Raw genomic sequence first — 72,089 nt, 5'->3', positions numbered from 1 at the left:
AGGAGTTTCATGTTCACATTGATGCATTAGTTGAAGGTTTAGGTCCAGTCTTATGGCAAAAGGGCCCCTCTAAATTAGATCAACCAATATATTTTGCTAATCAAAAAGTAACCAACAAAGAATGGAACTACACAGTAACAGAGCTTGATTATCTAGCAATTTTGCTTTGGAGAAGTTCCGACGTTATCTATTGTCAATGCATTTTAAATACTATGTGGACCATGAAGCCCTTTCCTTTTTTATGAACAAGGCCGAATGCATGGAAGCCACACAAGCTCGCAGAAAGGTCTATCATGACAGCTTCATCAACAAGCAGGAGCTCAAGAAAGGTGACTCAGTTCTCGCTTATGATTCCCGATTTGGCAAGTTTCCAAGCAAGCTTCAACAATGATGGATGGGTCCTTATAACGTACTTGCCATCAATCCAAATGGCTCAGTCCAAGTCCAGACAATTGATGCCTCTGATGATCCCTTCCTAATCAATTGCTATCACTTGAAGAAGTATTTTCCTCCTTGGGGATCTTGACAATCACAATCGACCCACCCTTTCCCTTTTGGGCATCGCATTGTCCTTCTTATGCTATTGATAGCCATTACGCTCTTCTTTATGAGGTGGGATCCTTCTGTTAGCCCCTCCCAGACACCTCCCATCCTTACTCTTCTCTCCTCTCGTTTAATTCAGTAGTGGTGGTGAGGATGGTCCTGATACATGATATTTCTACCATTCTCTTTATTAAAGAAAAAAAAGATATATCGGTCATGGGAAAAAAGGGCTTAGGTCCCTATCATGCCGACCTATTCTTCGAGAAAAGGTGGAAATACCCTCAGGAGTAGGAAAGAAAAAAAAAAACAAACAAGAAAAGAAAAAAAACAGACAAATAAACTGCTATGGGAGAAAAGGAAGCAATTCCCTATCATAGTAAGCCTCGTTCTGAGAAAAGGTGAAAACACCCTTGGGCAGGAAGCTGGCTGTGGAAAAGGTGGTAACACCCCGCAATCCAGAATAGCTGAATCATTAGTAGACACCTTTCCATAAGAAATTCCAATGCCACCTCCCTTGGTGTGATGTCTCTCTACTCCCCGCAGATTCCCTCACCCATACAATATGACCTCCAAAAAATCTACATTACCAGATATATGGGCTACCTCCCTAGGTACGTCTCATCTTCAACACCCTGATGACAATAATAGATGAAGCGATCTTCATCGACAAACAATTGAGTGATGCAATCTTTCATCCTAACAGGATGGGCTGTGAGTATGGGCTACCCTCTGTATTTATCAGTAGAGTGTGAGACAGAGGGTGGGGTGAGTAACCAGTCCTTGCCCTTTACATTTAACAGAGAGATGTGATGTGTAAATGGAGTGTCGCACGCATGGCTTGGGCCTCTCAATACACAAAGCACGATCTATTCCTGTGCACTGCACTATAAGCCTCATTGGCCTTCCTTCTCACACTGTATGCCAACACAGGGCGGAATACACTGTTGCAGCACCGTCAAATGTGCATAAGACATACAACCTTCGCACAACAGACTATGAGGCTAACATCAGTGGGTTTTAGGAATGGGTTTCCCTCTTATATCTATCAGCAGAGTGTGAGACAGAGGGGGGTTGAGTGTGACTGGTGTTTTCTAAATCAATTATTGAGAGGTGAGGATTGAGGGACGTTACGACAATTGGAGTCAGGTATGTTCTCATTTCCCTATGCACCCACAAGATGGGTCTCTGTTGTCATCACAGGACATGTCACCCTGTTTTGTCACTACACCATAAGACAGTATGAATGGTATTTTCTAAATCAATTATTGAGAGGTGAGGATTGAGGGACGTTACAAAAATTGGAGTCAGGTACATTCTCATTTCCCTATGCATCCACAAGATGGGTCTCTGTTGTCATCACAGGACATGTCACCCTGTTCTGTCACTACACCATAAGGCTCCCTAGCCTTCCTACTTACACCTATGCCAGACAGGGTTGGATGCACTAATGCACCATCAATTGTGCACCCTGGCATACTCGCTCTGCACCATCCTCCTTGTCAATTCCTAAACTAGGTATGAGATCTGGGTTTCCATCAATATTCCCTTGAGTGATGTACGTTATGGGGCGAGTGATTGTTCTCTCATCCCATATGAGTACCCATGAGCTGAGTGACTATCCTTCGTCAACAACACTTACCTTGAATGGCTTTATCAACCAGCTATCTCCATGGGTGTTGCTGCATGGTCCCTGCTATGCTAGCTGAATGGTGGAGCGACGAGCCGTGGTACCTCCTGCAATTGACTCCAACCCTTCTATATAGCAGTGGTGGTTCCTTCGACCATACACGAAACGGGCCAAGTTTTTCTAACCCTATCCTTATGATTGCATGTGTATGTTATGTGTTAAGTGTGGGGGCATCAGCAATTGGTCTGATATGTGTCCTAGGTCCCTAACGTTTGGTTTACTCTTTCCGTTAAGGTTTTAAGTGTGGGGATGCGTCCCTGCGTGTCTATCATGCATACCCCCTGCATATACCTCAATTTGATCTTGCATCTATGCCATGACCTACTTTTACCCTGATGGGGTCCCTTCCCTACCCACCCGTCCACTTTCAACCCACCGTTGTTGGGACTGTTTCTTCTATCTTTCCCTTTATCCCCTTGTTTTGAAGTTTTTTCGTGAGAACTCACCCTATGTTCACTGGAACCCAAATTCAACTTTTCAGCCCTTGTTTTGCCAGACGATTCTTGAGATATTAATTTTTGAACCATTTTTTGTCAATTGGCTATGTTTCCATGTGACCACATCTTTTTTCTTTGGAACAACAATCTGACATGAGAGCCCTGCCCTACATCTTCCATCTAACATTTTTTCCTTTTTACACCCTGTCATTCTGATGCACGGTTCATCGGTTATTACTTTTTACGGATTTTTGGGACCTTTTCATGAGTTTTTTTTACATTTTTCCATGTGAACATGCACTATTTTAACCAGAATTTCCATTCAAGTTGCCAACTATGTCCAATCAACCTTTCCCCACCTTTTTCCTTTTTGCTCTACCCTATTTTACCCGTTGGTTTTTTAGTTATTAATTTTTCAATGTGTTTTCGAGCGTCTTTTTTGTGTGTTTCACATTTGCACCCCTCCTCATTCCCTCGGAAATGAGTTTTGATGTGCCAGCCCTGTGAATCCCTTTCCTATGGCTATTTTTCCTTTTTTTTGCCCTTCATTTCGGTCCTTGGTTCTTCCCGTATTAATTTTCGAGTCTGTTATTTGGGTTTTTCCCATGTGAACACATCCTATCTCAATCGGACCCATGTTTTGATATGCTCGGTTTGATGGGCACATTTTTCCTTCTTTTCACCCTGCATTTCGGTGTGCAACTTTTCTGATATTCATCCTCGTATGTATTTTTGGGCTCATTTTTCGCATTTTTCCCCTGTGATCGCCCCGCTTTCGCCATGGACACCTTGTTGCACTTTTCCATAACTTCCTCTCACTGTCTGGCCCATTTTTCCTTTTTATGAAATTTTGTTCTGATGCACGGTTTGCATGTTAATAATTTTTATTTTCTTTGTCATGCTGCCATGTGCCTCGCGTTGCACATGACCGCGTGTATTTTTGCTCTTACGCGTCTCGCAACGTCCCCGTGGCATCGGCGACTCCCCCGCCATCGTCTTGGCCCCGCCTGATCGTGCCGCCGTCAATTTTTTTACCCCCGTCTCGTGCTTGTGCGCAGGACGCAACGGGGGGCTCCCTTGTTTTCTTTCTTTCTTTCTTTCTTTTTTAAAAAAACCTTTATGTTCTATTTTTTAATTTTTAATTCAAACAAATTAACTCCCTCCCCCCTTCCCAACGGTTCCCCCCCTCCTTCCTCCCTCTTCCCTCTCCTCTCCTTCTCTCTCTTTCTTTCTTCTTCTCTCTCCCCAACCCCTCTCTCTCTCTCTCCCTGCTCCTGCTCTCCCTCTCTCTTTCCTTCTTCTTCTTCCATCTCCTCTTCTGCTTCTCTCTCCTCCTCCTCCTCCTCCTCCCCCTCTTCTCTCTTCTCCTTCTTCTTCTTCATTCTTCCTTTTCTCCCACTTCCTTCCTCTTATTCTTCTTCTTCTTCTTCCCTCCTCCTCCAATCCTTCTCTTCTCCTTCTCCCCACTCCCTCCACCTCCTCCTCCTCCCGCCTCCTACTTCTTCTTCTTCTTCTTCTTCTCTTTCTTCCGTTCCCACTCTCCCTCCCCTCCGTTGTGGCCGCCGTGCAGAAGCCGTCGCCGCCCCACTCTATTTGTCACCACCGCGCCGCCGTGTCGCTGCTCGTCGCCTACACACACCACCCTCCCCCTCCCTTCCCGCCCCACCACCCTACCCACCCGCCCTCCTACCCTACCCCCCTTTTCCCCCTGTCCTACCCGCCCACCCCCTACTAGTCCCCCCTTACCCCCCCCCCATACCCCGCCACCCCCACCCCTTTTCCCTTCCCCCTTAAATCCCCCTTCCCCCCTTTTTCCCCCACCCCGGTCTTTTAACCCCAATTCCCTCACCCCCTACCCTATCAGCACCCGCACACCCTCACCATCCCCTTGCATGTTCGTGGTTGTGCGCGCGCGTGGGCGTCCTCGCTTGAATCCGTGCTGCGTCCGAGGGCTGATTCGTGGCTATTCACACACACAGCCGTGAGTGGTCGGTGTGGCTATAGTCTTCACGGGTGTTCACGTGTAAGGATGCGCATCAAACTCGTTCGTGGGTGTGCGCAGTCGTTGTTGTCACATGCAACCCGAGTACCTCCTTTTATTTTCCAAAACCCGAGAAAATACGTAACAATACTTTAAAACACCTAAAAACACTTAAAATATTTAAAATTTTCATAAAATTTCATATAAATCCAATAAAAACCCCAAAAAATATGTGAAAAAACCTTTAACAAATTGGAAAAATTTATGGATTATTTTCTTGGTCATAATTGCAAAAAATTAAAAATATTCAAAATCCTTTTAAAATTCATTTTAAAACAATAAAAATACAAAAAATTTCCAAAAATCCCCCCAACTCATTTGAATATTTTTGCAATGTTCAATTCACTAAAAATGATGTACCCAATGGACAAAATATTATTTTAAGACCAAAATGCTCAATTTTTTTTACCTAAATTCATAAAATTTTCATTTTACATTCCAAAAATAAGGTGAAAACTACTAAAAATTACAAACACATTGTTAAAACTGGATGGTTTAATTCTCACTCAGGGTTGATTGCAAAAAGCTAGTTATTACTTTTTTAATTAAAAAACCATCATAAATCAAAAAATTCAAAAAAACAAACAACAAAAAAATAAAATAACCACATAAGTAATAATAATAATCATCATCATCATCATCACAATACAAACCTTAATTACAACTAACCAAACTCAATAGGACCACATTAACCTTGCCTTGCTATTTTCTTTTTTTTTAATAGGGTGTTTCATTTTTTTTTTCAGTTAGTGGCTTTTGCTTTTTTGTTGGACTCATTGCATCTTGGGACTAATTTATGCACCCTCAGTTTCTTGCATGCACACCCCCTCTAGGTATTTATTTTTTGTATTTTCTATTTTATTTATTTTTTATCACCCCATAACCACGGTTAATTGTTAAAATGAACTTTGATTACCCACTTTTCCACATGCGCTCACGCCAAACACACATTTTTCTAATAAAATAAAATAAACCACTCGTTCACTTAACACGCGCTTCGTGCGCTACAGACACATCTAAGTTAATTTAAAAATGAACCCAGTGTCATAAGTGCATACACTACACAAAAAGTGTTAAACACACACTTAATTTTTAACCAATGAATTTGCATTTAGAGACCTCAGTTTGGGTATCAAAGTCCGGGTTTCATTTAAAGCACCGCTTCACCCTAATAATTTGTAATTAACATATTAAGAAGGAATCACCATTTTCTTTTTAAGGTTTAACACCTAATAAAATTTCACCCATTTTTAAAAATTTTCTTTAAAAAAACCATTCATTAAAATGCATTTTACTGGAGTTCTGGTTATGTTATGAGTGGATTGTTGTTGTATTATGATTTGGTTGTTATGACACGATTACGGGTATGGTCTATAGTTTTCTTTTTTGCTTGATATGGGAATTCATGTGTTTGTATGGCTTGCATCGCATATGAAGCTTTCGGTCACATATGTGTAGAGGTCATGCCAAATTTTTTCTAGGATGTGGATTGTTTGGGGTGATCAGTCGATCAATCACGCCTGTGTGTGTTTCTTATGGTCGATCTCTTATTTATGGTTATTATGTTGTTTTGCAAGCATTCACTATGATTGTCTCTGTGTGTGGTATGTGAGTAATCTATTTGAATGGCGCCTCAAGCTCTTCCTCCAATTCAGTATGTCCCATTAGTGTCTCACGATTATTCCTTATTGCTGGAGTCCGAATTTATTGGCAAAGCAGGCTTAGCCAAGTTCATCGCACTCTCATTACTACTCCCCAGGGAATACTGATACTTGTGATCAGTTTCTAGCCTCTTAAAGCAAGAGGTCTGGTCCTATCAGAGGAACAATTATCCAATTGACACCTAAAAGTTTGGGCACGGCTCTATCTTTATCCTATCGGGGAGACTCTTTCCCTACTGCTAAAAAATTGTTTTCGAATGAGGATATCCTTAAATTGTTGTAGAAGCAGACCCAAGATGTGTTGGATCCCAAGAAGGTTCTTACCACTTCTGGTATCAATGTCTCCATGATCTCCAATCCTATGTGGAAGCAGCTATGCCATTTCCTTCAGGATAGGTTTATGCCTGCCAAGACACCCTCTAATTACCTTTCAAAGGAGCTGTTTACAGCTTCTAGAATGGTGTTGAAAGGTATAACGATTGATTGGAGTTCCTACCTTTTGTCAAAAATGGATCAACACTTTGTCAGAGCCACAAGGGGTAATGTAATTAATGTTACATTTGGTTCCTATATTTCTATCTTTTTGGCATATGCCACCTCTTCAAAGGAAGTTCCTACCTTGATAGTTGATCCACTAGAAGCTCCTCCCCCTACTGAACACTCTGATGTTGTCATTGAGGATCTTGATCCTATCCCTCCTATGGTAGTTTAGAGGAAACGCTTAAAACAAGTGGCTAAATCAGCCCTAGCTCCTCTTCCAGTCTCCGTTCTTGATCAATCTAGTAGTCACCTAACAGCTTTCTTCATAACACCAGAGCATATCGTGAGGGTACTCTGGAGATTTTCATCCTTTCAGTACAACACTTGGTAGCTAGAGATGCAATTCCCTTCCTATGTCAATATGTTCAGCGTTCTATTGAGCTCTCACTAATGACTGCATGTATCTAGTAGCTCTATTCCTCTTGCTATGATGAAGTCCAACAAACCAAAGAAGATCATTGACGCTCAAAAAATGGACCTTTCTAGTTTGCAGACTCAGTTGGCTAACACAAAAACCCAAGTGGTTAATGTGACTGAGGAACGAGATAGATTGTTGAAGGAATCTCAAGAGCTTCAAGCTTTACTAGCCGCCCAAACAGAGGAGCTTAAGATAGTCGTACCACCTTAGAATAGAGCAGAATCCAAATTCAGCAACAACTGGTCCAGTCACGTTCTTCTACACCAAGTCCTGGGCAACGAGATCCTTCGTTGACCCCTATAGACTTCGCAGTTCTCCAACAACATGCCACATTATGTCCATTGTTCCAAGCTATGGTGGAAAGACTGCAGTCCAAGATGGACTTATTATGGTCTTCATTTGAGCAATTTCAGGAGTATGTTTCTCCCAACCATTCCTTTTTTGTCCACTATCAGTTACAGAAGTTGGTCTATATTAAGCTCTCAACGATGGATCTATCTCCTCTAGAGGATGGTTGGAGTGGACCTTGGTCTTCTGATTTGTTGACAGAAGTAGTCCATATGGTCTTTGAAGATTCTATGACTTCGGATACAATGTTGTTGTCTTATATATATTTATGAGGTAATTGATTGATTCCTGATGATGAAGATCTGGCTTGGTATGTAGGGGATGTGATCTTACAAGCTACCTTATATGTCAAAACATTTGGAGTTGAGGATAGATGAAATATTCCAGTGCTAGTGTTCTAAAATGGATGCTTTCCCTAACACTTTATGGCATATAATGATTGATTCTGTCGTCCTGAACCAATGCTAGAATAAAGCCTTTACTCATGTGCAGAGAACACTAACCAACTAAAGGTGGATCTTTTATCTTATCTTTCCACGAACCATCCCTTTGATTCATCCTTCTTTGATTCCTACCATCAACGGTCTGCTTTACGTCCCTTCGTTCCTAGCTTATTTTATTATCAACAAATGGCCCATCGATATGATGCTTTATTTTTCCTTTATCAATCCAAGTCAACAACCATCTTACCTCTCATTGTCCAACCTCAGGGTGCACCTCAAATTCCAATATTTACCTATTGTTCTTTCATTGAAGATCGAGTATTTTTCCCTTCTCTGCCTTGTCCTTCTCCGTCTATTCATATTCCTTCTACTTTTCCTGCTTATCAATTAACACCTTTCTTAACTGATTCGCCTAAATTCACAACTGATCCTTCTTTAGCTTATTCCTCATTTTATGATTTTTCCTACCCATCTCTTCATCCTCCTTTACCCATTCCTCTTCCATCTCCTACCACTTCTATTTCTCAACCCCCTCAGTTGGTTAGTGGCTATGAAGGATTTGATCAGCAGATTCCAAGAAGACGAGGATGGAGCTCAACTAATTCTCTTACGGAACCACAAATTAACTGGCCATTAATTTCAAGGGACTGGACAACTAATAGTCAAGCATACCAAAATTATCTCCATTTTGCCCAACAATATTCACAATCTCCTTGACAACCCACTTTGCTTGGTACCTAGCATTTATGCATAGGCATTCATAATGATCAAAAGTCCATTCCAAAGTTATGTATGAATGTCAATGTGAACACTGATTCCTAACAATTGGATATCCTATATTTCCATGCCCTTTCTCTGTCTAGTAGATGCCTTGTTTTGCTAGAAAGGATGTGCTGCCTTCAATTCTTTCAAAATCCTCCAAAATCTTTTCTAGATGAATCCTTATCCATGGATCCTTTTTGTAATCATCAAGCTTTCAAAAGGGATCATCTTCACTAATACCCCTGGATGTATCTTCTATGCTTCTTAATGATATATCTCTCTTTTGGAGGTGCCATTTAGATGGTTATTTTGTGTTTGTGCTTTGTTAATTTCTATGTGATGAGTTCATGGTGCTTGAATATTGGATTTTTTCGAGAGCTCTCTTTTCGACTATTGACAGTGATGGTGATGGTGGATGGAAATCCTACAATGCAAAGCTAAAGAAACTCTTATATCCTTTACAAATTTGTTATGACTTTCTATTGTTTATAAGATGTGTTGATGGATAATGGTGTTTTCCTTTAGTTGTACTCTTTCTTAGATACAGGTGACAAGTTGGGGTCGTGGTTGGGTGGATTATTGAAGATACTAAAGAAGATCGAGTTGAGCTCTTTAATGAACTTATATTACCTCTTTCTTAGGTTGTGAGGACGCTTTCTTATTAAGTGTGGGGATATATTGAATGTTGAAATGACTAGATTTTTTGGTTGATTTTTGTTGTTTTTGAGGCCTAAATGATTGATTTTTGATGGATTTTGAGTGATGTTTAGTTGTTTTGGAAGTGTTTGAGAGTGTTTTGGATTATATTGATTATTTTCTAAAATCTCATGACGATTCTCAGTAGAAATATGAGGTTCTGTGATGTTCTGATGAGATTCTGATTGGTTCTGATACCTTCTGTTTTTTTCTAATTTTCTTTTGTATGAAGCATGGATTGATGATTGATGAAGGTTGGGGTCTTTTGAAAGCTCATTAAATAGTTTTTGATAGTTTGGAATGTTTTTAGTATGAGTGATGAGGTTTTGATGTTTTCTATTGACCTTTTGTAACCCTCTGTTGATAGAGCCTCTATTCCTGTTACGTTCTTGTTTTGTTCCTGTTCTGTTCCTATTCTGTTCTGTTCTGTATGCCTCTGTAAGTTTTCTGTGGAATGTATATGTGAATTTGGAAAAGTTTTCTAGCCTTGGAAAGAGGTGAATGTAAGTTCAAAAGAGCTCAAGGAAGTGGAAGAAGTATATGTTGAAGACTCAAGAGGAGACTAAAGTGAATTGACAGTAGTGAGCTATGAAGAGTCACTGTAGTGGCTCTGGTGACCTTTCATATCAAACTCACCTCTTGGAGAAGTTGGTTCTGCCACGAAAAATTGTCAATTCACAAGGGGCATTCACGATCTAAGAAGGATTATTATGAGTGATTATTGAGTATTGTAGTGAGGAGATGATGTACTATTGATTGAGAGAGGAAGAGAGAGCCAAAGACAGCCAATTTTATGCAAAACAATGTATCTATCTATGAGAGACTATGAGAGAAAACTATGAAGACAATGAAGATGAATCATATGTGATTATTTCCATTCAAAGTGGTATTTCTTTTTTGTTCTCTTTTTTAGTTGATTAATTCTATGAAGAATATGAAGAGAATGATGAATTTTGTTGAAGATAAAACCGTGGGAGATATCTACTATGATGCTGCTCGAAGATTTGTTATTTTCTTTGTTGTGGTTCTCTAAAGGATGAAACAAAAACTTGTTGATGTTACAAGATAGATTTTCTTGCAGTAGAAACCCTTTTTCCCTGGTGTCTCTCTTTGGGCTCCACATGCATGCATGCATGCATGCAACAACATCCATGGATGCACCAACACCATCATGCAATACCTCTATGCTCGGGGTGTTCAAATCAACCATGTTGCACTTCTACTTCTTTGAAGCACTAGGCTGATGAGGGTGAAGATATGGAACTACTCTTTCTCTTCTTGTTGGATGGTAGGGGAGTATCCAAATCACTCCTAGAAGATGTAATGGATGCAAGTGAGTAGGCTAGAGAGGGAGAGGAAGGTACAGATCTCTTTAAACTCCTTGAAGAACATTGAGGGGTAGTTTTACCTTTGCCATCCTTTCAATTCTATTGTGTAGATGAATTCTTTTCCACATAGCAAGTTCCTTGTTTTTGCTTCATGCTATTGACTCATAAAGATGGTTTTGTGGTGGTGCAAGCCTTTACCTTTAACCTTCAAGAGCTAGTCACACAACAAGCTTGTCGAGCACTAGAAAATTCTCTTTTCACATTTGTAACATTTAATGATATCATTTGGAGGGTTATCCAATATTCCCAAGGGTAATATTAAAGTGTTTTTTCTCTTTAAAAATTTAACATTTCTCTTCTCTAGAATTCACTACCTACTAGAGCACTAAACCTCTTGTCACCACCCCCATTAATAGGTAGCCAATGTACCACACCTTAACATGCATACACCCAAAAGACTATCCTAAATCCATTGATTAGATGAAAATGATAAAGAAAGGTTCAAATTTGGGTGAAGGGATTTGAAACGAGGTTAAAACCTATATCAAAGAGGACAAAGGATAGTACTTGAGACACATTGAGCACTACACCACCAACTAAATCTAGGAGAGTTGAATCTCTGAAGGATGAGATTATGATACCTTAGGAACAAGCATAGTCATAGAGTCAAATCACCCCTACCTAAATAGACCTAGAGGGCATAGGTAAGTAAGGAACCACAACTTTGAGGAGTTGACCCAAGTCTAGAAGCTCAATAGCTTCATCTCCAATCACAATGTCCTTACAAGTTTTGCCAAGGGGAGGCTCAAAAATGTAGAAGGACCTCAAGGTTCAAATAAAGATAAAAAAGAGACAACAATTGCAAAATATTCATCAAGAAATCAAACTTAGCAAGAGAAGCATAAACTGCAAAAACATCTAATAGACCATCATGATATCAAAGATGAAGATGAATGCCTAAGAATCTACTCACATTACTCAAGAATCTACTTACATTACTCAAGTTGCTACAAGGGAAATCAATGGATTTGTCCCAAGCACAACATTTATACAGCTCTTGTAGTCAAGAGCCCCATAATCTTTAAAAAGCTAATCAACCATACACAAGAGAACAATATCACCACAAGAGATAGAAGCAATGAATCATAGCTAAGATGGAGGCCTTGATATCCAAAAGTAATGAAGAAACCAAGGAGTAACTATGCCAATGAGAGAACCCTTCAAAAGCAAATACCCCTAAGTAGAAAAGAAGTTAGAGCTTATGAAAACCATAGCCATGTACAAGGCCAAGGAGAAAGTTAAGCACCAAATTTGTATTGTTTACAAGTTAGTGACAATCAAAGAGCCCAAGATGACATCATCTCTGAGCACAAAATCCACAACGACAAAGCAAGAGACAATGGAAGGTAATAAAAAGTTGTAGTTATGCATTGTCAAACCTAACCGACCAATTGTTCTTAAACATGATTACATTAGGAGATCTTTCAACACAATCGCTAAGAACTAGTTGCAGAGATTGAGTTATTGTTTCTACAACACTTTAAGCAAGATGATTCGTTTGATTTTTTAGCACAAGTTTGTGAGGCATATGATGTAGCAATAGCCAACACTAAATTCATCCTCTCAACCAGAACCTATACGTCTTTTAAGAACAATAAGAACCCATTCATACCTACCAATTTAAAACAATTGAGAAATATTTATTCAAATTTACACTAGAACGAGCTCTAAGACTTTCCACAATACCTTTTATCTTCCACATGTATATATGAAATGTGAGCTAGAGCTTACAAGGAAAAAGACTACATCAATAACTAACCTCAAGAATAGCATGATATATGTTAGGAGATAGCAATTTTGGACTATAAACTAATCATAAACAAACAAAAATATCAAGTGCAAAGGCATGTATCACCCTACTTGCATTATGCCAACCAATACACTGCTAATCTCCCAACGGCACAATGAGAAGCTTCTCAAAAATGGTATCTCCTACCTATTCAATAGCACATTAATCAATGGACATTATATGTGTTTCATTGATCTCTCTCTCTCTCTCTCTCTCTCTCTCTCTCTCTCTCTCTCTCTCTCTCTCTCTCTCTCTCTCTCTCTCTCTCTCTCTCTCTCTCTCTCTCTCTCTCTCTCTCTCTCTCTCTCTCTCTCTCTCTCTCTCTCTCTCTCTCTCTCTCTCTCTCTCTCTCTCTCTCTCTCTCTCTCTCTCTCTCTCTCTCTCTCTCTCTCTCTCTCATGTTCTTATTGCACCCTCTCTTCATATTAATCTAATCATAAATTTTCTTTATGATATTGGAGGCATCTCTCCACTAGATCCTCTTCAAACCTCATCTTAACCAAAGCTCAACTCTAGGCATTCAAGTTAGCTATTGGAACTCACAAAATCTTAGCACACTCTTCATGCCAGAACTCTCTCATTTCATAGTGACTCGGTTGGGTTTTCGTGTTGGAATTTTGTATCATTAGATTGAAATTTGCATGTCACCTTATGTAACTACACTTCTTTGGTCATGTATAACAAATTGCAATACTATGGATGATGATGTGTAATAAAACATGATGTCACAGATATAAACCATGGTACAAAATCTCTCCAAATTTTCAATTAATTTGTAAAACCTCACCTAGCTAAGCTCGCTAAAACATTTCCCTATTTTTGCCTACAATGTTGCCTATAAGAAGATAGTAATTCGAGATCTATATTGCTAGGAATATTTATTGTCACTCTTGAAATTCTCTTATCTAACTTTCAAATTCAAAGCCTCAAAATCCATCTTAAAGAGATAGACTACAAGAAAAGGCTATTCATTATAGGGCATCAAGACCTATTCAAGACCAAGAAAATGGTTTAGTACTTCCCAAGTAATATATCTTTTGTTTGCATTTAATTTTTTTTAATAAACTATAAGATTTCATAAAACATCCATATCTTTGGTTTGATTTAATTCCTTTTTGAAATTCCATCTCAAAGTAATTTTGCTAATTCACAAATTTTCTATGAAAGAAATCTTATCGCAATTTCATTTGTGATCCTAGTTGGTTTGGAGCTCTCCTATATTACATACTTTTTTCATCTACTTTTAATCCTTGGAACTTACTTTTGTCAAAATTTAAATATTAATTCACTTTTAGTAAACCTTTGTGCTAGTCTCTACACTTATCTTAGTATTCACTTGTGTTTACATCACCTTGTTTTCCTTGTGATCCACCATGTGGTCCTTAAGAAGAGTGTCCACCAATATATACATGCCCTTGATAACAATGCATTTTCTAGTTATTTTCTCTCCCAATGTGGCTTGCATTTTTAGCATGGTTGAGTCCCATGTCCCACTCCAATGCACCTTCATATTGACAACATCAAACATTTTAGCCATGCTTGCATCATTGCCATTCCCATCAACAAAAAATAAGGATGTATGTCCACATCATCCCCTACCCCAAAAAAAAAAAAAAACATATGTAGACAATATCATCATTGACATATGGAAATGCAACATAGTGGTCCATCCAAAGTGCATACAAGAATCTTTACATGAGATGATATTTTTAAATAAAGCAAAAATATTATTTGTGCCTACTACACATCTTTCTTCTTCATGCAAAGACTATTTGAATCCATACCACATAGTGGTCCATCCAAAGTGCATACAAGCATCTTTACATGCGATGATATTTTTAAATAAAGCGAAAATATTATTTGTGCCTACTACACGTCTTTCCTCTTCATGCGAAGACCATCTAAATCCATACCACATAGTGGTCCATCCAAAGTGCATACAAGCATCTTTACATGAGATGAGATTCTTAGATAAAGAAAAAATATTATTTGTGCCTAGTATACATCTTTCTTCTTCATGTGGAAACCATATAAAACCATAGTTCCTCAAGAATGGATGGATTTTCAATTATAGAGGGCAAAATCTTTGGCCCTTTGAATTCTTTGACTTTTGCTATGAATTATTGCATGCTATCAATGACTTCTAGCAGTCATCTCTTTCCTCCCTTTAGTAATCACCATGATCTTTTGTCGCATCTAGTGTTCAGATCCTAAGAAGCATGAAGGTGACTAGCCCCATAGCTCTATGAAATCATGTAAGCTTAATATAGACAAGCAAGTCCAGAAAAACATACAAGTGATTGTTGAAATCAATCTTGGATAAGATAGCTCATATGAAGGGTTGTCCATCAACCTAGTGAACTCATTGGCCTTGCAAATTTAATGATACATTTTGGCACACATGTAAGAATATAAAAATAGAATAGTGTTGAGCCACAAACATGTGAAGCTCAACATCTCAAAATTCCCATAAAACATTAGGAACCATATTCTTGGGATCTTACATAATTGTCATACTACATAGTCATTATCTTTACCTTTCATACTATGGAATCCTGATTGATGATGATACACACATTCTGGTCTAAAAGACATAAGCACTTGACCCTTCATGTAAAACCTATGAAAATGTGACCTCATAAAGGGGTTTTTCATATCTATCATTTCATAACCTCATTCTTGCACTCATCCATATAGGTAAATGAGTATGTTTTTCCCCTTGTTTACCTAGCTAAACACAAGTAGAATGTCTTGAAGAGGAAATGCTAATCAAGATCAGCATGATAGGGTGTCATGAGTGATAAGAGAGAGGGAAATTGGTTAATGCAACACACATTATGTCCATTAATCAAGTTGCCACCACATTTGCACAACCCATAATATTATTCCACCTTGCTTGGGGGATGCTCCCCTATATTAACTCCATCTTGTTTCGCACAAAGAGTCACAGGTCTTTCATACTTGTATAATAGTTTCCCATTGATTCTACTATTCTTTAATGCTAAGATCCTTAATGAATCTATGTAACTATTCTACTCTAGCATTCTCAATATCCCCCTCAATGACAAGCTATGTCAATGTTTTCAGATTGTATAATGAGAACCACACACAAACTTGCTCAACACATTGGTCCTAGTTAACATTCTTTGTTGGATTACAAGAGATGAATTGATGGTTGTTGTTCATAGAGATTTAAGATACCCAAATAACCCCTGGACTTTTTTGTCTCACACATTGTCTTCTTTGTGTTGCAAATTATTTACATGTGGCATCCTTTGATTCTTTGGTCACAATAGGCCTATCAATGATTTTAATTACAATTAAGAAAATTTATATGAAGATGAGATAGAAATTATAATTGATTTCCTTTTTTAAGGCATTATCTTCAAAAATGTTAATTTAATTCCTCACAATTTCAAACCTTAATCACTTTAAGTAAAAGGATTTAATTTTCAAGATTTAGGGATGGAGTCTTCTACTTCTATTAAACATGTCTCTCATGGAGATCAAATATCTGCTATTATAGTGATTCTGGTCTTCACAACTAGCATGAGGGTCTCTCAACAATTTAACGCTTATGCACCTAAGGGGGAATCCCAAAGCTAACATTGGAAGATATGTACAAGTTGTATCTTTGAAAACATCACGTGTAACACATCTCATTGTAGATTTAATCAATCAATGGATTATTTGTGTTGACAATGGCAGCACTAATCATGGGACTTTATGGCATGTTAATTGGCTTATTAGATGAGAGTTGAATTTTAGAGCCAAATTTTGAAGCGCAAAAGCAGCTCAAAATTCATAAAAGAGATGTGTTTGGCAAAAAATGGAGAACGATCACAAATTAAGAAGTTGGATTTTTCCTAGATGTATTTCAACGCTGAGAATCCAAAGCAAGTGTCTGTTTGTCAGATCGAAGTTCATTTGACCCCCATTTAATGGCTGCAAGGTTTGGCATTATGAAGCAACTACTAGATCTAAAAGTTGGAAAGCAAGTGACAAAGGCCATGTAATAGATTTCTATGCCAGAAAGTCGCCCGTCCAATTGGATCGCGAATTCGAGGTTGTTTACCTCTCCATCTAGACTAAAACCACTTGCGAGATAGTGTAAACATGGAATGAGTCAATTCTTTTGGATATTAAGTGATAATGATAATTAAAAGAGGCCAAAACTCACAAAATCATATTGTGAGGAGGGAGGGGAGGTAATTTTTTTGCACCCCATTTTTTAATGAGAATTTTGATTTTTGCAACTCTCCACATCAAGCATCCTCCTCTTAGGGCTAAGATGTTGCAATTCTTCACTCCAAATCATTCTAGACCATGCACAATTTGACTCATCAAATGAAAAGATCATATTTTAGTATTTCTATCTCCTCTTTCTCTCTCGCCATAAGTGTGATTCATATGGGTTGAGAGGATGAGGGGGAATGGGTACTAGTTCATAACGAAATGCGAGAAATGGATTAAGGAAGCACAAAGGAGGCGTCAACAACTATCATTAGCCATTGTAAACAAGGTTCACTAACTTCCCGTTTTTGAAATTGATGTGAATTATAGCATAAGCACCTTTTATTGAATTTTTATCATGAATCTTTCGTTTTGTGATGGAAAATGATTAGAAGTGGTTGAATATGCTTGAATATGTCTAAAATCATCCAATAATCTATCATTTCTAGCAAGTCACATAATGATAGTCAAAACTGTAAAACCTGTAATTTGGGATTTAATAGAAAAATGATAATTTCATGGGCTTTTATGCCTCAAATGGTGTTCTTATAGTGATATTGAATGTAATGCTAAATCGCAATCCACATAAGCTTCATAAATCTAAATTAGAAAAAATAAAAAGTTATATTAAAATAGATAATAAAAACCATTAAATATATTTTAATTAAAAAATAATTTAAAGGTGATAAAATTTATTAAAAATTAGAGGAAGGTTCATGAGTGTATAATGGTTACACTAGGGATTCACTAGTAGTAATAAGGAGATGTCACCTATGTGCAAGAAATATATGAAAATACCCCTTATCTACCCCCTATTTATGGGACCTTACCTTATAAAATGTACCTTTCTTCCCTTTAATAACCCCCCTCCCTTACACTCACATGGTACCATACGATAAACCCTAGTGGTACCTCGGGAATGGTTATAGAGCATGAGGTTGGCCTCAATCTACATCCATTTGTGTGTCAAAGTGGTCATTTAGAGGGTGTTTTATGAGAAAAATATCGTGAAGTATGGAAAACACCCTACATAATAAATAAACACATAAAGAAGCTAAAACATTAAGAATTTTACATAGAAATATAAGTGTTTGTGCATTGAAATGAAGCATACAGGACTCTTAGAAAGGAAACATTGAAAGAACATTTTTCACATGACACATTGGTTGATTTGTGGTTCATGGTACCAAGAAAGAGGAAGTGTGAGGATCCCTAACCTGTAGGATAGAACAATTTCCTTTGGAGACTCTTTGTGAGAAAATGAAAATATCTCTTGAAATGCTTTATCAAAAGAGTAGACAATATTACAATTGTGTTATATATTTAGACAACGCATCCTAGGACCAATCCCTAGGGTATAGGAGAGCCATAGGAGCCATAGCATTGACTAGGGGGCACTCTGTATATGTGTGTGACAAGGTATTGATCACCTATATATGTGGGATACTTCCTCTGTTGGAGTTGAAATAGGAAAAATCATTGGACTACAATTAATACAAATGCTTGATTTATTTAGAGCAATGTATAGCCTTCAAATGCTCCAAGCCTCGAGGGTGGTTTGGTGAGCATTAAGAGGCCTGGCTAGAGCCCTAAAGCTAGTGTCGAACCCATTTTTGGTTCCAATAGGTGGTGCATTTTTTCAAGAGCCCTTGATAAGTGGAAATTTTGTGAATCTTGGCTAATAGGGATGATATCTTCAGTGTATACCAAAGAGTATTAAAATAGATCGGTTATTTCCTGATAAACACCATCAAGTCAAGATCCAAAGATAAGGAAAAATTGAAAGGACATAATGGTGAGCTAAAATCCTTAGGAGGTATTCCCCTCAACGTAGTAGCCCGATACCCCTACAAGGGAGAGGTTTTAATGAGCCACAAATAGTTTGTTAGGAAGAGGAGAAAGCTTTAGCACTCCCCTTCTCCAAGTAAGTCAACCCACTTCAAGTGGGGGTGTAGCCCTATTGCTATGAACCTCTATAGCAAATCCAATTGTTATCATTATGGTGCAACCCATTGCAATACCTCCAAGAACATTGAATTTTCTAGTCTTAGGTTTCCTCTATCCATCTTTAATGGGTTAGCAGAGGAAGATGTGGAGCTCCACATCAGTGAGTTTCAGAAATTAATGTTCAATTACCAAATTCAAGATGAAGGACATCTCATAATGCTTTTCAATATGACTTTGGAAAGGAAGAGCTACAATGTGGTATCATGGCTTGGAAGTTTGGACCATAACAACGATCAACTTATTATTTATGGCCTTTCAAAGACAATTTGCCCCTAAGAGAGAGGTGGTCCATAGTATTGGCTGCGTATTTTGAATGTGACACATCAAGAGCCCCATGAGAATGCTCGAGCATACACCAAGAAACTAAAAGAGGTGTTTCAAACATTGCAAACCTCTATTCCTATTCCACTTATTGCCCAACTACAATACTCTTTACATAGGTTAGACTTCAATATTCAAGTATAGTTGAGTAATGTTGCTCTTACTAATATAGACACAACTATTACATGAGCAGAGGAGGTAGATCGTGCTTACAAATAGCCTATGCATCTAGGGCTAACCTAAATTTGAGTCTAGGTGCTATAAATAATTTGTCTTTGATCATGGAAGTCAAGGTGTGACTAGTACACCTATGACCAATTTGAATGAAAGAGGAAGCATAATGCAAAATGTGCCCGTATGCTGCCAACTCCTCTTAATGTTGCTATGCCAATGGCTAGCCAAATGGCTCCACTAAATAATGGAAGCCAAATGACAAACCCTAATGTCATGCCAACAAATTAGCAGTCAATCCCTAATCTGGTGTGGTAGACTAGTTGAAGGACAAGTGGATGATCACGATTATAAGTCTAGTGCATTAAATGTTCTAGGAAAAGTCAAGGACATGATGAAGCATTATACTAATATGACAATGAAACAAAATAGATAAATAGTTGTAGATGTTAATTTTCTAAAGAAATTGCAAAACTTGATAGGAAGTCGATGTCCTGGAGAGGGTGGTCCATCAAGATTTAGTTGTAAGTGAGGTGGTGGTTAGCACTTTTCGAGAAATTACTCCAATGTCAAATGCGATACATATCAAAAGTTCGGCCATCTAGCTAGTACTTATTGGAGTAAAAACAACTCTATTTAACAAGGAAGTAAGCAGCTAGGTCCAATTAACCATCGAACACAAGGGAATAACCTTCAACAAGATGATGGACCAAAGAAAATATTGCAGAGAGAAAAAGCTATCGTTGAAGAGTTTCAAGTGGTAGTGATGTTAGCCTTATCAAAGTTATGCATGTCAACACCACTGAAGCTTCCAATTTATGAGCCCTTACAAGAGGACAAAAGGTTAAAGAAGGTGAACCCTAAATAGAATGATATTCTTAAACTCTTTATACACTCTTGGCTTTGCCATCAACAAATTTTAGAGGATCAGCTTCCACGTGTATATTATCAAACCCTTGGGAATAGCCCGTGTGGGAGACGACTTATTTGAACATACTAAAAAGCATTGTCCAAGGGAGGCAACATATGTTGATGACATATTAGTGGATCATGCCATTGTGGACACGGGATTCTCCATCAACATTATGAGTTTAGAATTGACAGAAAGGCTATGATTATAAATCCAAAAGGATACATCCACAATTCTCTAAATGGTTGATGATAGTTTAAGGCAATCGGAAGGTTGCATTACAAAATTCCACATGATAGTTGCTAATGTGAAATGGATTTTGGACTTTAGGATTATTAGGTTTGTAGGGCGGCCAAGCTATTAAGTATTAGTAGGAAGGCCATGGATCTTGCAATCCAACTATCAAATTGATATACCTTTGGTTGTCTAATTTTTTGCAAAGGTGGTAGAAGCGTAATAGTGGATGCATATCTCGAATCTCCTCAAAGTAAAAGAGTCCCCTTATCTTCAACAAAATTAGATGAATTAGAGGACCCACCCTTCTAAAAGAAAGACTTCATCAAGCAATGAATCAAGAGAGGAGACCACTACAGAAGGTGTCTACCGGGTGACTCTGAATGAGTCGAGACAAAATCAAACCGTGGATGTGTTTGAACTAGGTTCTCAATAAGTTGGATGAGCCATGACTGATTAAATTAGAATCTATTCTTAGCTTGGAAAAGAGGAAGGACTACATGTCCTTGATCCAAGAATTTCATGATATTTTTTCCTCAAGCTATGATGAGCTGAGTGGTATTCCTCCTAGTCTAGTTGTGCATACTATTCCCCTGAAGGAGGGTAGTCGTTTTATTTGATAAAAAGTGAGGTGCACACCTTTTGAGCTAAGGGACGGACTATTTGAGGAGCTACAAAAAATGTGTAAGGCTAGCCTAATATTTCCTGTACAATACACAGGGTGATATTCACCAATAGTTATCAGGAAAAATAAAAATAATCAAAACTGGCTTTGAGTAGATTTCAAGGAGCTTAATAAACAGATGGTCAAAGATTACTATTCACTGTAGGTAGGGATATCTATTCATTTATGGACTACTTTGTTGGTTATAACCAAATGACTATCATAGAGGAAGACAAATTGGAAACTATATTTATTGTTGTATTTGGCACCTTTACATATCATGTTATGGCTTTTGGATTATACAATGAGCCAAGTCTTAGCAACATACGGCTGATAAAACTTTTGGTGATATTTTTCTAGAGGAGTTGAAAGTCCTTATTCATGATCTAGAAGTAACTACCATAAGGGAGAGACAAGGGAGGGACTACCACATGCAAAAATTATGACTTAGGAAGGTCTTTCAAAGCAACGAAGAAATTCAAGTGCTACATTCTATATGAAAAGGTAGTATTTTATATGAAGGTGGGGGGGATGAGACTATTATTGAATAAGTTGCAACTGCTTGACCACCCAGCAAAGTGGTTGATCACTTTGCAAGAGTTTGACTATGAAATTAGGAGTAAGCCATCGAAGTTGCAGGGCATCGTTGAATGTCTTCTGGATTTCGGGGAGCCAGTGCATTGAATTGTCTCAATCTATGTTAATGTGTGTAGTCTTTTCTTAATATGGAAAATAATTTGTGAAACTAGCGTGGCTAAGAGTATACAAGAAGGGCACAAAAAAACTAGAAAATTGTTGATTGTAGATCTATGGCTCCAACCACATTTTTGCAGCCAATAGTTCCTTGGTTTTTTTTCTATCAACACAGATTGTGCATTTAAAGTCATGTGAGGAAGCGCATGAAAATTGCAAAAAAGTGTGTTTAAATAATTTTTTATAGTATCATGAATTTTTTGCATAAAGCGCATTTAAATTAGCATAAAATACCATGTCATGCTTTCATGATGTGATATAAATATGATTTTAGATGTTGGTCTTCTAATACCTAATTAATTGGAAATTTAGAGGTAAGTTTTTCTTCTAGTTTGAAAAATGTGTGAATATGGCCATCTATGGACCTAATCCTTTGTAGTGCATGAGCTTCAACTTGGCATTCTTCATCAAAGGACATTCATAATATTTTCATACACAAGGGAACTTCCTTGTCTCTATATGTGTATAGTGCATAGGCCATACATCTCCTATGTTTCTATTGCATATCACAAACTTCTCTACAACACTATTCACTTTAGCATTATCTACAATGAGCCCTTTTGCTTCTTCACAAGCAACCTCTACATCTGTGTATCATCTTCAAAAACCAACTAAATGCTCTGTAAATATGTTTCTTCTTCACTTTGTATCATAGCCTAAGTTGACTCACCCACAAACCATCTTTTTCTTTTTATAATGTCCATAATTTATTCGTGGAACTCTCTTTTTGCTATTCCAAGGATTTCACACAATGTAAAGTCAACTTTACTATTTTTTAATTCTCTCTTCCAGAACATGTTTAAGATCTATGCTTATCTATATGTCACAGAGAAGCTTGTATCCTAGTTGCTTTCCCTTTGGCTTTTCCTATTTCTTTTCTTTCTACTCTTTCTTCTTTTGTACATCTTTCATGTTCTGCTTTGGACCGGATCTAGCAAGAGGTGTAGATTGCTCAAGATTTGTCCACACCCCCTAGTAACCCTCTTTGATGTCCCTAAGTTCCTATCATCTCTTTTTTTTTAATCTTCCACTATTGCAATAGAAATCCACAGGGGAATCCCACCTAGTCTCCTCTCTAATACTTCGACCTTACATCGTTTAACTTTGTCTTTGGCACTTCATCCTTACCTACAGTCTACATGGCATGACTCCATAATTTTGCTTTCTTAGCTTCACAAGAAATTGGAGATCTCTCTATTTGCAATCCATAGGTAGCAATGTCTATGGCTATATACACATTTTGTACTACAAGATTTGCAAGAAAATTTGGCATACCTCCCTTCTCGAAGTTTCTAGAAAGGGGCATACCAATTTCATTTACATGAATCCTCTCATCCTTCCAAAAAATCAAACTCTTTCTTAAAGCGTCTCCATGTGACTCACAATCTCTGCAACCATGCTCTATAGTACGGTCACACCATATGCAACAATGGACAAAATCTTCCCTAGGTGGGACCGTCAAAGTAGAATCTTTCCTTGACTCTTCAAACTTAGCAAGCTTGATCTATAAATCCTGCATATTTTTTATAAGTTCATCCATGGCATTGTCTTTTGAAGAATTCACAAAAGCCATGGCAGGTGACTACCTAATCATTGTCTCTAACACCCTTGACTAATCAAGCATAGGCATGGCCAATAGCTCTCTTATTCTTTATCTCTACACTAGTTTAGATACATCCTATATGTCTTTCTATTCAGTCTTTATGCCCTAATTTGTAGTATCATCCTTTAATAGTTGCTTTAGCTCTAACTACAACTAAGGGTCTATGGCTTGTAAAAATAAAAGAATTTCCTCTGTAAGCAAATATAATTTTTGTCCACTATTCAATCGATCAAATATCATCTCAGACTCTCTTTGTAGCTCTGGAGCAAAAACACCCTCTGCAAGTTTATGAACCCACTCTAGGAAAGTTCACTCAGTTACTCTGTCTACATTCTCTATGAAATACTCATCTTTTAGGGCTCTCTTGAAATCAGTCCATGTATTTCCATAATTTGTGTAAATGGACTCTATGTAACTTTGAATCTGATAATTAACAATCTTGATAAAATATCTATGTATATCATCTATTGGTACATTGGTCTATTTCTTCATCTCTGCAATCACTTCATGCAGAGCCCTAGTAATAGCCTCTTCATGTCTAATCAAGTCATAATTCATCATGAAGTTCTTGATATATGTTGTCTTAACAACAACTTCATCTTTAGCTAGTTCTCCCATTGTGTAGACTCTGAGAGGTAGGCCTTTCATGTTGGGTTCACCAACTGTTGGGGGTTGGAAAGGTTTAGGCCTAAATCTATTGGGGACCAAGGGAAAGAGAAGACAAATGGAAGAAAGAAATACTGGAACAAGACCCTTGAATATACTATGGAACACAAGAAAGAGATAGATGCAGCAAGCGTTTGTATTAATTTTCTACACAACTACAATAAATCCCTTCAAGTTAGATACATTACACCTAAAGATGATAGCTTAGTTGAACTTTGACATAGACGATAACTCAGCACCACTCTTTTTTCCTAAAAGAAATTACAAAATAATTATTTTTAAAAAATATTCCTCACCTATAGCAATAGGTAAAGAAAACTTCATATATGTCCTAAAAATAACTTCTTATAAGCATGCCTTTCTAGGCTAAAGACACCTGTAAAGAGATAGAATCACTTTTCTTTTACTTCGCCTTGTTAATCATAGCAATAGATCACTTATTTATTTTTTCGTGGCTTGTAATGGTCTCTAATAATTTAAGATTGGTCACCTACATATGAACCAGTACTTTACACCTTGTCATTCACACTGACTTACTCTTTACATGTCACATAATTCACTAAATAACTCATCCCATAGTAGGCACAAACTGAAATATTATAATATGGAAGAACATGTTTGTTTTAACACTTTAGACACAGTGTGTCTCGTGTGTGTGTGTGTGTGTGTGTGTGTGGGGGGGGGGGGGGGGGGGGGGGGGGGGGGGGGGGGGGGGGCGGGGGGGGGTCGTCTTGTCTATCAAAGAGATGAGTTAGGCAAATCATAATACCAAGCTTGTGAGCCATTGGAGCCTTAATGTGTAAGAACATACATAAATGTTCTAGACATGTAGATTTTAGCCTAAATGTGTGAAAACATACATAAATGTTCTAGACATGCAGATTTAGCCTTATATCATGCAATCAATCAAGTGAGGCAAATAGTCCAAGTCTTATGATCATGAGTGCTCATCCAAATGTCAATTATGCCATAATAATAACAGTAGCACTCTAACATATGCAAAGTTCATTGTATCAAGACCTTTTCAAAATGGCATACCATTAGTTTATCAACTTTCACATAATGATATTCACATTAGTTGGTCGATTTCCACACAATCAAATTTCAAATTATTCAAGCCTTGAAAGAGCGTATTATATAAAAATCCCAAAAGGTGGTTGTACGCATTCAAAATTAAAATGTTTCTTAGGTGAAATGGGTAACACTTCACACATATCAAGATAAAGACGCTCAACAATAGTTCTATACTTTAACCTCACAAGGATGGAAAGAAGAAGAATAAACAAGTTTGATGTGGAAAGGAGACCCAAGATAAATAAGAAAGAAGACAATGGAGAGGTATTGGTGCATAAGGAGATGACCCATCACTACTTTTGTGTGTATTAACTATATGTGAATCGATAATGATTTTAAGAACTTTTTCCATTTTTTATGGTTGATAACGATGTTCATACTTTAGTTCTATAGGGTTATTTTACACCACACAAGTTGCATAAGAAGAAACGCCAAAATTCACTTGAGCATTGTTGTAAGTCAATATGAGACTTATACATTCTATTACCTAAATGCATATTCGATTGGTCTAACAAGCCTCAAAAATGGTACAAATTATGAGACTTACACATTTTGTTTACCTAGATGCATATTGGGTTTGTCTAACAAGCCTCAAAATGACACAAAACTTCTACTTAAGTCATGAAAAGAGAGCATGATAGTGCATGACAGGACTTAATGTGTTTGGTGAATGTTATAGAGTGCAATTATAAGTTTTCTAAACATATCCTTATCTCAAAGGTCTTCAATACTTATCATGTCGTAGAAGGCATATACAAGAATCTTGGTTAACTATATTACTTCAGTATCGAGTATAATACAAAGAACACTAATAATAAAAATGGAAAATCTTACTCCTTTTCATAGCAATTTGTGCATAATTATAATATTTTAATAACATTACCAATACACACTTGACCCTATTAAAAGCATGCACAAGGACCCATTCACTATGATCAAAACTAGAAAGAAAATCCAATGGCCTTACTAGCAATTTAAGTGAATCAATGTCAAATTTGACCTCATTAGGTATGACCAAACCTAGAAAGAAAATCCAATGGCCTTACTAGAGGTTTAAGTGAATCAATGTCAATTTGACCTCCTTGTTATATATTTGGGGCTCTTTAACCCTTCTTCATAATAGGCCATAACTAATTTTGAGAAAGAATATAATACCTATTATTATGAAAATGTTGATTCATTATAAGTTGATAGTTGGTCATGATCCCATTATGACTCATTTTAAAAAAACCTCATATTTATGGATTTTCTATTATCCACTTTGACAAGAAGTGCCTACACTTTTATGATAATTGATCATTATTAATAATTAACCACATTGATTTGTGATCGAGATCATCTACCACAATTAGTCATCTACACTATGATAAACAAGAAAATAAAATTAACAAATCTAACCACATAATTGCATATAATCTATGGTTCTCAAATTGGTTGTAGGTGAGAAACTATTGCAATAAATGCTTGTGTTTCCAATCCAAAAGGACTTGGAATAAACTTCATTGGAATAAGTGTGAGATTTGAAGATACATAAAGATGGGCCGTACATAGTGAAGCATGATATATTAAGAAGGGCAACATGTTTACTTTTGGGGACTATAGTTACTACACATGTTCATCAGTATCATCTGTCTTATGATAAATTTAATTCATGATAAAGGATGTTCACAAAACACGAACATTGCAACATTGCTTGAAATGCCCAGACAAATGATTGGAAGACTAATTGAGTGATTTGTTAGTATTGCCCATAAAGGAATGCTATTGCAATGGTTGAAGAGTGTGACTATTCTTAGTCGAATTACTTCATGCCCACTAATTTTTGGAATAAAGAAAAACCATTCACTCTTTCTATGAGTTTTGCATATATGGAGCTTTGGATATTATTGTCATTACTTTTTTTTTTAAAGTGCTTTGAAATATCTCGATTGAAACTCAACATAATCAAAAACAAAAGCCAAAGATTAACTATAGTTTCTATCATATCTAGAGCGATGAAAATGAAAAGTTAAGTTGAACAAGAGCTATGATCTTTTGGCAAGGTGGAAATCCAAGAATACATGAAATGAAAAAGTAGGTAAACCAAAAAAAAAAAACTAAAGACCACTAAAGACACGTAAGGGCAAGGATTACAACCATCCTATTAAATGGTTATAAACCATGCAAAATAATGATCGTAGTTAACCTATTAACTTATTTAAACTGAAAGCCTAACCAAAAAAATATTTACAAAATAGCTTTTATAGAGCCCAAATGAAAAAGAAAAAGAGTTTCAAGCTATTCTTGAAATTAAATGAAGTCTATCACACAATGACACAAGACAGTTTTTTAAGTTAAAACAATATTTTACTAATTGATTTTTTAACAAACAAAATTGGAAACAAATCATTAGATTTAAAACTTAGTGACCATTTACTTCAAATAAGTCTGATCCCACAAGCTACTGCATCATCATCAGTTCTGAATGATGGTCATGTTTATAGTCAAATTAATTGTCTCAAAATCCTCTTTCCGATTGTGTAATTTTATGCATAAACTCCGTCTGTTCTGAAAATTCTCATCCCTGATGGAACCCTGACTCCATGCTTCCATGTCATGCCACACAACCATGTATAGCTTTCATCTCCTTGCCCTCTATTGTTACAAGTTAGGGTTATACCCTGACAAAACAAATTTAGGATTATACTCCACTGTGAAGCTGATAGCACAAGATGCTTGAGCATAGAGTATGACCGTCTACTTGAATATGTCGAAGGTCACTGATAGAGAATGGACAACTAACTCCTTACAAAATAAAACTGCCATCATTCTTTACATATAAGCCTGAGGATTCATGCGATAGACAAAGAATGGTTTTGAAAGTAGGTTTTGCCTGCGATCATTCTTTACATGAGCTAAGCATTCATATGATAGCCCCTTGACTACAAGTCTCAATCTAAGCCCTGGCATTAATAAACATCATCTCATGTCTTAAGTAACAAGCCATTCTTACTTAAATTACTTATTCTTGCTGGAATAATGTGTCAACCATTTACAAAAAAACAATGGGAGGTTAGTGTGTTCTCTCTGAATGCACACTAAAAATCACAAAATGTTGGGAACTTTGTTTCCCTTCCTCTGATCCTCAAACTCTTCACTTTTGCCACGAGGAATAAGATCATGAATTGAAAGCTCCAAGAATGGCGGATTTGGACCTTGCAAAATAGCAGCCATTGTTTCACTGTCAAGCTCTATGTTACGAAGATTTTGTCTGAAGCTCTTTGTTGCCGCTGCAGGTGGGCCCCGTGCCACACAAGCCTACAAATATAAATTTCAATAGAATATTGAATATCTCCTTTGAAAAGCTGGCAGCAATCCTTTTCATGTGCTTGTAAGGAAGTATGTGCATGAATTATATACATGCTCTCAGCATGCATAGCCTAAGGATAAACATCCATTGCTGAGAATGAGTTTCTACGCATGCACATTGTTCACGATCCACCTCCTTTTGTTCGTCTCAATTGTTGAAAGTTACCAACAAGTTTATCTGATATCATTATGATGAAAAACCACAAAGCAAACAAGTGCATGTCACCATTTCAAAGAGAAACACAGGTCACAAATTTTGAAGGTACTGCCTTGTAAGCTGGTGTCCCTTTTTGTGCAAAAAAGGCAGCCTTTTTAAAGGGAACATCTGGCACTAAACATTTATGAGTTTGGACTACTCTTCATTAAACTAAACATCATGCCCGTTCACATCACATGGTTTTCCCCCTACAGGATTTTAAGGTTGCTTGCTGTCTCTTTTCCAAGACAAGTTTCAAGCAGTTTGTGTAAGCACAAACATGTGTACATTCAATGAATAGGAGTACAACAATTTGCATTTGCAAATATAAAGCATGCTTACCCAATGATCATTTCCAAGATTATCAAGGTGGAAGGACCAGTCGTGCATTTCTACCCCATCAAGTCGTAAGTGCACAGCCGGACTCCATCTATCTCCGTCTCCATAGTAGAACTCTGCCCTTTGTAAATCAAAACCAAGTCCAATTCCAAGCGCTTTGATGTAAGCTTCTTTCATGCACCAAAACCTGTTTGTTCAGGAAAAGCTTTGCAACAAGCTGTCCAAGCTGGTTTTAATTCTTAATAAGATCAGAAGCCTGACTGTTTAATCCACACCTTGTGCATATCTGTGTTTCAAATACCTGTTAAATTGATTGATTAAGGGATCAGATTGAGGACCTGCACTGTGTATGATCCTCCATTCAGTTTGTGTGAAACACGACCTGAAATTATTGATATACTGCTGAGCAGTTTCGTTCCTTTGAAGATCACACGCCATGATGTCCAACCCCACAATACACAGTGGTTCAGAGGCAATTCCAACATACTCTCCATGATGAGAAACACTGAAGTTCAAATTCGGCAAGATTGTGTTACTCAAGGGATTTGCCTGGAAAATTATCAAAAAAAGGTTAGCCAGGCCTCTCTCTCGTAGTTTGACCTTCAAACATCAGGAAGATACTACTCCACTTTTACTGAGATGGTTCAGATAAAAAAGAGTACAACAGACTCGCACTTGCAATGACCATGAGCATGTGTCCTTTCAAGTGCATGCACCAGATTAGTGTATTGCCTTACTTAATGGCATCCAAACATCATGTCAAGCAATAAAACTGGTCAGAAAGCTAATTGTGGAAAATAGAGAACTCATTTGCTTTTGTGCCTGACATGCCCATCATCTAGCTTCATTTAAAAGGTGTAATAGTGTTGAGGCAAAACACCACCCTGTAGTCATGCAGGTCAATACTCAATGCAAAAGCAACAAGCTCCACACAGAGTTAAGCCCTCTAACAGCACAAGTATGATCACATAACAAAACATTCAGCAACAAATCCCAAGCTTGATGACTGAAATCATGCTGCTGAGAGTCATGCAACAAAACCCAATTCATCTGGGCCAACCTTCAGCTCTTCTTTCTTGGACCTAACACAGTTACAGTACCTTCTAAGGCCTTGTCAATGTGCAAGCACCTGTATGGCTTGCTCAGTCCCTTTAAAGTTCAAAGTGAGACATAAACCATGTAGACTGGATACATAACTTTGACCAGACAGCTACTAAATACATAGCAACTATAGAAGGCATCTTGAAAAAAATTGTTTGCATCAAATTTCAAGGTGCACAAGAAGGGGCAGTTACATGAGTCAAGGGAGAACTATTCCTGGATGTCTCCTGAATTAAAAATTTACTAATTTCCAGCAAGCCTCGATCCATGGCAATTATTTGCTTGCACAATCCTGCAAATGAGAGGTGCATCTAGATTTGCGATGATCTAGTTCAGATGCTCTTTGTATGATAACATCTGCTGTTCAAATAAGCCAAACAAAAGAAATACAACAAATAGCACAAAACAGGCACACAAAAGGACATATGTACAACAAATAGCAGCAAGAAGAAGGTATGATAAGACAAACCAAATAAGGCTTCCCTTCTTTTGTACGAAGGATGACAATATCTGCATATGGAATATCCAAAAGAACATGAATAAGCATGTGTTGCATCAAACGACTAATTAGAGCCCGTTTTTGGTCCTCGAAGTTGATGAATCTGTTAAAAGCAAAAGTGAAAGATTAATGCCTCTGTGTGTGTGTGTGTGTGTGTGTGTGTGTGTGTGAGAGAGAGAGAGAGAGAGAGAAATACTCGAATAAAGCCACATGTTAACCGCACTTGAGTGGCTTGTACAGACCTTAAGACGGATTAACAATTTAAATTTAATTGTCTAGTAAAAGTAAATCATTTTACCCAACAATTAATTTTTGGCAGGACAATTAGCTCAAAAAGCCAGGCAAGCATCGTCTTTAACCTGTCTATTCCACTTATCCACACTAGTTTGCCATCACTAGCATCATCACTGTTGTCAGCCCTCAATCGCCCCACCCAACCAAGTGCCTGTGTTTCATCATCCTCCTAGGTCAATCCCCAAGGGTGCTCCATTCCTAAACCCAAGAAACCTGCTTGCATAACATCCCTTTAAGACTAGATTTTGCAACTGCCAAAAACCCTGATCATGCTAACGTAGGGGCAGATTTCACAATGTAGACTGATTATCAGACTTATGGATTAGTGTATGAGAGAAGGGGGTGAGCGGAGATCAAAGATTTTGATAGTGCGATGATGCGACGGGAGTGCAAAGGGATGTAGATTGGGTTTGTGGACGAACCATCAACAGCTATTTAAGAGCGTCAGCGGGCCTCCCATTTTGAAATATGTACATCAGAAGGCGTGATTTCATGAGTAAGTTGTAGATTTCATTGTTTTATGATAAATTTTGATTAAAAATGATTGAAAATGATTGTATTTGTTTGCAAATGCTCTAATTTATCAGTCATGTTAAAGTAATCAAGAAAAATCAATCGTATAATAATTTTATGCTAAACACACAAAACCCGCAACTATGCAGTTTAAGGAAAATTGTGCATTTTTTGGAGTATTACGCTAAGTTATCTAAGAAGCGTATGAGATGGGCAAATCTTCTCTCTATGTTTCGCTTTCCAATTGTGCACATTGATGGTAACAAAAATGTGGTGGCTGATGCATTGTCTAGAAAGCCTCGAATTTCAGTAGTTACTATGGTTTATCGCACTAAGTTTGATGCCATGAAAGAGCAATATGCTGCTGATTTGAACTTTGGAAATGTTTATCATCAGCTTTGCAACTGCCAAAGGTATGAGCATAATGCATTATGTGCTTTGAGATAGCTTTCTTATGACGCATGGGTGGCTATGTGTCACAAAGCAAGCCTAAAGTGATGATTGAAAGTCATGCTCCTCTATATGCAAGACATGGAGGCACTGATGCTACAGTCAAGCTAGTGGAGCATTTCTTTTATTGGCCACCTTTGAGACATGATATAGAGCAGTTTGTGCGCACATGCATTGCATGCCAACAAGTCAAGTATGATAGGCAAAAGATTCCAAGGTTGTTGCACCGTTTGCCTATTCCTAACAAGCCTTGGCAGAGCATTGCTATGTATTTTATTCTTAATCCTCTGAAGACGCCTGGTGGAAATGATGGGATGGAAACGATTATATGTAGGTTCAACTAGCATGCTCATTTTATACCTATTCGCAAGAAGATCAAGGTTGATCATATCACACAGATCTTTACGCAATACATCTTTAAGTATATTGGCATCCAAGAGTCAATCATTAGTGATCGAAATCCTCATATGGCTAGTTTGTTTTGGAAAGGACTCTTTAAGAATACAAGTACCATGCTGAAATTTTAATTGTCCTTCCATCGACAAACTGATGGAGAATCGCAAGTAGCAAATTCTACAATGTTGGATATTTTGCGGTGCTATCTATCAAAGTATAAGTCAAAGTGGGAATAGTTCTTGCCATTGTGTGAGTTTGCCTACAATAATACCGTGTATACTTCCAATAGAAAGGCTCCCTTTGGCGTTGTGGAGGGTGAAAAGAAACCTCGGTCAAAGTGCTGCGATGCAGAAATGTATGGCTGGACTAAAAGAAAATGGTGAATACGGAGAGAGAGAGAGAGAGAGAGAGAGAGAGAGAGAGAGAGAAACGATGGTGCTCGATGTTCTGACCTGCACGCCCCATCTTCTGCCATCCCCTAAGTGAACTCTAGTCATTTCTGGTCTGCACTCTCTGTCCTTTGCCTTTGCCTGAGCCCATAGGCCTGCCACACTGCCTTCCTGCAGGTCACACAACCCACCTTGCGGCCTGTGGAGCATCTGACCTGGCTGTGCTGCCCTAATCTGAGCACAGTCTGAAGACTGTTCTCTAGATCTGCACCCACCCCTGTCACTGCTACAGCACTGTTCCTATACAGGCATAGGAGGACAGAAATGAGGACAGGGGGCCAGACCTGAAACACTCAGAGCCAGACAACCGCAGGTGCTCTAGAATAGGCAATGATCTTGTTAGGAGTAGGCAGGGGAGTGAACCGGCTGCAGATGCAGTACAGATAGGATGTCAGATCACAGAATTAATTAGCTGCAAGTGTAGACACAGGTGGTAGGTGCATTTCAAGTGACAACCTGCAGACACACTCAAGCCCAGACCTGCGCAGCCCTAAACAGATACAGCTCGCAGGCAGAGGCCTGACCTGGGTTAGCATCTCTGTGCAGACCAAGATCTACAGCACAGAGAGAGAGAGAGAGAGAAAGAGAGAGAGTTCCTTCAAAGATCGATGCAACCTTCCACTGACCAGTGTGATCCTGAGCATGCAAAGAGATCTCTGTGCAGATGCCCTCAATAATGCAGTGGTAGCAGTGGTAGACACGTTGTAGCCGGATATGGATGAGGATGAAATGACCCCGAATTCTGACACGGAACATACTGAGCCCCTTGCCAAGCATTCCATGTGTGTTGAGACCTCCCTGGTGGAAGGGACAAATGCATTGCCTTGCGAGGAATCGCAAACATTGCCTTGTGCTTCAGAGATGGGTCACACTTTGTCCTATGCTCAAGCAACAACACAGTCAGATGACTCCCACGACTTGGATTGGGATCATCTTTTGGAATTTACCAACACATTGCTTGGGGAGTATATGCAGCATAATCAAGATAATTGCAGTGACTTTGAAGAGAGTGATGTCATCATCATTACCATTGTGGATACAAAAAATTTCATTCTCCTCCTTCCATGAAAAAGCTATCATCCCGTTCTTTACTGCCAAAATTCCTACAATGTCTTCAGTATGCTTATGTTTGATGAGTGTTGTACAAGAGGATTGTGTGGAGGACATTTGTGTGGCCTCACGGGGGTTTTATGAGGTCATGCTCCAATCCCCTCATCAATGTGAGGTGCTTTTAAGTAAGCTGCCATTGTTTTATGATTGCAAACTAGTGCATGTTGTCCCATAGCGGCCCATAGCAGTCTTCACAAAATTACTAAAGCAAGAATGTCTGGTTTAGCATCTCACTCATTTCTTCATGCAAAGGGACCACAATGGCAGACACTTGGCATGCGCCTTTAATTCTCACATGTGTGGATGCACGTTCTTTGTTTACTGACATGGCATTGAGTGATGTTAGCACATATAGGTGTTATACATAGCATAAAATTTAATAGTCGATTGATTTTTCACTTTACATGTTGCAAGCCTCTCAAATATTGGAGCCATCAATAGAAACGGAATGTGCATGCTTTGGAATACCTCTCGCAAGTGTCCCACTTGGCTACGGGTGAATTCCACTGGTATGCTATAACCAGCCTTCCTTCCGTGGATGGGGGGTAAATCCCTCATTACAACTTGATTACAGCAGCAAAACAATTAATGCAAATCTGAAAATACAAATTTACCTACTGATCTTGGACAATGCACACCCGATTGGCCCTAAAATTGGCGCCCCTTTCGGTATTTATTTAGCTTTATTGAAGAAAAAGTTGATTTACAATGGGATTCTCCCGATCCCCTTCGCAATCCAAACTCCCCTTGATGTCCAAAGTGACCAGCAAGTCTTCAATCTGATTTGCCCCTTGATTCGGGCACTTAATTAGCCTTCACCCACTTCATAGACGATGAAAATGCCCCAAATTCAATGGTTGGCTAGTCCTCCACCTGAATTTAGCTAAAATTCACCTCCAACCCTTTTGAATGAATGCTGGCATCTTTGGAGCAAGGCTGTGAAATGGCTGGGAGGTGAGAGAGAGAGCTGTAGAGAGAGAAAATTCAGAGGTTTGTCGCGAAGAATGACTAAAAACAGTCAAACGCAACTGCTGCCTTGCCATAACAACTTGTAGATGCAAAGAACTAAAGAAAATCATTCATTTACTGTTGTTGCCCTGTCTCAACAGCCTATGGATGCTGTCACCTGTTGTTGATTGGTCTTCTCCTACCCCTGGCTGCCTCAGAAGGTCCTCCAATGGCTGCAAATCAGACCAACAGCATCTCCTCCCTCTCTCTTGCAAACTGAATATACTAAAAATGCCTCTCTTTAACCTCTAAAGACGTTTTTCAGTCTTGCATGGGCATGTTTGACAAGTGGCAGCCTTTCCAAATGGTTTTTCTAACATTAGCCATAATTAAATATTAATTTTCAGTCTTTAAATACTAAAAATTAATCTAATAATTATTTCAATGCCCTGAAAAATAATCTGACTCGACAATAATTAAATTGGCTGAGCAACTTCCATTCCCGAGTGTCTTTACACCATCTTTGACCATCAGATGGATGTTAGGTACCATTAAACGCCACTTCTCTAGTATCACCAACTGACACTTATGGCCAAATGAATGACCGAGGCCAACAACTGGCACCAGATACCACCAAGTACCTGTGTGCCATAACTTAGAGCAACTTTTGCCTTTGACATCCCGTGATTTTCTCGGATCCCGGGCTCATAAATTTACTCTAGCCCCAATTACACCTCACATGTGCAACATTTACTTAACCATGTGATTAAAAATTAATCCATATATTAAGTGAGGTTTCAAAAATACATGTCCTCATGACATATACATATACTACATTTTAATCGCAAATGAAGAGCTTTTTTGTGACATTGCTTCAGTTGCAAAAAATTTGGTCACTTTATGGCAGAATATAATGAAGCCAGAGAAGGGACAACACTGACAAATGTGGTTCTTACTATTCAACACGATGGTATTACTATGCATATAGATGCCCAACCCGCAGAGGGAAATCTGGACAAAGGCAAACAATTGCTTTTACCCCTCACCAACGATGTCCATGGCTGGCAAGAGGTGCAGTCGAAAAAGAGCAAAAAGCATAGTTACCAAAAACGGGAAATGGGACCCCCCGGAACGGGAGAAATGGGAGAAATGCCTAAAGTTAGGGAATGGGAACGGAGGGAAGAGGGAAATCTAAACAAAGGCAAACAATTGCTTTTACCCCTCACCAACGATGTCCATGGCTAGCAAGAGGTGCAGTCGAAAAGAGCAAAAAGCATTGTTACCAGAAACGGGGAACGAGACCCCCTGGAACAGGAGGAACGCCTAAAATTAGGGAATGGGAACGGAGGGAACGGCATATATATATATATATATATATATATATATATATATATATAGAGAGAGAGAGAGAGAGAGAGAGGCCAGGCAAGCAAGAGAGTCAGGCCAAGCAGGTAGGAGAGGCAGGGGGCTGCAGGCCAGGCGGGCAAGAGAGATGAGAGCAGATAGGGCCCAAGTGAGGTAGGCGGGAGCAAATAGAGCCAGGCGAGGTAGACGGGAGTGGGCGGGCAGGAGAGGCGGGAGCAGGTAGGGCCCAAGCAAGGCAGGCGAGGCAGGCAAGCAAGGCAGGCGACAGAGGCGGGAGCAAGCGGGACAGTCTGGCTCCAAGGAACGGTCATTTCAAACAGGGAACGGCTGCTGAAACGGCCTGGAACGGCCAGGAACGTTCCATGGGCGTTTCTCCGATAGACACATGCCGGAACGCGTTAATCCGTTTTTACGGCTCGGAATGGGCGTTCCCTGTTTCTATGGCAAAAAGTCAAATGATATTCAGAACATTGGATCCTTGGAGAATACACAGAATGCCCTACAAGCCATAAGGACAAGCCTTTGTTCCAAGGTGTTGGTGTTGGTGTTGCACCTTTGAGCATTAAGGCAACATCTAATCCTAAGGCTCAACGAGTCTATTCCAACCATTGTGAGAGAGGAGAAGGCTGTTAGAGAGCAAGGAGATGTTGATGTGATTTGCAGCCACCAAGGATCAGTCCTACAACAAGTGGGAGCAATTTGAAGCCCTCCAAGAGCAAGTGATAGCAGCCCAAGCTCCTTTTGGTATAGATGACAGCATACAAGACAGGACAACAACCTTTCTGATGCTCTTAAGCTATAGTGACAGCTTCCATGGTTGTTTGAGCGAGGCAACGGAAATTTTTCAACATTTCTCACAATGAAACTCTGAAATTTCTCTCTCTACAACATTCTCTCTCATCCCCAGCCATCTCTCAAGTTATCTCAACATTTTCCAACAGTTTGAGCCATCAGGAGGAAGAGATTTCAGTCAATCTTTGCTGTAAACCCTAATTTACAGAAAAAATTAGAATTTAACAACTGCCTCAAGATGTGTGCTCAGAATTCAGAGCCTAAAACATAAATTCCAACAACTAACATTGAGAAATTTCAAGGAGATTCAAGAGGCCAACCAGCCAATATCAAATTTGGGACTAAATTTGTCTTTTAAGAAGCGTGGTAAAGGCAAATCCCCAAGCAAAACAAAAAGCAAATTGGTTTGGAGGGTTGTTGGTCAATTTTGATAGCAAGAGGCACTTGGATTAGCAAAGGAGATCAGAGCATCTCTTGTACTCCTTCCATTTGCAATATAAGATAAAGAAATATCGCAAGGGGCACCAATTTTGGGGCCAACAAGGTGTCCAATGTCCAAGATTAAAGTGGTAAAGTGTGCATCTTCAATATACGTGAATTTTATGCTTGTTGTCATTAGTACTTAATCAGGTTATTTCCACACTATCCAAGGAGGAAGGCCGGTTTTAGAATTTTACACTATCATGGCTTCAAGCTTTTTTATGTTGGTGTTTCAACAAGAATCCATTCCGGTGTGTTGCTAATTGTCAAAGAGAAATTTCAACCAATAGTGATCAAGAGAGATGTATCATGCAGATTTATAGTTGTGGAAATTTCATATTAAGGGAAAGTGATATGGCTTATGGGTCTCTATGCTCCTAATGATGTTCTTGGTCATCGTGAGTTATGGTGCCAGTTGAGAGCATGTCTCTCCCTTGGAAGGTCTAGATTTATCACGGGAGATTTCAATGTGTGTTGACCCATCGCATTCAACTTCCAGACATGGACCCATGGATGGCCTAGAATGCCAAGACTGGAACGCCTTTGCTTCAATAGTTTTGAAACATGATCTTTGCTCATGGTTATCTTCGCTAAACCATGGCTACACCTTCCATTCAACGCAACACCTATAAATCTAGAGCCACTTGGATCAACACCTTTTTGCCAGAGGTTTTGGAAATCAAGGTTTTGCAGGGCTATATTCTCTCTAATCACTTTCCCGTGGTATTTAAGATGCATATGCATCCTATTGACCCTTTTCGAGCCCTTTTGAGCACATTTCAACTCCTTCCTCCAGCATAAGATATTTGATGGCTATATGCAATAGTTGCTACATCAATTTTCATTGAACCTTCCGTCCCAAGAGGTAGCTTCCCTCGATCAATTGATATGCAATGTGCAAACGATCGCTAGACAATATAGAATACATCATGCTACCCTGCACAGGCAATGATTGCAAGATGCCAAGCAATTCTTGGCTTTGACATCCCCTTTTACTTTCCATCTCCACAAGATTGGCACAACTTGTTGATACTTTTCAAAAGATCATACTAGCAAGCCAAACTTGTTGCACTATCAAAGGAACTAAAGGACAATAATTGTCAATTGCATAAGTATTATCGCGGCTTGCATAACTCCTTAGCTAGGAAAAATGTGGTCTAAGTGTCATGAGGACATGTATTTTTGAAACCTCACTTAACATGTGGATTAATTTTTAATCACATGGTTAAGTAAATGTTGCGCATGTAAGGTGTAACTGGGTTTAGAGTAAATCTACCAGCCCATGACCCGAGTAAATCATGGGATGTCAAAGGCAAAAGTTGCTATAAGTTATGCCACATTGGTAGTTGGTGGCATCTGGTGCCAATTGTTGACCTAGGTCATTCATTTGGCCATAAGTGTCAATTGGTGACACTAGAGAAGTGGTGTTTACCAGTGTGTTCCTACGTCGCACCTGACAGGCCCGCTCGCATCGCGCCCAATTGGCCCGCTCGTGTCACGCCCGACTTCGAACTCGCGTCGCTCACCCCTCGCCCGTGGCTCCGTCCAACTGCCTTGCTCATACTCCGCCCCACTCACGGCTCTGCTCAAACCTGCCCACTCACACTTACCCTGCTCGCGACTGTCAAACTATGCCTGCACCATCGCGTATGCGTCCCACCAAGCTCCGCCCTCTGCGTCAATGATCATCGACCTGCTATGGCGGCTCCACCCTCTACCTCACGCACGAAAATACCTCCCTAGTCGACCTGCTGTTGTGCCTCCATCCTATGCTGCACGTTCGTCTGCTCCATTGATTGCTCCTCCTCTGCAAGTTCAGCAAGAGTTGCTTGCATCTGTGGAGACGTGATAACACTAGCAATTGTTGCTCCCTCCGTCTGCAGCAACATTCCCCTGATATCATAGCAGCTAGCTTGGTAGCCCTCAGGAGTGACACGCAATGGAAACCTCTGATCAGACGCCGATGCATTCTGCACGAGTACCCCCAAGTGCCTCCCAGTCAAACACCTTGCGCATCATCCTTCCTGAGGAACATCTCCTTTTCATCCGTGCCACAAAGTTGGAACTGAAAGAAACAGCAATCTTTGGATGGGTCGTAGAACACTCTCCATTTAGGGCCCAGCTTCGGGATTGGCTTCACTCCACGCTATGCATTGGAACAGCGCATATTGCAAAGGCAGTTCTCATGGGTCAAGGGATCTTCATGGTTCAACTCACCTCCGCAGATGTAGCCCATGAGCTAGTGGATAGCTCACCTTATGCCTCCACAAAGGGGATCATCTATATGGTTGCCTGGTATAGGGGCTTCACAGTGGAGGAATTCGCACTCCACAACAGGTTTCCTAGACACTCGGTCACCCTTCTATTTCCCGGACTGGCGGTAGAGTATCGTCAATTAGTAGAGGACTTTGGACGGTTTTTCAGCACAATTCTTTCTCCCTCCTTCACGGATGCAGTGACAGCCGCAAGAGTCCCGAAGGTACGTGTGGCTGTGAAAGATACAAAGAACATACCTAAGTTTCTTGAGTTGAGGCAGGCAGACACTCTTTCAGGCAGCAGCAGGTTATTGTGGCAAGGCAATCTAGTCAGTGCCTGCGATGCCATGACTTTGGGCATCAAGCAACAGATTGCACACATTTCAGAGCCAAGGCGGCTCAGTCGGCAGACCCACATATGGATGCTGATGGTTTTACACGGATCCAACGACGACAAAGAGAGAGACGGTAAGGGGGGCCTTAGCCAACCCCTCAGACACAGCCACGGCAACAAAGAGCAAGAGGGTAGGCGACGGGCCCCCGTCAAAGCACCCCGCGACAGCCCCCCGCTCGTCCCACCCAGTAAGATCACAGGCCTCCATCCCTACCACCCACTGAGGCATCACAGCCCACCCCACCCGAGATCCCCCAGCCCCCATGTCCCCCCCTCCTCATGGATCGCCCCTCAACCCTATCCCACTGGCCCCTCCTTCCGGGGCCACTCCCCCCCCCTCCCCACATCCGCCTCATACTTCCGATCACCCCACCACCCCTCACTCTTCCTCTTCCCCACCATCTCCCCTGCAGATCAGTCCCCCCCAATCTTCACCCAGTATATGTGTCCCCTCCCCCCCCTCCATTTCCCCCCCCTTTCCACAAGGGATAACGAGCCTCACACGCCCATATCTTTTCCTCACCACCAGCCCAACCCCCCCTCCCCACACAACCACTATCTCATCTAGCCCAACCACATGTCACACTTTCCCTCAATAGGGGCAATTGCTCCCACAGGAGTTTTTCCGCAATGATCTGTGGTCCTATTTGAGAGTTGCGGAGCGCGGAAAGTTTCCACTACTTCTAGAGGTGGGGATCTTCGTGGCCCACAAGTCAAGGAGCAGCAAGGTCCATTTACTTGCACCACCGGATGGACCAAACTATGCTTTCTTCTTTCAAACCTCTCATTCAGAGGACTAGACGATGACATAGATAGAGGAGGAAGTGAGGGGCCATGTTGCAGACCACATCTCCCAGTGGATGGGTGAAGGAGGACTAGCACTTTTTTCCCAGTAGTGGCCAAGGTGCACGATAGGCATTAACTCGTGGGCTGGAGCCAAGGTCCTACATCTGAGCATTATTTTTCCAACCCCTACCCAATGGAGCTCACCGATGGATGTGATCGAGTGGCCCCTCACACAGGCTACCCGCTTCTACCAATGCACAGTCACTCCTCTCAGCCTGGCTGATAGATGCCTTGGTGGTACCGCCAGGGCATCTATCACCGGTCCGCTCGAGAGCCACCATGGGGGAATGGAGTTCACCCTCCAGGCTTGCGACCAAGCACATTCGCATGCCCCATAGCTCTTCTACTTCATCAGCAGCTTCTACACCGAACAAATGCATGTTCGATCAGTCATAGATTTCCCCACGAGTCTACACATAGCATCCTGAAATGTGAATAGCCTCCAATGGTTCTAAGAAATTGATTGTTTGACAGGAGTTGCAGTCTGCCCTTGCCGAACGGATCGACATCTTACTTCTTCAGGAGCACAAGCTCACCCCCTCCCAGGCCCATTGGGTGGGAAAGGTACTTCCAGGCAGCTCACACACCTACTAGGAGTACTCCATCAGTGCCCACGGCAGGAGTGAAGGTGTATGCACCTCTATTGGCCCGAGCCTTACCGCCTATGTGCAAGATCACGAGACCATTGTGGCAGGGAGGGTCCTATGGATCAAACTGGATTTAGGGAACTCGTGCCTTGGAGTCCTCAATGTTTATGCTCCTACTAAGGTTAGGGCGCGCAGCAAGTTCTAGATGGAGATTGTAGCAGGACTCCCCAAGGTAGACTGTTGGATTGTTGGAGGAGACTTCAACAACCTAGAGGCCTTAGAGGACTAGCAAGGCAAAGGCAAAGATTACTAAGGTATGGCAGGGGAGGAGCAAGAGGCATGGAAGGTCTTCTTCGCAGTAGGAGTACATGATGCTTGGCAGAATCCAGCTTTTCACAAGAGGGAGAGGTCGTTGAACTTCTCTTGGGGATACAGGCGGCTGGGCAGAGCTCTTTTAGAGCGGTTGGACCAGTTCTATGTGGGAGAGTGGGGGTGCTCTCGCAAAGGCCACATAGGGCAATTGGCTGGCACCACTTTGTCTGATCACTGTCCGGTTCTCCTCACACTTGATGCTCCCTCTTCAGCCCTTCGACACGTGATCCTGTTGGATCCCAAAATCAATCTACAGGAGGGAGGAGGTGAGGAGACAAATTGAGCACCTCTGGACTAGGGAGCGGGCCAAGGTGGACCAAATTGTAGAGGAGGTTGCAAAGACCTTAGCTGAGTCGAGAAAGATCTACCAAGAGGCAGCCCTACAGGCCAAGCAGCAGAGTTGGAAGGAAGAGAGAGCACTCCAGCGACACCTAGCAGCCACTCAGAGACTACTCCAGGAGGCACCAAGGGATCCCACTCTCCACACATAAGAGGTGTGCACACGGGCAGCCATCGCCGATCTTGAGAACAAGCACTCTGAGTTCTCCTTCCGTACCTCAACAACCTTTTGGGCGCGGAAGGAAGACACGATGTGCATGGAGTTTTTTTAGGCGCATCAGCCTCGCACCTTAGGAGATCAAATTCGCAGCCTTCGGGATTAGTACGGGAGGATTCGCTCTAGCCCAGATGAGGTGATGGAGATTGCCACTAACTTCTACAAACAGCTTTTTCAGCAAGAGGCAGTCTCAACCAGAGTACAACGATGTAGACAATAGGTCTAGGATTGCATTTTGTCCCTTGTCACAGAGGAGATGGGATGCTCCCTCCTAGACCCCTTCACAAAGAAGGAGCTAGCTGAGGCCTTCAATGCATAGGATGGGCAGAAATGCCCCGGAGAGGATGATCTTTCTAAGGCCTTCTTCACTACCTATTGGGAGGTGGTGAAGGACCCCCTACTACTGGCCTTTCAAAAGGTTTCAGCTCAAGATGGATGCCAAGGAGTTTATCAGCGCGTCTTGTCAGTCTCCTCCCCAAAGGGGAAGATCGGTTGAAGATGTTCCAGTGGAGACTGATCACCTTGTTGTCAGTGGCCTATGAGGCCCTGGCCAAGATGATCAGGAGTCAACTCCAACCCGTGCTTCCAGACACCATTCATGACACCCAGACAGATTTTGTCCAAGATAGGAGTATCTTGGACAATGTCTTCACTTTTTTCGAGGTGACCGAGTGGGCTCAGCACAACGGTCAAGGATTGGTAGTACTCCTAGATTCGAGAAGACCTATGACAAGTTGACTGGGACTTCTTAGAGGGCACCATGGCGAGGCTGGGCTTCCTCCAGGGCATGGATCTATGGGGTTTCGACACTTTACACATTGGCCACTAGTAGGGTTCTCATTGGTGGCAGAAGGGGGGATTCGGCAAGAGAGATCTATCTGGCAAGGCTGCCCTCTTGCCCCATATTTGTTCCTACTCTTTAAGGAGGCGGTCTTACTTCCTCCGCTCACGTGTGAGTGGGCTACGTGGCCTTCGACTTCCGATGAGGGAGGAGACTAAGCTGCTAGACTCGGAGTATGCAGATGATACCGCTCTTTATGTAGAGGATGATGAGCTAATGTTGGAGAGAGTGAGATTAGCTCTAAAGGTATTTTGCACTCCAGCTGAAGCGAAAATCAACTAGCGAAAGCCAGTTGGTTTTCTTACAAATCTAGACTCTAGCACAGAGTGGGGTGTCCACTTGGGGTTCAGATGGGTGAGCAAGGACAGACCGTCCGATATCTAGGGTTCCAGGTGGGACTCGACATCACTCCTGCCCAGCAATTTCTTCCAGTTCTCGACTCTATTAGGCGGAAGTTGACCTACTGGAGCACTATCCACCTTTCCTTAGCAGGCCGAGCCCTAGTAGTCAACGAGGTCCTCCTAGTGACAGCTTGGTACATCGCCTCTTGTTGGTGCTTCTCCTCATCTTGTGTGGTTCAGCTTCGCCACCTAGTACGGAACTTTCTCTGGGTTGGCTTAGACGGTTTCAAGGATTCTCAAGCCAAGGTGGCATGGGCGACCATCATCCGGCATCAGTTTGAGGGAGGGCTTGGGATCATCGACCCAGAGTTCCAGAGCCTGGCCCTTTTGGGCAAGCTAGTGGTCCATGGTCTCACACTAGGTGGGCAGACCTGGAAGGTCCTTCTGCAGGAGAGTCTCCTGGAGTGCATACCGAGGCTTGATGGTGGTTGGAGGCCATCCTTGAGATGGATCTTCACAACTGCCCAGATCTTCCTTCCTCCGCAGCTTACTTCGAATGTGACAGGGCCTTCACAAGGCCCTAGTTCAAAGGCCCCCAAGATCTCAAGAGAAGATAGACTGCCAATTAGGTGGTTTGGAATCCCCAAGTCAGAGATCAAGACGAGATACAGATTGGTGAGCGCTCCCACATCCAGTGGGTTGGCTGGGAGACTGGCCTTGCTCGTACTATCAAGACGTGGCGGGAGGTGTACAGGATGGTGCATCAAGAGGTGTTGCAACGGGCATCAAGCTATCAACGAGGAGCTGAGGTGAGGAGGGAGATTGACTCAGCGATCCCTCAAGAGCGACTAGACCTCCCAATCCAAGAGCTGATGGAGCCTGGTGAGGTGTGGGCTGCCAGATTCTCACCGGCAGGCATCCCCTTACAGGTGGCAAGTAGAGTGGGCGGTGCTCCCTACGAGGCTTTCTTCATTGTGCAAGATGGGGGCGTCTCGTTCTTGACAGAGGACAGCAGGATGAGGAGATTGTTGTCCTTCCTTGGAGGAGGATTCGTGTGGTTGGACTCCAAGGGAAGACCTGGCGACTGGAACCTTATGTGCCTTGGGAGGAGTTTTGAGAGTGGCGTCTTTGGATATGGAAGAGCAGGCCACTTGATGAGCTGGAGTGGAACCTTGGAGAGTGGCTATGCCCGGCCACTACGGTCGCCAAGAAGCCACTGAGGTTCTTGGAGTACACAGCCAGGATTGGTGGACATGTACTGATGCAAGAGGATATGGATTGGACACCTTCACGTAGCAGATACTGGGTGGAGCTCAGCATCACGGATGCCTTCCATCGGGCCATCTGGCATCACCTGTGGGACAACTGGAGGCCAAGGAGGGTGTCATATTTCCTTTGGCTTTTGGCACATGGGGGTCTAGCTGTTGGGAGTTGGTTGGCTCAGATGCAACAAGATGGAGGTTGTAAGCGCTGCCCACAACAGCTGTTGGAAACTCCAAAGCACTGCCTTTGGTCTTGCGAGGCGGCACAGCTCATGTGGAGAGGAGCTTGCCATATTCTCTGCCGTGTAGCACCCAACCTTGGCTATATCTCGTGGAAGGGCTTTTTATTGGCAGATAGTCAGCCAAGGCCGTCACGTTTTGTATGAGGCCGGGATGCAAGACACGATCTTTCTCATCAAGGCTCGATCTTGTGCAGTGATCAGCTTGGAGGTACTACCCAACCGCCAAGTATTGGAGCCCAAAATAGAGTGCTTAGAGGTATGGGAGATCGTAAGGAGTCTCACAGGATGGCACATTTGAAAGGTACGTTGTCAGGTGATTTTTGGTGGGGAGTGCTTTTCAGTATATGAGACTTTGGCAGAGCTTTGGACCTCCATCATCCACTCCCTCCGCGGCCGTTGAGACCAGGTGCAGGGCAAGTCTCGTACTCATCAAGAGCTCCATCTTCACTTTCTACTCACTTGGGGTGGCCATGACTTGTTCTTCACGATACAGGTGGGCATCCCCAAATGGTGATACACCCCCGTCCATGGCTTCTTGCCCCCATCTCCCCCAAACTGCCTTAAGAGGCTTGTATACATGATGAACTTGTGATTTGCATTAGCTCCAGCTAGTTTGTTGAGCACATACAATTCGTTGTAATCAGCCGTCTGAGTAATATAATTAGCCACATTTCACTTGCAAAAAAAAAGAGGTGGCGTTTAATGGTACCTAACACCCATCTGATAGTCAAAGATGACACAAAGACACTCAGGAATGAAAATTGCCTAGCCAATTTAATTATTGGCCAATCAGGTTTATTTTCAAGGCACTGAAATAATTATTAGATTAATTTTCAGTATTTAAAGACTGAAAATTAATATTTAATTACGGATCATGCTGAAAAAACCATTTGGAAAGGCTGCCACTTGTCCAAAGGCCCATGCAACACTGGAAAACGCCTTTAGAGACTAGAGAGAGACAGTTTTAGTGCATTCAGCCTGCAAGAGAGAAGGAGGAGATGTTGTTGATCTGATTTGCAGCCATTGGAGAATCTTGTGAGGCAACCACGAGCAGGAGAAAGACCAATCAATAATAAGTGACAGCATCTACATGCTGTTGAGACAAGGCAACAGCAGTAAATGATTGATTTTCTTCAGTTCTTTGCATCTACAAGTTATTGAGACAAGGCAATAACAATAAATGACAGATTTTCTTCACAAAGTCTGAATTTTCTCTCCTCAGCATTCTCTCTCATCTCCCAACCTTGCTCCAAAGATTACAGCATTGAGATCACCAAACATTGAGAAATTTCAGATTTCTCTACTGTAAACTCCAATTTGCAGTAAAAACCAGGGTTTAGCAACAGCCTCGGGAAGCGTGCTAAAAAATGAAAGCTCCAAGTCTTAGATTCAACAAGGCCGAAGCTGTTTTTAGTCAAATTCAAGTTGAGGGACCAACAAATCAATGAATTTGGGGCATTTTCTATCTCTATCAAAGTGCGTGAAGGCCAATCAACTGTCCGAATCAAGGGACAAATCAAATTGAAGACTTGCTGGTCATTTTGGACAGCAAGGGGAGTTGGAATACTAATAGAGATTGGGAGAATCCCATTGTACATCAACTTCTTCTTCAATTAAGTTAAATAAATACCGAAAGGAGCGCCAATTTTAGGGCCAATAGATTGTCCATTGTCCAAGATTGTAAGTTAATTTGCATTTCTTAGTTTTATAATAAATGTTACTATTGCAGCTAAGTTGTAATTAGGGAATTACCACCCATCCACAAAAGAAAGGTTGGTTTCACTCATAGCAGCTAAGAAACACGTTTCTTTGAATTTGAAACTTACGAAATGTTTCTTAAAGTACGAAACGTTTCTAAGAGTAAAAAACATGGGCATTTTTAACTTTTTTTATTTTTTTGGTGAGTTGGAACCCAAAACATGGTTTTTTTACAAAAACTAATGGGCAATGTTAAACATGATGATGATGATGTGTAATGACTCGTGAGGGCTCAAGATTTTGGATGAGAGACTAATTTTTTTGTGATTTTGTTTAGTTATTGAACTTTGTCAATCTTGTATTTATTCGTCTTGAGATTTGAATATTATACAACTTTAGTCTCATTTATGAGTTATTTATGATATATTACGATTCATTCTTGATTTTGACATTTTGTCAGTTTATTTTGAAATGAGAATCATGATGTTGCAACTTGACTCGGTCCATATTATAGATAGGCTATTTACATGTTAATTATAATTTTCTTTGTATGATATGTATGAATCATAATTTTTGAGTTATAAGCCATAGTATAGCTTGTCCAAAGACTAACTTTGACATAAGTAACAAGTCAATAATGGATCATGGATATGTAACGTATAATGTATTATTCTCAATTGACTCTATTATCACTCAAGCTCAACTAGCCATTCTTTGTTTTAAGAGAGTTCCATAGAGGTTTAGAATCTCTTTTCCCAGTCAAAACTATTAAAAATCCCTATATTAAAAAACCCCCGTTTCTTATTTTACCCCCTCTTGAAAGAAACTTACGAAACACGTATCTGACATTTCGTTTCTAAACGTTTCTGACGTTTTTGGCTGCTATGGTTTTACTAAGCATCTCCAACAATGAAATGGTCACGAATCCACGAGCATTTGTAAAAATGTGTAGAACCTATTTCATGGGCTTGCTTGGATTGCAGTCCTTTGTTTCTCATGCAATCACTACAGCCCGTTCATTGTTTTGTGATCTAGTTAAAGATCAAGTTCCATCAGATGTTGCCAACAGTTTGGATATGGACATCACACAAGATGAGGTCGTGAATGTCCTCTTGCATTTGCCTAAAGACAAGAATCCGATTTAGACAACTGGACACATGCCACCCTCTTCAAAGGAGGGGCTGATTAAACTTATCCCTAAAGTGCCGTCCCCCTCGTCCTTGAAGCATTGGCAACCAATCTCACTGATGGGCTCTATGCATAAGATCTTTACCAAAGTCCTAGCTAACAGATTGCATGAATATCTTCCAGACATTATTCACCCTACCCAATATGGATTTATCAAAGGATGCAATATTCTACACAACATCTTGAATGTCCAAATCGAAATAGATTATGGTCGCATATACGAAACAGGAAATTGTGATGGTTCAGTTGGAGCTTGAAAAAGCCTTTGATCATTTGGAATGGTTCTTCTTGGGTCAATTGATGCAAGCCACGGGTTTTAGTCCAAGAATGTCTAGACTTATCAATATTATTAGCATGGTTCCACTTCAAGAGTTCTGCTCAATGGTGGTGTCACAACACCCTTCCCCCTTTGTCAATCAGTTAGGTAGGGTTGCCTATTGAGTCCTTTGTTCTTTGCCTTGACCACTCATCCCATTCTAACAATGTTGTCACGTCTAGTAGCCAATGGTGAGGTGGTCGAGAACTCTCTCTCTCCCTTCACAAGAAGGATTGGTGGGTCAAGCCTTGGCAAATGATACCTCCATGTTTCTTAAGGCTAATCCAAATAATATAAAAAGAGCAATGGCCACATGGGACTTATTCGCCCTTGCCTTGGGACTACACATTAATGCATCTAAGTCAACCCTTATCAGTTGCACTGAGAGTGATCTCTGGACCTTGGGCTTGCAAGGCGAGGTGGTGCTCAAAGGCTCCATTTTCAAGAACTTGGGCTATCCTTTGGGAGTGCAGGTTATGCCTAAGGTGCTAATAGATTGGATCTCTTTGAGTATTATGGATAAGTTTGTGTATTGGAAATCATAAGCTTGGCCTTTCCAATGAGATTAAAAATAGTGCAGACAATCAGGATACTGATGGTTTCATATTACTGTCCCTTGCTCCCTTGGCCAAAGTCTCGTTTACAACAAATTACTCAACCCGTCTGGTTTTTGCTTTGGAAAAAAGATTCTACATGGATGGGTATCTCATGGATCTCCTGGCACCATGTTTGCACTCCCAAAAGAATGGGTAGTAGGGTTGTTTTGGATTTGGAGACGTAGATGATTGCTCTTCATTAGTAACTATTCCACGCCTTCTGCAAGGGTAGGCAACCCTGGTCCTTGATTGTCAAAATTTTCCTTGAGACTTAAGGTATCAAGCATAGTAACACCAAGATTTCTACCTCATGGTAGCATGTGGTTAATGTCGAAGAGCCTATCCATCTCAAGTCTTCCATGTTGTTGAATCATTTGGTCCACTCTTGGAGAGAAGTCCTTGTTAAAACTTCTTGGCACCCACCTCCAAATCAAGAGGCAGCAAACTCCCTGAGAGCAAAAGTATTGGTGGTTTGGAAACTTCTCTCCTGGCAAGGCAAAGAGAAACAAAGGCCGATATTGAATAGGATGGTGCACCTAGGACTCATCATTGTTGCTTATGCTCTTCTACCTATCGGTGGAGCGATTATATCCTTCAAATCAGCTCAATGCTACCTTCATGTTTCCCAAGGCTACCACAATTTGTGGAATGCCATCTCCACCTCTTTACGGGCCATGTAGCCTCTCCCCTCTTTGGACCAAGAGACCCCTTGGTAGGATTCAGTGATTAATGGCCGCCTGCTTTTGGGTCATGCTTCAACAAATCAAATATATCATTTGCTTATTCATGATATGCCTAGCTTGTCCAAAAAGACAATACTCTTGTACCTTGTCTTGTATTCTATTTCTATTTGTATGACTCTCCCTTTTACATTTATATGATATATCAAAAAAAATTACGTATCTCTTTTTTTAGATATAAAATTTTGTATTCTATTTAGTTTCTCATATTGGTTAAGTTTACAAGCCTAAAAATTTTCTAACACAAGAATTACACATTGCACTTTAAAGGCAATACGTTGTCATGCCACTGCAAAGGTAGTATTTCACGATAGTGCATTATTTTAGTAGTATTTCACAATATTGCATTATCTTAAACACCAAAAAGGCAACATTTAAAAAATATAACAAATGAACTATCTTTTTCTCTGCCTCCTTCTTTCCCCTCTCCCTTACTTTCACTATTGAGGGGGGAAATTAATGGGGACCCACCCCTAATGTATACGCTTATGCACTTTTTGAAAAAACCACCATCCCCTACACTTATGTGATTCCATAAGTTACCTATGGTGAACCCTCAAGACTAAGGTTTGGTTGTATGTAAAAAGAGCCATGACCAGCTAGAAGAACCACAAAAGGAGGCAAGATCTCCAAGGGGGATGGGGAAATCCTAACCAAAAAGGCCAAACATGATGGAAATTTGTGGTAATAACAAGCTGGCTTAACAAAATGCCTTTTCAATCCAACGTCTTCATTTGGCGAATGTTGATTGGTGCGCTTCCTCTTGTCTCAATGCTCTCCAAGCGAAGGATTTCCAGTGGTTGCTAATTCTTTTGTCAAACGTCAGTTGAAACCCCGGCCATCGGTTCCTTACTTGCCTAGTCACGCAAAAGGTTTGGTCATTATTGTCAGCCATTTGGTTCCAAGTGGTTGGGCCATCGATGCTTCCAAAGAACTGGATCTTTGGACATCCCCAGTTTGTGGACCCCATGCAAGTTGATATGAAAGTGTTCTTTCCTTTCTTACACTTCTAGGGTTGCTAGCACGTATGGACAATGAGAAATGCATTAATCTTTGATGCTTCATCAGGTGTGTAGAGTCATATAGCCGCTTAAAAGGGCTTTTCCATTGGCAACTAGACTTGATTGAGTTAACAAATATTCTCCTTAGACAGGATCTACTTGCTTGGCACACTGCAATTTTTTCTACCCCCCTTTAGTCACTATGCTTCCTTTGTACATTCACTGTGATATCTCAGATTTTACACACAATGGCCTAGAGCCATCCTATATCTTGTAACCATGTAATCTTGTACTCTTTTTGTAATCAATACAATTATCTTTTGCGAAAGAGAGATCGAGAGAGAAACGGTGAAGACTACAGAGAATGAATGCTGAATACAAAGGGCAAAATATGTACAATAAGTTGTACGTGTATGAACAATTGGAGATCTCTCGCCCTAAACAAAACTAAAGTGACTATTATCAGAGGCAGCGTACTATAAATAGCAAGTAATAATGTGCAAAAATATGTAGTCAACCTACATTTAATGAAGTTGAGTGCTACACAAACTAGTCCGACTATTAGAATTAGCCTCCTACCATCTGCTGTCCAGCCATCACCGACTATAATCCATCACTATCCAACCCTAGGTTGCCTGTTTTTTCGACCGTTGCCTTGTTGTTTGAAGGTCTCCATTTGCTACGTCATCATAGCACCTAATCAGCCTTCATTTTCAGCATCTGCTACCAAAGGCAACAGGCTGCCACCATCTCTCCCACCAAGCAATTGCTGTAGTACCTGCGTTTTTGCTGTCCAGAAGGCTGTCTACATCAACAAACACCTCTCCTATTGTCACTTGATAGTTCTCTACCTCAAGGTGATCAGTTTCAGCCTTCCTTTGGTGGTGCATTGCTACGTTTATCAGATTTCAGCCTTTGATTACTATGTTTTGGTGACCAGCCCATTGCTCTTCATTATTCAGCACTCTCTCATCTCCAACTAGTGGTCACAACACATGGGATCCATCTCCGGTAGACATCACTCTGTGACACTGCATTACTCTACCCTTGTGCATTTTGTACACTCTTACATTCATTTACAACATTCATTCACTTCACAGTTTCTTCTCTTTGTGTTTATCTTTGTGTTTGAGTTTTGAGTTTTTGTGTTTTACGTTTAGGGTTCAACTTTTGCTTGTCACTGTCTGAGTCTTTGTGTTTCAGTCTTGGTCATACATGTTGTGTTTCCTCAATCCAAACCCTAACATATCTTCACATCCTCAACAAAGACGACCTGCTCGATGAAGACAACACAAGTCTCAAGTCTAAGAAGGCCATAAACTGAGAGAAGAGGGAAGCCCAAGTCGAGAACATGGAGGGCCTCAAAAACAGAACACGATGGACAGTTGGCTTCTATATATAAAACCACATAAGCACATCCATGTGCACAAACTCTACAAGAAACTCGATCACTATGGCGCGTATCCTGCACAAGCACCAATGGGACTAGCTCCTCCCAAGTGAGATTCTCCCAGCTACGAGAAGTGAGAAGACTGGTATAGAACACATCATATGTTGGTGATGAAAGATGTGAGAGAAGTATCACAATTAGGTTCTCGGAAGAAATGTTTGTACCAAGGAATGAAAGCTCATCCCGAATCTCCTCCATCCTGTGGATGTGATTTCTTATTGTAGGGGAATCTACAATAGAAAGCTATCATAGCTTTAACTCAAGAGATAATCAATGCCCAAATGTCTAGATCCGGAAGAGATAATCGATACCCAGATGTTTGGATACATCTAACATGCATAAGCATAGAATCTATACAATTCAAAAGGAGAGAGAGAGGGCTCTAGCATTCAACCGATCCCATAAAGTCACCGAATCCATAGTCACACCATCATGAGGATCCACAATAGGTCGAGGTATAGGGACTGTAAAAAAATCCCAAAAGTCAATCATCGAGGAGAGACTCCATGGGCATGCAGCATGACCATAGAGGATAGTTTATCCCATCCAACTTGTCGGATGCAGAGAGAGAGGGTAGGATTAGCACCTTCTCAAGAGATGCCGTCAATGCCAATCGGGGACTAAAAGCCCCAAAAGCATATAACATGAAAGAGGAATAAGATGGTGGTCGGTTTGAATGATCCCAAACGGCACGATCCCCTATAGCATACACATTAGCCATATCTGTCCTTCAAGAAATACTTGCAAGAAAACAAAGAAGATGTTGCAACAGGAATGTCCTCCACCTATACAAGGTCCGTCAACCTACGAATCAAAAAAGATTGATGGAGACAGGGAGTATTCGAGGTAGGAAGGGAGAACTGGATGCTGGGAAGGTATGCTGACTGAAAACACAGATTCTTCGTCACCGACACCCAGTGGTGGTTGAGACAACTGGTCTCTTGGGCCTGGCCATCCCCTTATTCTCCCCAAAGGGAACAGATTACTCAATTGGAAAGCAAAGTCCACTATGGTTCCATCCACCTTTGTAAGTCCTAGTAGGCCACTAGGCGACTAGCAAGCACCTTTTATCCAATGCCTTGGCCTCTCTGGGGTAATCACTTGGGCTCCCTTAGATAACCATCGCCTTTGTAGTCTTGGTAAGTCATTGGGCAGCTAAGGTGCACCCTTTGCTCAATGCCTTGGGGTCGGCCACCTTGGGTAAAAGAAAAGAAAATTTGGGATTGGGATGGTGCACTCCCTTTTTTATTCCAATTTTTGGCCTAAGAGGGGGTGTTGAGCTAAAAATGCATTAGCTTTCTTAAAACAGCTCAAAAACTTAATCAATTAAACCTTTTATTAAAAAGAAATGTGTTCCTAGAGAGTATTTGTGCCCCATAAGCAAAACCTTAATTGGGAGGACCCAAACTTTCTATAAATAGACTGCTACCCTCCATCCAGCCACAATCTTGTTTTTGCAATTTGCCAATGCCATATATCTGCTGTCCACAACCTTGTTCTAGGAGGAAATCTCAGCCGGAGCTGCCCATCATTCTTGTATATTTCCTGGTGCCTGCTGTCCAACCTTCCATTGCTGATTATGGAGGTTTCATGGCCTGTTCTCCACCATATCCAGCTGGCGACTGCACACAAAGGCTGGAATAGCTTGCATTTGATGCATACACACCTTGTCCAGCTGCCATACAGCCTGCTCTGACATCGCCCAGCTGCCACATGGCAGTCCACTGCTGTGTTTTGCCCTGATTGATGCATACACACCTTTTCCAGCTGCCATACAACCTACTTTGACATCATCCAGCTGCAACATGGCAGTCCACTACTACATTTTTTCCTGATTGCTGCTGCACAGCCTGTTTTCAGCTGTTGCAGATTTGCATTTTGCTGCTACTGATCTATACAGCTGCCACATCATCATTCAGACCCTCAAGGAGGTTGCCTTGCTATGTTTCGGGATCCTTCAAAGTACAACATACTCTCCAACTCATACTCTTTGCCCTGGTCCTCCAGACATGGGAGTTTGGGGGTTAGTATTCTTCACCGCATGGTGTGTTTGCTGCATTGAGCATTGTGTTCTATTTAGAATTCATTCTTCATTATTCACTATGATCATTGTCTCTATGTTACCCTAACCCTAACTATGTTCTATGTCCATCTGTGCCTTTGTCATATGACTGTTTTTGTGTATTTTGTGGTAGAGCATTTCTTTACGGGCTACCTATTGTGTTTTAGGATCCATCTGAGTACAACATACTTTCCAGCTCATACTCTCTACCCCAATCCTAGAGAAACAAGAGTTCAAGGGTCAATGTTCACTTTCCATAGTGTGTTTGCTGCATTAAGCATTGTACTTATTCATTATTCATTCATTCATCTTTTGTGTTCATTGTCTCTGAGTTACCCTAACCCTATTGAGTTCTCATATCAATCTGTCCTTTGTCGCATAATTGTGCTTATTATTTGTAGACAAGTATTTCTTTACATAGAAGACATCATAGTTTGAAGACGGGAGATGAGTGATGAAAATTATCACCATGTCCTCTGATAAACTGTCCTACCAAGGGATGCAAGCTCATCCGCAATTCCTCCATCTTGTTGATGTGGTCCTTCATAAAAGGAGAGTCATCAATCGAAAACATTCGAAGCTTCTTTTCAATGGTAATTCAAAGGGCAAAGGTCTTCTGCTAATAAAGAGGAGAGCTTTGTTTGCACCTCCACCGTTGCTCAAAATCACATTCACAAGCACAAAATCTTGCAAAATCATGAAGAGAAAATAATAGTTTCTAGAGTTGACCTGATCCCAAAGGGCTGCTTGGTCCATATCGTACAAGCAATGCAAGGATCCTCCGCCATACAGGGAATAGTAGTAGTAACAAATGACCATAAATTAAAGGTATCAAGAATGCACTCCGCTTTGCAAGACCAAAGAAAGTAATTTGGGCCATCAAGGAAACCTTCTTTGGGCAAAAAGGAAAAAAGGCACCTACACAAATAGTGCCAGAATGGCCATGAAGGTCCTTCAATAGGCACCCTATTAGAGACTTATAGAGAAGCAAGGGAAACAGGCCTCTCCGATCTTCTTGACCTATCAAAGTTATGTGGCTTTAATCTTCAATCTTCATGTCGCTCTTCACAACGTTCGGACTATCGGGATCGCCTATCTGAAGAAGACTCGATTGTCTCCTCATCTAAGTCAACAAGCATATCGAAACAATAATCATAACACACAAAAATTTGTTGCATTTTGATCTTGAGCTTCCCGAACAGAGGAGAAATCAGCTACACCCCACAAAAAGAAGTTGTACATGCCCAACACACTTTGTAGAAGGCTTGAACAGTGCAGAAAATCTATGTTCTTCGCAACAAACCTGCACCATAACAGCAAGTAGAGTGTGGTCTCCTCTTCATAGAACCTCCAAGTCCTCTCTTGTGGCAATGATACCATGTGAAAGTGTGCAACAAAAGAACAAAAACACAAAGAGAGAAGAGAAAAGAAAGACTGCAATCAAAGAAGATAATGGAGAGAGAAATCTGCATTGAACTCCAAGAGAATGCTGAATACAATGAGGACTAATCAATCCTTGCACACAACTCAAAACATCAGTGAGAGCACTGTATCAAGCTAATGGCAACATAGATGACAAATTGTTGAGCTAAAAATTCATCACATCTTGATTAGCTCTTTAAAACAGCCCCAAAACAATAAATTACCAAAAGTTTCATTGAACAGGAGCGACTCTAAAGAGTTTCTATCCACATCTATAATAAACAAGCTACCCACCATTCAATCCTATCCTTTTGTGCAAGTTTTTCGTGTCCACGTGTAGATTTCAGCCATCAACTTTTCACTCAGTGGCTGTTCAACCTTCACAAATGTTGCCGCCTCTCTATCACCCCTCCTAGCACCACCTGGCGAACGACTGCCCTTCAACTACCATCCTACTACCTAGTGACTTCCCACTGTTGCATTTGGTGTCCTCTTGCCATCACAAGCTCCTCCAACACCTATTCCTACTTGCATTTGCTAGCTCCCATACCTAGCGTCAGGTTTCTCTCTCCTGTGACTCCCTCCACAACTACATTTTGCTTTCTGGGCTGCCACCTGCATCATCTTCCATCATCTCTGCTATCGCTTGGTGATCCATGAGAGGAGCCTCTCATGATTAGTGTTTTCATATTCTCCACACTTAGACAACTCTGGCGGGTGATTACTACACTTAGGATCCATCTTCAATGGACATCACACTTCGACACTCACTGCTTTGCCCTTGAGCATTTTGTATACTCTTACATTCATTTACTACATTGATTCTGTTTCCTCACTGCAAACCCTAGCATATCATCACACAGATTGAAATTGTACAAGCTAACATGATCTACTGTAGCCTACAAACAAGACTAACACACAATAAACTTAGACAAGAATGTAAAACGATAAAAAGAAAATGATGAATTAATAAATGCTAAGTGAATCAATGACGAGGGACAAAATATAGAGAAGGGTGTTCAAGGAGCAAATGCTGCCCAACAACCACAGTCTCTCATGGGAGCAAGTTGAGCAAAGTGTCTTTGAGAGTGTCATCCTCTATGAACGATCCCAAGTGCAAGAAACCACCAATGTTAGAGGAGAAAGCTCATGCATAGCATTGCAGACAGCAAGGCAGCAGGCTGGATATCAAAATGCAGCAGTATTAGGGTCGAAGCTAATGAAATGCAACAATGTACTGCTAGCTACAACTGCTATTGAAAGGTGCAACAGCTAGCACCCAAAATTCAAACACCAAAGAGAGTTGTGACTGCAGGCAACTACTCCAAATGACAAGGCATATGAAGGACAGCAGCCAGCTGGTCAAAAGGCAGTCTTCAGAATGCGCAGATGGCTGGTAACAGCTGCAGCAGGTGGTAGAAGGAACTTAGATGAAAAATGCAGCAGGCAGAGTAGCAACAGTAGCAATGGTGTAGCAAAGGAGAGTGCTGGTGGCAGCTCCAAGGCAGGTGATAGCTTGAGTGGGCAGCAGCCTGTTTGATGAAAGGCAGCGCCTTGAGAAAAAGATGAGGATTCACACCGAGGCCAATTACACATAACCCCAAATGGCCAGGGCTGTGTTTAATCTCACCGGTATGGCCTTTACACACCAAGAGCACCCGCTTTCAATAACAAAAGTTGATTGGCCCACCGGTTTAAAGGCCTTCCCCCTCACTGATTGGTGGGGGATCAATTCTTGTTAGATGCATATCCAACCTTTTGGAATAAAAGTCTTGTCTCCTTGCAACTTGGGCACATCTTGGACACATTGCTTGATGGACACTAATTTCTCACAAATTGTCCCGATGTGGGAATGAGGGAATGAGAATGGATGCCCATATTATATCCTACATAGCAACAAAGAAACGTGTTTCTTTGAGTTTGAAACTTACAAAACATTTCTTGAAGTAAGAAATGTCTCTAACAATAAAAAACATGGTTTTTTTTGGGTTTTTTAAACATGATGATGATGATGAGTAATGACTCATAAGGGTTCAAGATTTTTGGATGAGAGACTTTTTTTATTAGGATTTTGTTTAGTCATTGGACTCTATCAATCTAGCATCTATTCTTGTCTTGAGAGTTGATTATTATACGAATTTAGTCCTATGATATATTATGATTCATTTTGGATTTTAATATTTTGCCACTTTGTTTTGGAATGAGAATTGTGATGTTGCAACTTGACTTAGTCCATATTGTACATGGGTTATTTACATGTTTATTTCAATTTTCTTTGTGTGATATGTATGAATCATAATATTCGAGTCCTAAGCCATAGTATAGCTTGTCCAAAGACTAACTTTGACAAAAGTGACAAGTCAATGATGGATCATGGATATGTAACGTATAATTCTCAATTGACTATCATGTATTATCACTTGAGCTCGATTTGCCTTTCTTTATTTAAGAGAGAGTTCCATAGAGATTTAGAACCTCTTTCTCTAGTTAAAACATAAAAAATCTCTATATAAAAAACCCGTTTCTAACATTTCATTTCTAAACAATTCTGACATTTCTAGCTACCATGATGTCCTATATAGGCGATGTTGGGCATTTGTCCTATTGCCAAAGTAAAATGCACTTTCAATAATTAATACATTTGGGGTTTGTTTTGGTGGAGTTCAATTACGCTGAAATGCATGAAATTCAGCATTAATTCAATTTTGGTTGCTCAGCTTACCCAAGGAGCTATAATGGATCAGCTTGGACAACAAAGGATAGGCTTGACAATCTACTTCTATTCCACACACAACATGCTGCATATGATGGGTTTTACACCATCAAACCACTGAAAGATTGAGCTCAACTGCTAGAGAGCTTAACATAGTAAGGGTCGAATTTCCTATCAAAAGTTGAGAATTAAATTTGCTTTTAAGTTAAATATCAAGTTTGAACTCCAAATAGAAACTTATCCATTCTTGCTTTTCCTAGAAATTATGGAATATCAGTTGCACCTTTGATGGGATTCTTTAACTACTCCCTCCTAACCACCAACTTCAATGGTAAAGTAATCCCTGTGAGAATCAATGGGTCATAGACAGTTGCCCAGTAAAAGCCCCACTAGGTTGGAATCAACAAGTGGGCCCTCTATTTGCTCTACTCCTTATCACACTTTTATCCAAAAGGGGTCAAGTCCTTGTCCTTCCTACCATCTATCAAATTTGTTTGTGGAGTAGAAATCTATTGGATTTATCTTTTCCTTCTCTCAAGGCAATGATGGCAAAGGTGTCGAGGATATCTTGGCTGGTAGGTATCTTGAAGCCTAGCAAGAGAGAGAACTTCGACAGACTTCTCAGCACCTCAACTCCCTCATCTTTATTATCTCAGGCTTGTGGTCTCGAAGAAATCCTTGGTGGCTTCCTTTCTACATCCAAAAAAAGCTTCTAGCATGAAAATAGTATCTATTTAGTACTTCTAAGGTAGTGCATGCCATATGAACGAGCTCCTTAGCTATCACTGGTCTCTTCTTAGAGCATCTAAGAGGTTCCTTTCAAAGACTCTAATCAGCTTCTTCTCTCCTCTCTAAGAAAGCTCCTTATCTACAAGAGCTCTTCATCCACTACATGGTCTGTCCTACACTTTGCAACTCTCAATGTCCCTTACCCCTCTAAGATTTACACCTTATACAAAAGCAACTCAAAAGTCCAATTATTCCCTCATCCTACTTGGCTTTGATCATCAATGTCGTGACCTGAAAAGTAGCGCATGGTAAGATATCTACCATGAAGAATTTGCTGCTTCAATTTTTTGTTGACTTGACAAGAAGCAGAGACGCCCATTGATTCTAAGAAGACGGAATGATACTCCCAGCTCTATTGAAGGCGGCATCGAACTTGGAAGATCAGCTACCCCCCTCCTACCCCATAGGATCTTTAACATGTTCTGGTATCTTGATTCCCACCTCTCTTGTCCTCTAAGATCTCTATCATGTTCTGATCTCTTCACAAGCATCTGCTCACCGGGAAGCTATCAGGCCCATGCCCCTAGTAGTAATCTGAAATAATGCACAGGATAATGCTCTTGTGCTGTACACAGAAGATATTAGGTAGCCTATTTCTTATTTAGTTCTCTAAGCCTACAATACTCTTGATTGATCTTAAGGTAGCCCACCTGTGTTTCAATGTTTTGGCTCTCTCAAAGCCAACGCTACTGATGGCTAAGCATAGATCCAAAGATATATATATGCACAAGTTCATCTGTACATCTGCTCACTGCATACTTAATGGACTTATATGTGCAACCAATCATCCTGCAAACACTTTTAGTTGGATTAGAAGCCATACTTGAGGACTTCCGAATGCTGAGAGGGAGGGAGAAGAGAGAGGCAGAAGGAGAACTCGGCAGGCGAGGGCTTCCACGAATTTGAATTAAACAACCATCGACGCACGCCTTGCTCCATCTCTCTCTGCTCTCTCTATCAACCGGCAGTTTACATACGCTAGTATGCCCTGCCCTGATCGCCCACGTTTTTGGGTCTAAACGACGCGACACGCGCAGGTCAATGTAACCTGCGTTAGTTAACAGAGTCATAGTTTGCATCGTCATGTGGCTTGAGATCATAATAGGGGGACTCTGCCCAATCCACTAAGTACCCTTTAACAAAATAAGGTTACTCTATCTACTCCAATAAGCAAATTTGTGTGGATAGTCTTGAATGTCTACCTCTCACCTCCTTCTTTCTCTCTCCTTTGAAACGCCTTCAATAGAGACCCACCATTACTACTATGAACCTGCAGATGGTTGGTTCTCCTATCAAGTCATAACTCCCTCACACAAGTTGATTGGCTTGCACAAAGCACGACTCTAACTGGCTTGTCAATTTAATTCAATGTATTTATTTGCTTGCATGGCTTTTTTTTATGCGACCATTTTGATATTTATGATTGGGTTTCATATGAATCTCTGTGCACTTAAGGGTAAGTCATTGCCAAGCCATCTAATCGTAAGTCTTGAAGTCTTTTCTTTATGTGACCATTTTGATATTTGTGATTGGGTTTCATCTGAATCTCTGCACACTTAGGGGTAAGTCATTGCCAAGCCATCTGATCATAAGTCTTGAAGTCTTAATCTCCCATTACTCATGCACCTATTATAGGTTTGAAATATAACATTCAATGTAATGCCAACCCTAGTGTGAAGGTGTGAATGTTTGCAATCTTAGATGATAATACGATACCATTTGAGCGAGTGGCATTTGAGTTTACATTTGCTTGTAGGTTGATTGTATTTGCTTTTAATTGAGGTATTTAAACCCCAACCATGATTGGAGCACCTAGGCCACAACTATGTAGTATGCAAATAGGATTAATCATAGCTCACTCATTTATATAGGAATTTCAAACATATAATATTGTTTATGATTGGCTATAATACTTTTTAAAAATAACATGAAATTTTTGTTTCAACTCCTTACTCATTGGATTAGTTCAAACACTTAGTAAGGACAACGTGTTTACTATAACCCTTTATTAACCTATAAGCAAGTAATTGCATTTGCTCATGTGTGCAACATTAACACATATGCATCACATGTGCATGGGCACACACGCACGTGGAGAGGAACACCAAGGAAAAGGGGGTTCTACTATAAGAAAATCTATCTTGTAACATCAACAAGCTTTTATTTCATTCTTTTGATGACCAAAACAAAGAAAACAGCAAATCTTCATGCAGTATCATAGTAGTATATCTCCCACGGATTTGATTGAATCAACCATAATCTTCAACTTCTTCATAGAATCCATCAATAGAACAAGGAACATAAAAGAATACACCATTTTTTAATGGAAATCAATCACGTAGTATTCATCTTCAATGTCTTTATAGTTTTCTCTCTCAATCTCCCATATATACAGATACACTATTTTGATAGAATTGGCTCTCTCTCTCTCTCTCTCAATAGTACATCATCTTATCATTACAATACTCAATAATGACTCTCAATAATCCTTCTTAGATCGTGGATGCACCTCCCAACAGGTATGTCTGATGTGAAGAGGCACTAGAGCCACTACATTGTCTCTTCATAGCTTACTACTGTCACTGTCACTCCAGTCTTCTCTTTAGTCTTTAGCACCTGCTTCTTCCATTTGTTTTAGCTCTTTTGAACTTAGATTCATCATTTTCAAAAGTTAGAAAACTTTTCCAAAGTCACACATACATTCTACAGAACACTTACAATAGATCTACAAAACTGAACAGAACACGAACAGAGCAAATACAGAACAGAGACAAAGCAGAGACAGAGGCTCTATAGAAGGTTTATAGAGGGTTACAGAAGGTCATCAGAGAACATCAAATCCTCATAACTCATACTAAAACCATTCCAAACTATCAAAAACTATTCAATAAGCTTTCAAAATATTTTAACATTCATCAATCATCAATCCATGCTTCATATAGAAGAAAATCAGAACAAAACAGAAGCTATACAGAAGGTATCAGAACCTCAATAGAACCTATCAGATTATCACAGAGCTTCATATTTCTACTAAAAATCATCATGAGCTTTCAAAACACTCTCAAACACTTCTATTAACAACCATACATCACTCTAAATCCATCAAAAATCAACCATTCAGACCTCAAAAACAACAAAAATATGTTAAAAATGTAGTATTTTTCCACTCTCAACATATCCCCACACTTAGAAAAGAAGCATCCTTGCGACCTAAGGAAAAGAAGAATATAAGTGCATTAAAGAGCTCAATTTGATTTTCTTTAGTATCTTCAACAATTACTCCATCACGACCCCAACTGATCACCTGTATCTCTAGAAATAATATAACTAAAGGAAAACTTTGTTATTCATTAACACATCTGATAAACAATAAAAAGTCATAACAAATTTGTGAAGGTACAAGAGGTTATTCAGCTTTCCATCGTAGGCTTGCCATCCACCATCACCATCAATAGTTGAAAAGAGAGCTCTTAAACAAATTATTCAACCAACACGAACTCATCACATACAAATTATTACAATATACACACAAACACAACCATCTGAATGACACCTCCAAAAAGAGATATATATATCATTAAGAATCATCCAAAATACATTGCAAAGGCATCAATGAAGGTGATCCCTTTCAAAGGCTTAATGATTACGAAAACGATCCATGGATAAGGACTCATCCACAAATGTCTTGGGAGGATTTTGAAAGAACTGAAGGCAGCACAACTGTTCTAGAAAAACAAGGTATCTGCTAGGTAGACAAAGGGCATGAAAATATAGGGCATCCAACTGTTGGGAATCAATGTTCACATTGACATTCATACAAAGCTTTGGAATGGCCTTTTGATTGTTATGGGAATGCCTATGCATATATGCTAGGTACCAAGCAAAATGGGCTGTCAATCTCACTAATGGATCTAGAGATTGTGAATATTGTTGAGAAAAATGGAGGTAATTTTGGTATGCTTGACTAGCAGTTGTCCAGTCCCCTGGAATTAATGGCCAATTAATATGTGGTCCCGTGAGAGAATCAATTGAGCTCCATCCTCTTGTTCTCAAAATCTGCTAATCAAATCCTTCGTATCCACTAACCAACTGAGGGGGTTGAGAAATAGAAGTGGTAGGAGATGGAAGTGGAATAAGTAAAAGAGGATGAAGAGATGTGTTATGGACCATCAGGACCATAACAGGAAATGCAAGAAACTAGCACTGCAAGGAACTTCCTTACACAATTTACAGCCATTTCGTATATTTAATCTTTAGGAACAATATACAAACACGAACTGCATATTATATTCGTCATTGTTGAACCACTATCCTGAAAACGATCACACAGTTTATCAGCGTCATATTCACTCCTGATCCAATAACTTGCAGTAAACAGTGCAGATATTCAGGACACAGATACACATTATTAGAACCAGACATAAACAACCAGAATCAAGCGCTGTCCTGAAGAATACATCAGTTCTCATCATGCAAGAATACAAAAGACACAAGACTCCTGATTGTCAGGAAGGCGCCTGAATGTCAGGTAAAAACCTGAATGCTTCATATGACATCTTAGGTCACTTTCCATATGCTGGTTCTACATGTATGCTAGTACTAAGGTATAAAAAGTACTAATATAGTGCAATTTGAGCCTCAACAAGATGGGTAGGCAAAATCATAAAATGAGGAATAAGCTAAAGAAGGAGTGGCTGAAAATTTAAGTGAATTAGTTAGGAAATGTGTCAATTGATAAGCAGGAAAAGTAGAAGGTATATGGATAGATGGAGAAGGGCATGGCGGAGAAGGGGAAAAAACTCGATCTTCAATGAAAGAACAATAGGCAAAGATTGGAATTTAAGGAAAACCCTGAGGTTGGAAAAGGAGAGGTAAGATAGCTACTGAGTTGGATTGATAAAGGGAAAAATAAGCATCATAGCGATGGGCCATTTGTTGATAGTACAATAAGCTAGGAACAGAGGGACCTAAAACAGATCGTCGATGGTAGGCATCAAAGAAGGATGAATCAAATGGATGGTTCTTGGAAAGATAAGCTAGGAGATCCACCCTCAATTGGTTAGTGTTCTGTACATAAGTAGAAGTTGTATTCTGGCATTGGTTCAGGACTACATAATCAATCATTAAATGCCATGAAGTGTCAAGGCAAGTAGCCACTTTAGAAGAATAGCATTAGAACGTGTCATCTATCCTCAACTCTAAATAGTTGACATATAAGGCAGCTTGTAAAATCATATCCCCCACATACCAAGCCAGATCTACATCATCCGAAATTAACAAATTACCTCATAGATACATATAAGATAGCAACATGGTATCCATTGTCATAGAATCTTCAAAGGCCATACGGACAACTTTTGTCAGCAAATCAGAAGACCAAGCCCCACTCCAACCATCCTTTGGAAGAGGGAGATCCATCGTTGAGAGCTTAATATAGAATGCAAACTTCTACAACTGATAGTGGATAAAAAAGGAATGGTCGGGAGGAACATACTCTTGAAAGTGCTCAAATGTAGACCATAATAAATCCATCCTAGACTGCAATCTTTCCACTTTATCTTGAAACAACGAACATAATGTGGCCTGTCTCTGGAGAACTGCCAAGTCCTGCAAGATATAGAAGGAATCATAGGAACATTGGGGCTTGGAGGAATGGACCGTAACTGCACCAGTTGGTCCTGCAACTGCTTAATTTGGAAAGCTTGGGATTCCAATGTATTGTGAGCAGTTTGCAAAGCTGATAGTTTCGTATCTAAAAGATTCTTAAACTCTTGAGCTTCTTTGGACATTTTCTCTTTCTCTTCCAAAACTCTAATGACCTCTGACTGAGCCTCTGCTAACCGAATTTTCAAAGAAGATATTTCTTCTCTCTAGATCTCAATCATTTGTGTCTACTGCTCCATCTGCTTAAAACAGATCGACAAGAATGTCTTTAGCAGACGCTAACTCTGTAGTTGCCTTATGCAACTGGTCTTTGGATTGCATCAATTCTTCATGAAAAGAAGCATATAACTGTTGAACACAAGTTGTCATTGAGAGTTCAATAGAACTTTAGATGTTGTTACAAAGGAAAGGAATGGCATCCTCTGACACTAAACTGTTTAGCGAAGGAACTGATATTTCCAAACAACCTTTTGGATGTGCCCTGAATAAATTGTTGCATGTAAGATAAGCAGGAAGATCACTTCAAGAGGTACCATGAATTGTTATTACTGAAGGAATGACTGGTGGAACTTTCTCTGCTACACGCTTCAAGCGCTTCCGCTGAATGACCAATGGAGGAGGGGAATCAAGATCCTCTATGTCAATGGGTTCTGAATCTTCTGAAGGTGGAGAGGGAGGAACTGGATCAGATGGAGGCGGAGGTAGCACACCCTTCTTAAGGCCTGAGTATGTCAAGAAAGCATATAAATATGAACCATAAGTTACATTGGGAACATTCGCTTTAGTCACTTTGACAAAATTTTGGTTCATCTTCGTAAGAATGTAAGTACTCCAGTCAATACCCCTTTTAACATCAGCCTGGAAGCCGTGAAAAGCTCCTTGGACAAATAATGAGATGGTGTCTTGGCAGGCATGAACTTGTCTTGGAGAAATTGGCAAACTAGCTTCTAGAGAGGATCAGTGATTATTGAAAAAGACACTCCTGAAGTGTTAATTACCTTCTTGACATCAAGGACCTCTTTAGTCTGCTTCTGTAACAGCTTGAGAATCTCATCATCTGAGAATAATTGTCTGGCTGTAACAAAGGGTTCTCCTTTGTAGGGAAGAGACAAAGCCTTCCCTAACCCTCTAGGTATCAAAATCATGGAAGTACCACGAACCAAGCCCTATTTCTTACTGTATGATGCAAGAAACTCATCACAGGGATGGATCATCTGGAATCAAAGGGAGTGAAGCAGCCACAAAAGTTGCAAGGCCGGCTTTCGTGATAGGCTCAAAAGTTAGTAGGAAATAATAATCCCTACTGATCAATGGGACATACTGAACAGGAGGAGGAGCTTGAGGCGCCATTCCGATGGAATATACACATACCACAAACACAAACAATCATAGAGAATGCTTGCAAAACAACAGAATAGCTATAAAAAAGAAATTGATCAAAAGAAGCATACCCACAGATGTAACTAACCAATTGACCACCCCACACAACCCACATCCTAGAAAAATTCAGCATGACCCCTACACATATGCGACTGAAAGCTTCATGCTATGCAACAAGTAGGCACCCAAGACCCCGTGTCAGGCAAAAAAAGAAAAAACTACAAATCACACCCGTAATCGTGTCACACAATCAAACCATAATACCTCAAAAATCTAATCAGGACATAACCAGAACTTTAATAAACAATATCAGCTTAAAGGACTATACATGCCCATCTCACGAAGCGTATTTATTAAAAAGGAAAAAAAGTACAGTGAGAGGAATGATTTTAGTGAAGGGTTCATTTAAATAAATTATTAACAATGGTTGAAATTTTATTAGGTTGTAAACCTTAATAAGAAAATGACAGTTCATTTTTAAATTGTTATTACAATTTATTAATGTGAAACGGTGCTTTTAACAAAACACGGACTGCGATCCCCAGACTCAAGTCTCTAAATGCATATTCATTGATTAAAAATTTAATGTGTCTGAACACTCTTCTTTTTCAACGCGTGCATTTTTGTGATAGTTGGTTCGTTTTTATTTAAAAATTAAAGTGCCTTTGAAGCGCATGTAGTGCGTGTAAAGTGAACGGTTGGTTGATTTTAATTTATTAAAAAAATGTGTGTTTAGCGCGAGCGCATGTGAAAAAGTGGGTGAATAAAGTTCATTTTAATAGTTAACTGTGGTTAAGGGATGTCTAAAAATAAATAAAGCATGAAAAATAGATACCTGGTAGGGGTGTGTATATAAGAGACTGAGGGTGCACTGAGTAGTCCCAAATGCAAGTAATCCAATAAAAAAAGCAAAAACCATTGACTAGAAAAAATAAAACATCTTAGTATTTGAAAAAAATAAAATAAAATAAATATCAAGGCAAGACTAGTGGAATCACATTTTGTTTAGGCAATGTTCATTAGTGTTTGGGTGAAATTGATATTAGTATTTTTTAAAAAATTTATAATTTAGGTATGTTTTGATTTTGTATTTTATTTTTTTAAATTTTTTTAATTATTAAGTATAATTTTTTATTTTAAAATATTCCAAAAGAAATCGAATGCATTAATGGATTTTTTGAATTTAATGCTGTTTTTAGGGAATTTTAATGAAATTGTCTCAATTTTTAGTGAATTTTAAAAGGATTTTGATTTGTTTTTTGCAATTAATTTTCTATATTATAATCAACAAGATCAACCAAAAAATTACCTAATTCAATAAGAAAAAATTTTGTTTTTTAACTAAATTTTTATGAATTTTTAATATTTTTATGTGTTTTAAGGTATTTTTAAAGTATTTTTCTCGGGTTTGTGGAAAATCAAAAGAGATACCTAGGCTGCGTGTGAACAGCTGTGTGTGCTCGGGGACGGCACGCACCACCGCATGGAGAAGACCAAATGCGCGTCCGCACGCGTGAACACCTGCAGACCACTCCCGTACGCGTAGGCACACCGGGACGTCCGGGCTGCGTGTGGAGGGGAGGTAGAGTGGAAAAGGGGCAGGAAAGGGGGGCTAAAATGGGGGGAAACGGGGGTTAGTGGAGGTGAGTGAATTAAGTGGTTAGGTAGGGTGATTAAGTTAATTAAGTTAGGTAGGTTAATTAGGTGGATTAGGTGAATTAAGTTAGTTAGGCTGATTAGGTTAAGTTAAGTTGATTAAGTTAGGTAAGTTAGGTTACGTTGATTAAGTGAGTTAGGTAAGGTTAGTAAATTAAGTTAATTAAGGTAGGTAAGTAAGGTTAGGAAATTAAGTTAATTAAGGCAGGTAAGTAAGGTTAGGAAATTAAGTTAATTAAGGCAGGTAAGTAAGGTTAGGAAATTAAGTTAATTAAGGCAGGTAAGTAAGGTTAGGAAATTAAGTTAATTAAGGTAGGTAATTAAGGGTAGGGAATGAAGGAAAAAAAAAACAAACCAGAAGGATGAGAGGTGGAGATGGCGGGGCGCCGGCATGGTGGGAGGAGGAGGGGAGGTGGAGATGGAGGAGGATGCGGCGGAGGCGGAGGGAGGGAGGGGAACAACGTGTGGTGGTGAGGGAGGGGAGAGGAGGAGAAAGACGTTGAGGGAGGGGAGGAGGACCATTCGGAGGAGGGAGTGGAGGAGGCAGTCGGAGGCGACGCAGGGAGGCGCAAAGGGAAGAGGAGGAGAGGAAGCGAGTCGGGGGAGGCGATGGAGGGGAGGAAGGTCGTGCCGAGGGGGACGCTGCGCGGCGGGTGGAGAGGGGGGTCGTGCGAAGGAGAAAAGAGAGGTGGAAGAGGCTGTGATGAATCAGGTAAGGCGGTTTTTTTTTGTTTGTTTTTTTCTTCTCTTCTTGTTATTCTTTTTTCTTTTTGTAAAGTAAGTGGTTATTATGTGTTTTAAGTTTTATGTGTGTGGTGTTTTTTCTTTTTTTCTTTTTTTCTTTTTGGTTTTTTGTTGTTTTTTTAAATTTTATAAGAGAGTGTGTTGTGAAAAATGGGTTGTAATATGTTTTAGTTTTAGTTTTTGTTTTTTTTGGGTTTTTTGTGTGTGTGTGTGTTTTTTTTAAATTGTGTTTTTTTTTTGGGTTTTTGTTTTTTTATCGATTTTTTTAAAAAAATTATTATTTAGTTTAGTTGTAGTTTGTTTTGAAATTTATTAGGAGGGGGGTAAAAAATTAAAAAAATTTGCGATGGTGGAACCTGATGGGGCGGGGACGGCAACATGCGAATCGCAGATGCCACGGGGCGACGTGAGGTGCTTAAACCCAAAAACGCACGCGGTCACACACGAGGCGTGGGACGCGATACACTTGAATGGAAAGAAAAATTAATAAAATACAAAACCGGACATCGGATGGAAAAACTGTAAAAATGAAAAATGTGCCGGGAGACAAGGAGAAGATGATAGAAAAATGCAGCATGGGTTCCAGGACAAAATTAGGGTGTTCACATGGAAAAAACACAAAAAATAGACCTGAAAACACATACGGGTATTAATATCGGAAAATCCACTCATTGGAACGAAGTGCAAAAAGAAGGAAAAATGTGCAAAATAACATGCCCAACAACCCTATCATGGCAAAACACGGTTTCAACCAAGATAGGATGTGTTCGCATGAGAAAAACCCAAAAAACGGATCTGAAAATGGATGCAGAAATTAATATGGGAAGAATCAATTGCCGGAACGAAGTGCAATAAACAAGAAAAATGTTCAAGGGAAGGGGATTCACAGGCGGAATTTGGTTATAGTTTTCCCTGTGACGGGCCCTAGCCTTCATCTAAATAGACGTTATTATCAAGGCGTCTGGCCTGCTTAATCCAATCCTTTTTTGAAACCACCCCTGGTGCATCAAAACTCAGTTTGGGGGGAATTAGGAGGGGTTCACATGGGAAAAATGTGAAAAATATGCACGAAAAGGTCCTGAAAACTCGCAAAAATTAATACCGAATGAACCGTGCATCGGAATGATAGGGAGGAAAAAGGAAAAATGCCAGGAGAAATGGGTAGGGCGGGGTTGGCACATCAGATCAGTGTTCCGAAGTAATAAAAGCAGGTTCACATGGAAAACCATCCAATTTATGGGAATTACTTCAAAAATTAATAACGCAAGAACCACGGATCGAAACATGGGTTGGTAAAAAGGAAAAAGGGGCAGTTAAAGGGACAAACAGGGATGTAAGGTTGGATATGAGTCTCAGTGAACATAAGGTACATTCTCATGGAAAAATTGCAAAATAAAGGATAAAGGCAAATGGACAAGGAACAGCCCCGGGGACAGGGTGAAATAGAATGGAGGAGTGGGGAAGGGACCCCATCAGAGCATAAAAAATGAAGTGCCGCATTTGGAGGTGGATAGATGTATTTCCATAATGATATGCAGAACTGATGCGCAAGGACACGTCCCCACACTTAAGACCTTGATAGGAAGGGTAAACCGAACAATAAGGACCTAGTACCACAATCGAGAAGTAAAGTAGACTATCGAGGTTGTGTCTTGTGCCGTTGTCGGCTACATGAGGTACCAAGGTGTCTTCACAGCACACGTCCTTCATAGCAGGGACCACACGGCAGCACCCAGGGAGGTAGCTGGTTGAAGAAATCATAGGAAATTTGTCGATGACGAGGGATATATTGCACTCAATTCACGATCACTCAAATGGAATGAAAGAACAATCACTCGCCCCATAACTTATATCACTCGAGATAATATTGATAGAAACCCATATCTCACACCCGATTTAGGAATCGACAAGGGGTGGTGTAGGGGGAGTATGCCAGGGTGCACAATTGATGGTGCATTAGTGCATCCAACCCCGTCTGGCATAGGTGCAAGTAGGAAGGCCAGGGAGCCTTGCAGTGCAGTGTACAGAATAGAGTGACGTGTCCTGTGCTGATAGCAGAGACCCATCCCATGGGGGCAGAGGGAAACAGAAACGTACCTGACTTCAATGGTCATAACGTCCCTCAATCCTCACCTCTCAATACTGGATTGAAGAAACACCAGTCACACTCAGCCCACCCTCTGTCTCACATTTTGTTGAAAGATAGAGAGGGTAGCCCATTCTTGAAACCCATTGATGTAATCCTCACTGTCACTTGTGCAGAGGTTGTATGCCTTGTTCTCATTTGATGGTGCAATAGTGCATCCCGCCCTGTGCCGACAAAAGAGAACAAGGTCGGGTTGAGAGGTATCTGTGAGGGGCTAGCAGAACGAGACCACCTCATAAAGAGAATCATAAGGGCTATCAGAAGCACAAAGAGAAGGACAGTGCGACGCCCAAAAGGGAGAGGGTAGGTCGACTGTGATTGTCAAGATCCCCAGGGAGGGAAGTACTTCTTCAGATGATAGCCATTGATAAGGAAAGGATCATCAAAGGCATCAATGGTCTGTACCTGAACAGAGCCATTAAGATTGATAGCAAGTACCTTGTATGGGCCCATCCACCGTTGTTGAAGCTTGTCAGGAAACTTGCCAAATCTTGAATCATAGGCTAGGACAAGATCACATTCTTTAAACTCCTTGTGCTTGATAAAACTATCATGATAGGCCTTGCGTCGCACTTGAGTGGTTTCCATACACTATAGGGCCATCTGTCGTATCTCATCCAAGCATTCCAAGTGCAGGAGGCAGCGTTGCAATGACTCATCATCTCCTGAGCGTTCTTTAACTGCCACTTGCAAAGAGGGCAATTCCAGTTCAATAGGGAAGACAGCTTCTGCACCATACACTAAATGGAAAAGGGTCTGTCATGTAGCTGCCTTATGGGAGGTTTTGTATACCCAGACAGAGGGCCTCTATAAGTTGATCGTCCCAGTCGTGACGATGTGTGGCAATTGTTCTTGTCAGGATCGAGCAAAGGATGGATTGGTGACTTCAACTTGGCCGTTGGCTCTGGGGTAGTAAGGAGTAGACTTGCGATGGCGGATCTTATACAGCTCTGTCAGCTCCTCCATGATTTTGTTAAGGAAATGAGTACCTCTGTCACTTACCAGCTCGAGGGGACTGCCAAAACGGGTGATAATATTCTCGTACATGAATAGGGCTACATTGTTACCATCGTCCCGCTTCAGAGCTTTAGCTTCACACCACTTTGTGACATAATCCGTAGATACTAAGATGTATTTGTTTTGCCTCTGTCTGGTGGGT

The 72,089-nt window shown here is 40.4% G+C and overlaps 1 protein-coding gene across 6 annotated transcripts; it reads right to left on the bottom strand.

The window, feature by feature from the left end:
• Positions 1-28,239: 28,239 nt before the first annotated feature.
• LOC148035839 (uncharacterized) lies at positions 28,240-60,405 on the bottom strand. Of its 6 annotated transcripts, none has more exons than XM_087677854.1 (5): positions 60,164-60,401; positions 30,843-30,975; positions 29,611-29,821; positions 29,276-29,442; positions 28,240-28,686 (listed from the first exon to the last, which is right to left on the bottom strand). In XM_087677854.1, exons 1-5 carry the CDS (start codon positions 60,277-60,279, stop codon positions 28,474-28,476), a joined length of 840 nt encoding a protein of 279 aa, XP_087533980.1. In that variant the 5' UTR covers positions 60,280-60,401; the 3' UTR covers positions 28,240-28,473. The 6 variants fall into 6 exon arrangements, with proteins under 6 accessions (XP_087533980.1, XP_087533981.1, XP_087533983.1 ...); XM_087677855.1 differs by having other exon boundaries at positions 29,276-29,439; XM_087677857.1 differs by having other exon boundaries at positions 29,276-29,388.
• Between the last annotated feature and the right edge of the window lie 11,684 nt (positions 60,406-72,089).

Source organism: Lygodium microphyllum, chromosome 5, assembly GCF_053477565.2.
Source record: "Lygodium microphyllum isolate KBCC chromosome 5, Lygodium_microphyllum_v1.1.10, whole genome shotgun sequence".
Lineage (NCBI taxonomy): Eukaryota > Viridiplantae > Streptophyta > Polypodiopsida > Schizaeales > Lygodiaceae > Lygodium > Lygodium microphyllum.
The sequence above is the reverse complement of the archived record's forward strand: the minus strand, read 5'-3'. Positions and strand labels throughout refer to the sequence as shown.

Coding starts and splice junctions, on each gene's coding strand:
- LOC148035839 (XM_087677853.1), bottom strand. CDS start 60,279: ATGGAGCAAGGCGTGCGTCGATGGTTGTTTAATTCAAATTCGTGGAAG. Junction 29,460..29,573: donor TTAATCAATCAATTTAACAG/GTATTTGAAACA, acceptor CTGAACAAACAG/GTTTTGGTGCATGAAAGAAG. Junction 28,687..29,275: donor ATCTTGGAAATGATCATTGG/GTAAGCATGCTT, acceptor TTATATTTGTAG/GCTTGTGTGGCACGGGGCCC.